The sequence below is a fragment of the Vicia villosa genome, linkage group LG6, assembly GCF_029867415.1.
Source record: "Vicia villosa cultivar HV-30 ecotype Madison, WI linkage group LG6, Vvil1.0, whole genome shotgun sequence".
In the NCBI taxonomy this organism is placed as follows: domain Eukaryota; kingdom Viridiplantae; phylum Streptophyta; class Magnoliopsida; order Fabales; family Fabaceae; genus Vicia; species Vicia villosa.
In genome coordinates, this window is record NC_081185.1 from 161848069 (window position 1) to 161920157 (window position 72089).

At 33.4% G+C, this 72089-nt stretch overlaps 4 protein-coding genes and 1 pseudogene across 33 annotated transcripts in view; 1 reads left to right on the forward strand and 4 right to left on the reverse strand.

Annotated features, from left to right (window-relative positions):
* Nucleotides 1-17422: 17422 nt before the first annotated feature.
* LOC131610908 (F-box/kelch-repeat protein At3g06240-like) lies at nucleotides 17423-30208 on the reverse strand. Of its 21 annotated transcripts, none has more exons than XR_009286698.1 (7): nucleotides 29961-30208; nucleotides 21484-21631; nucleotides 21264-21329; nucleotides 21096-21165; nucleotides 20908-20976; nucleotides 20271-20382; nucleotides 17423-17817 (listed from the first exon to the last, which is right to left on the reverse strand). XR_009286698.1 is itself a non-coding variant. In XM_058882982.1 (7 exons), the coding sequence occupies exon 6, from the start codon at nucleotides 19395-19397 to the stop codon at nucleotides 18186-18188; it is 1212 nt and encodes a 403-aa protein (XP_058738965.1). In that variant the 5' UTR covers nucleotides 19398-19422; nucleotides 20271-20976; nucleotides 21096-21165; nucleotides 21264-21329; nucleotides 21484-21631; nucleotides 29961-30194; the 3' UTR covers nucleotides 17454-17817; nucleotides 18184-18185. The 21 variants fall into 21 exon arrangements, 12 of the variants coding, with proteins under 12 accessions (XP_058738970.1, XP_058738965.1, XP_058738967.1 ...); XR_009286697.1 differs by having other exon boundaries at nucleotides 17424-17817; nucleotides 20683-20976; XM_058882982.1 differs by adding an exon at nucleotides 18184-19422 and having other exon boundaries at nucleotides 17454-17817; nucleotides 20271-20976; nucleotides 29961-30194.
* Nucleotides 30209-30755: 547 nt separating this feature from the next.
* On the reverse strand, nucleotides 30756-31175 carry LOC131615196 (uncharacterized). Its single transcript, XM_058886680.1, has one exon. It carries the CDS (start codon nucleotides 31173-31175, stop codon nucleotides 30756-30758), a length of 420 nt encoding a protein of 139 aa, XP_058742663.1.
* An 11513-nt stretch (nucleotides 31176-42688) lies between these two features.
* LOC131610911 (F-box/kelch-repeat protein At3g06240-like) lies at nucleotides 42689-49319 on the reverse strand. Of its 10 annotated transcripts, XM_058882990.1 has the most exons (8): nucleotides 49070-49319; nucleotides 48714-48931; nucleotides 48336-48533; nucleotides 48116-48181; nucleotides 47948-48017; nucleotides 47760-47828; nucleotides 47123-47234; nucleotides 44827-46273 (listed from the first exon to the last, which is right to left on the reverse strand). In XM_058882990.1, the coding sequence occupies exons 6-8, from the start codon at nucleotides 47779-47781 to the stop codon at nucleotides 45037-45039; spliced, it is 1371 nt and encodes a 456-aa protein (XP_058738973.1). In that variant the 5' UTR covers nucleotides 47782-47828; nucleotides 47948-48017; nucleotides 48116-48181; nucleotides 48336-48533; nucleotides 48714-48931; nucleotides 49070-49319; the 3' UTR covers nucleotides 44827-45036. The 10 variants fall into 10 exon arrangements, 8 of the variants coding, with proteins under 8 accessions (XP_058738973.1, XP_058738974.1, XP_058738975.1 ...); XM_058882991.1 differs by lacking the exon at nucleotides 48714-48931 and having other exon boundaries at nucleotides 48336-48483; XM_058882992.1 differs by lacking the exon at nucleotides 48714-48931 and having other exon boundaries at nucleotides 48127-48181.
* Nucleotides 49320-50520: 1201 nt separating this feature from the next.
* Nucleotides 50521-52281, forward strand: LOC131615197 (uncharacterized; annotated as a pseudogene).
* A 19044-nt stretch (nucleotides 52282-71325) lies between these two features.
* The window catches only part of LOC131615198 (F-box/kelch-repeat protein At3g06240-like), a 966-nt gene continuing 202 nt past the window's right edge, over nucleotides 71326-72089 (reverse strand). The window contains exon 1 of the mRNA XM_058886682.1: nucleotides 71326-72089. This exon is cut by the window's right edge and continues 202 nt beyond it. Coding sequence (XP_058742665.1) covers nucleotides 71326-72089 — 764 coding nt within the window.

Here is a 72089-nt window from a genome sequence, read left to right on the forward strand (position 1 = left end):
AAAATCCAGTTATAACAAGATTGTGGCCTCCAGCATATGTGAATAATGGAAAGCTTCCTCACATTTATGGTTTGGAAACTAAAGTGATTCAATCAACAAGCAAGTAATGCAAAAGAATGTGTTGTGAGTTCAATACCAAGAACAAAGTATAATCCAAGGGAAGAATAAAGGACAAGGAAGAAGAGGAACACAAGAATTGGTTATAACTGCTATTCTTTCACTTTCTCTTAGAACAAGATTACAAGTTTACAAGAATAACAAATAACCTCTCTCACCCTAAATTAGGATTTGCAGCTTAGCAATGATGAGAGACTAGTATGCTATTTATAATAAAACCTAACATACTAACTAATGGGTTTTTTCCACAAGGCCCATTACACAAGCCAACTTAATAAACAAACTAACTTAACAAATTAGGGTTTAAACACTAAAACCTAATTTAACATGCTAACAACCCTAGCATCTTCGACACAAGCATGTGAACAACCTTCGACTTCATGCTTAATCCTGTCGAACCAAGAAGCTACCCTTTGACCATAATAGAATTCGATCCAATATCTCACAAATCTCCACCTTGGATCTAACTCTACAACATCAAGGGAACAACTAGCTTTCTTCATGTAGCTTTAGCAACTACATACAGTGGAAAAACTTGCAACTCGGCAATGTCTTCTCCGCTGCCGTCAATTCTGCATTCATGGCTGCCTCTCCCTTCAACGCTTCCAAACAACCCTGCTGAACCAGTAGGGCTTTCATCTTCAAGCGCCACAGACCGAAATCATTCACTCCGGTGAACTTTTCAATCTCATAATTTGTTGAAGGCATCTTCTCCACGCTCACCGCACCAATTTGTTGTGAATTCAATACCAAGAACAAAGTATAATCCAAGGGAAGAATAAAGGACAAGGAAGAAGAGGAACACAAGAATTGGTTATAACTGCTATTCTTTCACTTTCTCTTAGAACAAGATTACAAGTTTACAAGAATAACAAATAACCTCTCTCACCCTAAATTAGTATTTGCAGCTTAGCAATGATGAGAGACTAGTATGCTATTTATAATAAAACCTAACATACTAACTAATGGGTTTTTTCCACAAGGCCCATTACACAAGCCAACTTAATAAACAAACTAACTTAACAAATTAGGGTTTAAACACTAAAACCTAATTTAACATGCTAACAACCCTAGCATCTTCGACACAAGCATGTGAACAACCTTCGACTTCATGCTTAATCCTGTCGAACCAAGAAGCTACCCTTTGACCATAATAGAATTCGATCCAATATCTCACAGAATGAATGGTATGGTAATTGTACAAATGAAAAGTTTCCTAAACATGTTATGCTATAGAAAGCGATAAATGAGTAACTTGAATGATACGACTTCAAAAACAATATCCTACCATACATCCGCAAGTTGAAACACTCAAGCTTTGGAAAATCACCTCAAAAATCTTCAAATTACCGACAAAATTCGAGTACAAACAACCAACAAAAGAATTAGAAAAACAAAACTAATATATACTATTAATTAGCCTTGGTGAGAGTGGGAAAAGGAGTGAACCAAGTGGAATAGGAACCCCACTGGTACAAAGCAGGAAAACAAAATTCTGCTATGCTCGCTTTGCGGAGCTGAGCTCGCTTAGCGGGCACATCAGAACTCAGAAAAATTAGAATTGCACCAGCTGTTTCAATCACTCGCCACTTCACCTAAATACCTCATAAACAGAAATATAAACAACATTTACAACCGTTGGGGTGCCTCCCAACAAGCGCTTGTTTTACGTCGTTAGCTCGACGCCTTTATTGTTTTGGTGTTTGGAAAGTAGCCTCCTCTCGTCATGCCATGGTGACGTCTCACCGTGCAAGCCTAAAGAAAGTGTCCTAACCAACCACTCAACAAACGTTACGGGTACAAATATATACAATAATTAAACGAACATAAAATGAAAGTATACAACTATATACACGAACAAACACATATCTACAAGTATGGAACAAATACAATTATTATCACACAAAAAGAGAAAATTGGTGAATGTTGGATTCACAAGTTGAAAAGTGAATATTTTGAATAACGAACTGGTCCAATCTCAACGTGTTTCACCAACATTCACCAACAAAGTATACTTGTATGCAAACATATACAAGTAACTATTTGGTGAACATAAACAAGTAAACATGTACAAGTAAATATATACACGTGAAACTATACAATATATACGTTATATACAAAGCTCAAAACCACGAAAACTATTGCGATGCAATCACAACCATCCCCGGCAACGGCGCCATTTTGTTGAATGCAGTATAGGGCAAGTAACAAAAAAAAGATTTGGAAATATTGATCCGAGAATTATCGTCCTCAGAGATGGAGAGATGCCATTCAACAGTTTCTACGGTTTCGAGCTTTGGTTTGAATGAGCAAAAAGTAAACAAAGATATAGACAGGAAAGGAATAAACACATTCTTAGAAGAGAAATAACTTATCAGGAATGTAAATATATTCACTCTTCACAAACATACACTTACCAACCAATTATACTCAACCAACGATACTCATCTATGTCATCACGTATCTCTCACATAAGCGTCCATCTCTGAAGCATAAACGAGATCATCTCACAACTAAGGTTATCTCTAACGCGAAGTCGCGAGAACATCCGTATTCTCGCGTCGGCGATCTCTCGCGCGCCGCTCAAACACGAAAGCATTAAGTACAGATACCCACAGTGAATGCTAGCTCTAAATCTATCTCTAGAGTTCAGAACCAACAGATTATCATCCTAGATAAGGATTCAAGAAGTTTATCTCTAAAGCAACCCAAATCCCCAGCATAGAGCAAAAATCCAGAACAACATCAGCACAGATTTGTAAAGCAAGTTAAACATAACATTATAATCGATAGATATAAATAAGATTCGAATAAATATACAAACAAAACCCAACCAAAGAGAAATACACAAAGAAGAAGAGAAATGAACCGAAAATCTCCCGGTTTGTCAGCTCCGTTCGACGCTCAATCCACCCCTAATCATCCAAATGCAACCTCCGAAGTTGTTTTCTAAGCTAATCTACCCTAAGAATGAAGGTTTGATGAGTTGGGAACAAATACCCCAAACCATAACCTAAAAATGTGATTTTTACCCCTATTTAACGAGCTGATATCTGTCATGGTCGCTCAGCGGAGGTAATCCCGCTTAGCGGCTGATAGCAAAAGTGAAATCCTGTTTTCGCCATAAGTTGAGAACCGTAACTCCGAATTGCGCCCGGTTCGAAACGTTGGAAAGCTTATTCAATGCTCTATCCAATAATGAATGAATGGAAACCAAAATGATGATTTTGGTCATCCTTAATTTTAGCCTATGGAAGTCCGCTTGACGGTGGCTAAGCGGGCTTGCACCAAAACTGCGAAATCGAAGCCGTGCCTTTGACACTTTATTCCTCAAGGCTCCAATAAGCATGAATACCTATAAAAACAAAGGAAAAACTATTAAACGATACATTAAATGAATCAAAACTCAATTATGTAATATTTACATAAAAGTTGGGAATTTATTACAAAAATGGAATGAATAGAATCGATAAGTGCCACAATTATATACTCAAAATATCGACATTTTGGCACTTATCACACTGACAGTGTAAAAAAGTTTTACACTATCAACCAATCACGACCATGAATCAGGACAAGTTAGACTGTAATTTTAAAAAAACTTATATGACATGGCAAAACGATTTGTTTCTATTGGATGACAGTGTAAAACATTTTTACACTGTCAGTGCACTACCTTTAACCTCAATTATTATATATTAAATATCATAATTTATAAAATATTTAAAAATAAAATTTTTATATTTATTATAAACTAAATTTCATTAATCATGATTCAGATGTTATTTATAGCACACGAAAATCTTCCAAAATACCAATGTATGCTAATTTAACGAACTTCGTGACTTTTATGTAGTATAGCACACGAAAATCTTTCAAAAGACTCAATTTTGCAAGTTTAACATACTTCGTGACTTTTATGTAGTATAGCACACTAAAATTTTCCAAGATACCAATGTATACATGTTTAACAAACTTCGTGACGTTTATGTAGTATAGCACACGAAAATCTCCCAAAATACCAAATTTGCAAATTTAACGAACTTCGTGACTTTGATGTAGTATAACACACAAAAATCTTCCAAAATACCAATGTATGCAAGTTTAACCAAATTCATGATTTTTTATGTAGTATAGCACACGAAAATCTTCCAAAAGACTAAATTTTGCAAGTTTAACAAACTTCGTGACTTTTATGTAGTATAGCATACGAAAATCATCCAAAAGACTAAATTTTGCAAGTTTAAAAAACTTCGTGACTTTTACGTAGTATATAGCACACCAAAATCTCCCAAAATACCAAATTTTGCAAGTTTAACGAACTTCGTGACTTTTATGTAGTATAGCACGCGAAAATCTTCCAAAATACCAATGTATGCAATTTTAACGAACTTCGTGACTTTTATGTAGTATATATAGCACACAAAAATATTCCAAAAGACTAAATTTTGCAAGTTTAACAAATATCGTGACTTTTATATAGTATAGCACACGAAAATCTTCCAAAAGACCAAATTTCGCAAGTTTAACAAACTTCGTGACTTTTATGTATTATAGCACACGAAAATCTTCCAAAATACCAATGTATGCAAATTTAACCAACTTCGTGATTTTTATGTAGTATAGCACATGAAAATCTTCCAAAATACTAAATTTTGCAAGTTTAACAATCTTCGTGACTTTTATGTAGTATAGCATACGAAAATCATCCAAAAGAATAAATTTTGCAAGTTTAACAAAATTCGTGACTTTTATGTACTATAGCATACGAAAATCTTCCAATAGACCAAATTTCGCAAGTTTAACAAACTTCGTGACTTTTAGGTATTATGGCACACGAAAAGCTTCCAAAATACGAATGTATGCAAGTTTAACGAACTTCGCGACTCTTATGAAGTATAGCACACGAAAATATTCCAAAAGACTAAATTTTGCATGTTTAAAGAAATTCGTGACTTTTAAGTAGTAGAGCACACAAAAATCTTCCAAAATACTAACGTATGCAAGTTTAATGAACTTCTTGACTTTTATGTAGTATAACACATGAAAATCTTCCAAAATACCAATGTATGCAAGTTTAACGAACTTCGTGACTTTTATGTAGTATTGCACACGACAATCTTCCAAAAGACTAAATTTTCCAAGTTTAACAAACTTCGTGACTTTTATGTACTATAGCATACGAAAATCTTCCAATAGACCAAATTTCGCAAGTTTAACAAACTTCGTGACTTTTATGTATTATAGCACACGAACATCTTCCAAAATACCAATGTATGCTAGTTTAACGAGCTTCGAAAAGTTTATGTCGTATAGCACACGAAAATCTTCCAAAAGACTAAATTTTGCAATTTTAACAAATTTTGTGACTCTTATGTAGTATAGCACATGAAAATTTTCCAAAATACTAATGTATACAAGTTTAACAAACTTTGTGACGTTTATGTAGTATGGCACACGAAAATCTACTTAAGTATAAGAGATAGGAGTGATAATAGATTAGGTCACGGGCTAGGGGTTTATGGTCCGATCTACTTAACATTTAGTTCGTTCTATCTCGTTTAATAAAAATGTCTGACTCGGACATTTTAAAAAGTCTATTAATAAATAGATTAGGGTCGTCTTTGAGGGCGTGCAAGGTGGGCTGCCGCACATGGGCTCAATTTTTTTATTGTTAAACTATAACTAAATGGGGCCTTATAAATTTTTTCCATTGTTAAAATGTGGTTAAATAAGACCTTTAATTGTCTTGTCATGGTTGAACCATAAATAATTTACACAGGGTCTCCAAAAACTTGAGACGACCATGAAATAAATTGAACTAGAGTTTATAAGAAAAACTTATTAGACTTATCAGACCGACCTATTTATATGTAATATTATTTATTATATTTAATATAATAAACTAAGTGTATATAATTAAATTTTTGTAAAATATTAAAAATCATATATATACTCATGTTTATCTATACATTAATTGTGTTGAAAAAAATTGGAAAAAAATGTATAGGCTCTAAAAAAATTCATTATCCTTAAAAAAATTAGATGTCCAGACTCTATAAAATCAATTTTTAAATAGATTAATAGGTCAAATATGTTTTTAAAAAGAACAAGTCTGATTCAAAATAAAGTCTTTGACAAGCAATCGGCCAACACTAGGTTTTAACTTGTTTAATTAGGCTTGACTGATTTAAGTAAAATTCGGCTCAACCCGGTCTATTCTCACCCACTACTTTAATAAATACATTTTATATAGAGGTGTACATTGGTTGGGTTGAATTGGGTTTGGTCTAATCGTTTTCCATCCCGTTCAAACTTCAATGGGTTGAGTTCGTCGTCCAACCCGCATTTTCATTATCAAAACCAACAAGAACCGACCCATTTATTTATGGGTTGGGTTCGTGGGTTGTGTTTCAAATTAAAAAATAATATTTTTTTTCAATTTAACACAATTCAATATACTTATTTCTAACACACAAAATGGATGAAGAATATCATATAATAAATAATAATATTCATCAACATAACATAACATTGGATAATAGTATAAAATTCCACAATACACATTATTTTTATAAAATACGTAAATTGGAAATGATATAAAAGAAAATAAGAAACAACATTTAGTCTTAGAATTACATATACTCATTGATCTACTAGTATTATTGGTGGAGAATAAAGTTTTTTTGGAAAAACTATGGTTAATACTCAGATAATAATTTTATATTTTTATTTAAAATAATAATAAAAATTAAGAAATTACTAATGTCACATAAATGGATTGGGTCAACGGGTTTGCGGGTTGCAAAACTCAAACCCGATACCCCAACCAAAATTATATGGGTTATTACAAATTGGGTTGGGTATACCCGTAAATGAACGAGTTCGAGTAATTTATGGGTTGTTCGGTTTGGGTTTGCGGGTTCGTGGGACGTCGATCCGCACCCATGAACACCCCTAATTTAATGTCAAAGTTTTCATCTCACCCAACAAAAAACCGAGATATAAATCTAACAACAATGGTTTATGTTTTTTTTAATGACGTCATTCTTTTTATTTTATTTTTCATTTACATATTAAGTCATCTATCTCTTAACCCCCAAGGGTTGGTCTAGCGGTGGAAGCTTAGGTCTTGAGAGTGTGTTCCTCTCAAGGTCTTGAGTTCGAATCCTACTAGGTGCTATCAATTCTTGTGTTGGGCCAGTTCATACAGAACTTTGTTATGGCTTTAAATGGGGTGTTGGGCCAGTTCATACAGAACTTTGTTATGGCTTTAAATGGGGCCCCCGCTAGTGGACGATGGGATTGGTCCCTCTTGGATCGATCGAGGAGAAATATCACTCAATTTACCATTTTTTTTCTTTTTGGGCCTCCAATAAAAATTATTTATTCCTTGGGGTGGGCTGACAACCGAGGAGAAAATTCCTTATTTTATTTTTTATTTAAAAAAGAAATAACCTATTACCACGATATTTAGTAATATCTGAGAGAAAAAGTGACATAATTTTGTTTGTAAACGAATCTTTGCTGTTCATCTATAAAATATCAACCACTATTACAAATATTACATTTTATGACAAATTTTCCACCTTACTCAACAAAAAGTCGAGGTAAAATTCCAAGACATGCTATGTAATTTTTTTTCAAGAAATTATCACTTATTCCCTCAGTTTAAGAAAGTAACAAAATTGAGGGGTAAACTAATTTATAATACATGCTTCGAGTCCTAGAAACTGCAGTTTTTATTTTATTTTCTTTAAAAGTGACACATTTCTTATTATTTAAGAGTTTATTTTATTATTAAATATTCTATTACCTCGTTTCTTAAATAATCGAGGGGTATGATATCCAAATTTTACTATAAAAGGACTCATTCCCTGAGTTTTACCCTAAACCTAATCACATGTCCAACTGCTCCACACTCTTAAACATCATTCTTTCAGATGGATTGTGAGACACGATTTTTTTTATTATGTGTTGTTGTTGTTCTTCTTTTTTTACTGAAAAGTAATTTCATTATGCCAAATTGGCAACAACAAAATCAACAGGTGCAATACTAGGAAGGCACTCCAACCAAAAGTTTGATCCTACAACTTTGGCCATATTAGTCATATGGTGAGCATCCACAGTAAAACATCTGCTAAAGAACATAACCGATGAACACTTAAAACTATCAAGCAAAGATCTACAATTCTCCGCAATATGATCAAGATTTGCTACAACTAAGGCTCCACCTTAAAACTCCAATATTTCAACAAACTAAGACACCACCTAATGGCAAGCAACTCTGTAATGCTCATGTCATCGCAAATAAAACTCTCTTTAGCGCTGGCTGAAAACACAGTTTTATGCTCTTGGTCTTTAACAACACAATCGAACGTGATTCCTTCCCCTTCAAAAACGCCCACATCCACCAAGACAACATACACTCCTTTGAAAATAGGAAAAACAGGAGTGGCCTGGCCTTGAATCTCCACACTCATAGGCTATTTGTTGTCTTTGCAAAACTCTGTCACACAATGCCACGCGTCACCCTCCATTGTTGAAGGATACACCAACTTTTTGTTAAACAAAGCATCATTTCTAGCTGTCCAGATTTTCCAAAAAGAAGTGCACAGAAGTTGAACACAAATTTTCTTCTTTGAACTAATAACAGACGACCCAGTCCGTAAGCTCCAAATATGGACTTTGGGTATAACAGGAAGGTTCCAAATTGCTTTCCAATTTTCTTGTGAGAATTGATTGAAGACCCATGTTCCTTGGAAGAATTATGAGGTTGAAGTAAATGATACGTAGACCGGACAGAGCAGACATCATCCTACTCATAGTGCCAAATTTGAATGTCCTCCGATAATCTCCCCGAGAGGGGAATGCTCAGGATCTTCTTTTCCTCCATTGGGTTAAACACATAGTGGACCTTTTCATAATTCTAAAAGCCAAGGTCAATGTCTATCAGCTCACACACACGTTCCACGGGAATTCGAGGCTCAGCCGAAGTAAACAGCTTGAATCCAGGGCTGTCTAGAATCCAGTTGTCTCCCTTTATCCGCACCTGTTCACCGTTTCCAATCCTTCAGCGGGTACCACTTTGAATCAACTCTCTAGCACTAAGGATATTTCTCCAAGCATATCTTGGATTATAACCCAAAGTGGCAACATAAATGAAATTATTCAGATAATACCTCCCTTTTAGAAACTTACTCAACAACGAATTCTCATCCTTAAGGAGTCTCCAATATTGTTTCCCAAGCAAGCATCGGTTGAAATCACTAATTCCAACTTAACCAACTTAACCATGCAATTTTGTCCCAACTTAACCAATGAATTTTTCTTTTACCTTCCATTGCTCCCCACCAAACCTTAGTTATCATGCCCTCAATCTCATGACAAACACTTTCCGGAAGTTTGTAATAACTCATGACATAGTTGGGGATGACTTGAGCAACCGCTTTGATAAGGAATTCTTTTCCGGCCCTCAAAAGAAACTTTTCTTTCCACCCCTTGATTTTCTTCCACACGCGCTCCTTGACCAGAGCAAAAATCTCTTTCTTTGACCTTCCAAAGACCATAGGTAATCCCAAATACTTAGCATGTTTCAAAACCGTCTTGACACCCATCTCTCGTTGGATAAAAATTCTAACATTCTCTTCCACATTACAGCTGAAAGATGATTTTGATTTTTCCCAGTTTACAACCTGACCCGAAGAGGTTTTGTATCTTTAAAAGATGGAAAGGATTCTCTGAGCCTCCAAAACATTTGCTCTAGTAAACAATAAGATGTCATCCGCGAAAAACAAGTGTGAAATGATTGGAGCATGCCTAGCCACCTTTATTCCATGAATTCCTCCATTTATGATTTCTTGCTTTAGCATACCTAAAAATAATTAGCACACAAAATGAATAAATAAGGTGAGAGGGGATCCACTTGTGGAGTCCTCTTTCCGAAATGAAAATTTTCCTAGCTTGGCCATTTAAGAGAATATGACAGGAAAGAAGGAAATACATCCATGAATCAAATCAACCAACGCCCTAGGAAACCCCATAGAGGATAATGTAGCCCCCACAAAATCCCACTCCAACTGATCATACGCCTTCGACATGTCCAGTTTTAGCTCCATGACACCTCTCTTCCCTTTTGTTTTCTTTTTTAACTAGTGAAAGCATTCCAAGGCAATGATGGCATTGTCAGTAATTTGTCTCCCTTGAACAAAAGCACTTTGTTCCTCATCTATCACCTCTGGAAGAATCTACTTCAGCCTATTAGCAATAGCATTTGTCATTATTTTCATGATCACGTTGCATAGACTAATAGGGCAAAATTCTTTTGGAGAGGAAGGATTCTTGCATTTTAGAATCAGCGCAATGAAAGTAGAGTTCAGAGGCCTAGGATCTTTGTGATTATTGAGGAAATCAAGCACCATATCAGCGACATCCAAGTTTAATATATGCCAGAACTTCTGGTAGAACAAAGTTGGAAGTCCACCCGGTCCTAGAGATTTTAGAGGATTCATTTGGAAGAGGGCCTCTTTAACTTCAAGATCCGTAAATTTGTCTTCACACCACACGATATGATTATGATTCAGTTTATTTTTTACTGACTCACAATTCTCATAAATGTGTTGCGAATTAGAAGTCTTGTAAACCTCGGTGAAATGTTTAACAAGCAGCCTTTCGCATTTATCATGTCCTTTCCACCAGTAATCACGATCATCTTTCAGATTCTTTATATAATTAATCTTCCTCCTTTGATGTTATTTTCCATGGAAGAACTTGGTATTACAGTCTCCATGATTCAGCCAAACAACCCTACTTTTTTGTCTCCAAATTATCTCTTCAAATTGCAGTAGCCTATTATGCTAGTTTTCTATAGCTTTTTGGGCCTGAATGTCCTCCTCTCTATTCCCCCATTTGGACTCATCCTTCATTAATTCCTCCATCCTAGTCATCTCCTTAGACACCATACCAATCATATACTCCTTAAAGTGATCATCCAACTATTTCTTAGCCTGTATGCGATGGTGCCCCTTCCATCTCCCTCCATTCCACAAATTCTCATTCAACCCTTCACAATTGGGGTCATTCAACCAAACTTCCTCAAAACTGAAGATATGTTTCCTTTTCTTCACAAGTTCCCCTGCATTCTCTTCCAACAAAATCCCAATAGTAGCGTGATCAAACCCATACCGCAAGAAGTGCTTGAATTTGACAGATCGAATCTATTGATGAAATTGGTCGTAGCCAATGCACGATCCAGTCTGCATTGAATATTATTAGAATTATGTCTCCCATTTGACCATGTAAGTTGGTATCCCTCGTATCTCAAATCAATCAAGCCACATAACTCTATGGTTTGACGCCCCCCGCGACAGTTGAGATAAGCACACAAATGGATGGAAAAGTAGGTTAAATTCAAGTCAAGAGAATTTCATAATTTGAGTCAAATGAGCTGGTAGAGTGAAATAAGAAAACACAAAGAATTTGACCCATTTCTCGTGTGATTCGAATCAAGTACAAAGTCTGATTCGAGTTATGAAGGCTCATGATTCGAATCAAGTGCAAAGTCTAATTCGAGTCAATTTAGACCGAGCCAAACAGAGAAATATGAGAAATTTTGTGATTCGAGTCAAGAAAGAATTGTGATTCAAATCAAATGAGACAAATGCAACCTAGAGCTGTCTGATTCGAATCAAGTGCAACTTGTAATTCGAGTCACATACTTGCATGATTCAAATCAAGTTAAAAGTGTGGATCGTGTCACAGGTTTTGAAGACTTTCAATTTTCCTTTGTTCAATTTTATTCGAGTCCTAAAATGTACATGATACGAGTCATATGAACATAAAATCTCAATTTTTCCTGTTTTTCAAAAATACTTTGAGATTTTCTTTTCCATCTAACTTTAAGGGGACGACACTTGGGCACAAAACCATCGCAAGTATCAGGGGCGGTTTTCCAAAATTGTTGTGGCAACCATAGTTATATAAGGAAGAGGGCGGTTTTCATGGAACCGTCGCTGCCTTTGTGTCGCAAATTGCTTTTTTTCTTGTTGTGATATATGGTTCTTGTTTAACTAAGTCAAGCAATCAACTAAAAATATTATGATCAAACTCAAATGCAACCAATTGAATTATGCATGCTAAAAACGAATTGATTTAAAGCTTGATTCAAAGATGTGCAATCATGGAGGAGACTCAATCACACCCTTTCTCAAAATTCACCTTAAAAATGAGGGGAAAAAATTATTAGATATTTTGCCAAGTCAATCACCTCATTCACGGCCATGACTCTCCATCAACCAATAATCTTCCTTTAAAGAATATCGATTGACTTGGAGAGATAAGCTTATACATCACCACCCTAAATCTAGCAGCCAACATTTTAGCTAAAAATTTATACGAAGATCCCACCAAAGAAATCGGTCTAAAATCTCTCAATTGAGAAGGATGCTTAATCTTAGGGATCAAGGTAAGACGCAAAACTACGAGAAGGAAATATGAAATGATGAAAAGTGGTGCTATCTATACACCAAAAATCCAACCAATTACATCTACACCGCATAAAATAAGCATATGCATGTGTTTGGGTGTGCGTCAGAAAAAAGAAAAATTAATCATTAAATATTTTAAAAAAACAAAACCGTATAGAGATACGGTGTAAGTGTCATCTCCAGTGTACAAATATCATTGCTGAATGATGAAACCAATCAAATATAATCCCCATAATATTCCGAACTAAATTCAAGAACCTTTTCAAAAAAGGAAAAGTTAACAATATTCGGATCTAAAATTTTATTACCCTCACACTAAGAAACCGCACATTCTAACTACCAGTTTCTTGTTTCTTCAATCAAAATATAAGTTTTATAAATATTTTCAATTTTTGAACTAAAGTTCTGTCATAGGTTCCATAAGTTGTTCAACCTTAACGTACAAAATTAGGGCCTAATTAAAAGTAAAGTTATCAAGACATTTTATATATTATAGCTAACTTCAAACCATCTTATTATTAGTATCATACCAGATAGATATTTCATAAATCTGTCAAACATCAAAGCATCTTAGTAATAGCATACCAAATATAAAAAAAATAGTATATGAACTATTGGCAGCAAGCAATAGGAATTTAGAAATCTCAAAGGAAACTCAAGTGCAAAAGCACAGCTAGTAATGTTACAAAATGTAGCTCCAAAAAGCCGATTTCTTGCTATAATTGTGCCATGTACCATGATTAGGCTGATGACCGCTGATCTGCTTGAAGAAGTTGTTTGGATCTATTAATTCAAAAAGGGCCACAGTTAGGCAGGAGAATGAAACAATAAAAAAGATCAAGAACATCGTTCATGATGCCAAGAATTGAAGTCTGCACTACATGTGATATTATACGGAAAAAAAACAATTTTCATCTTGCATTATCAGCATGGCTGTACTTGGTGCAATCAAACAAAGAATGATATCTAATATACATTAATTAACAAAACATTTTATACTCAAAATATACATGCATTATACATAACAACCAGACATGGTAACATGTTATGCATGTCAATTGATTCATCGTATCTCAGACAAAGTATTGAAGTAAAGGAAATAATTACACATGCATTGTACCTTACATGAGTTAATGAAAGAACAACTTACCTTCAACAAATTGAAGCCAAGATATTTTAATGGTAATTCTAGTTCTGTCTACCCTATTATCTCTTATATTATAGAGAATTGCTTGGTCTTCTAAGCTGGTTGCTAGTATCAGAATATCGCCATCTTCGGAAAGATACAATGGCACCAATGGCATCAAATAAAATCTGCGGCCCATAAATGATCGACATCAAGACTTTCATAGCTAATTTTAAGGAATTGAGTCCAAGATCCTTCAACTCCAAATTTCATCATTAGCCATATTACAAAATGAGAACGCTGAAAATGATGCGAAAAGCAAAGGCCGTTCATCAATACACAGATAATTGGGTCAACATAAGGCTTCTCATCAAAACTAAGAGGCAGATGTATCTGCCTGCATGTCTCCGTTCCGAGATCAAGAGAAATAATCACTTAGACATAAGTATCCTTGAGACAACCAATTAAGAGTGCCATTCAAGTACACACCTTCGTTCACCTGATGGCGAAATCCTATCAACTGAAAACGAACTGCAGGGAAATTTTGAATTTCTCTCCAAACATTATCACGCAGACTGAAAAATTTTGCTTCAACTATCATTAGATCGTCACTGTGAATTTTTAACATCACTATCGTATAACTGTTGGTTGAATTATCATAACCGAATGAGAACTTGAAAAATGTAGGGTCAATAAACTTATCATTAAAAAGACAGAAATTAAACCCTGGTTGTTTAGACATTGCTCTTGTGAATGGATTCCAGAAACTTAACCAAAAGGATAAATCCATATCAGAGTAACTGGGGATACATATCAATCCATTACATGAACCAATCACCTGGTGGACGAGTTCCAATGGGTAGAAATAGTTGTTGATAACGTATGAAGGGTGATCGGAGAGTTCTCTAGTAAATTGTTTACCGGGAAAGGTACGAGTCTGGCAGTCTCAGGGGGATTGGTAGTGATAAGTGCGAGGTGGGGATCTTGTGGAGATCAGTGAAGTGAAGGTGTAATTTGACAAAGTTAGGATAGTAAAGAGGGAGTTACAGAACTTATTAACACATCTCATTAGCATAACAGATTTAGCAGCAAGTAAAGAGAGTAGTTCGACGATGAGGTCGTTGGGTAAAGTTACCGGCGATGGAACGGCATTGGATGGACGGCGCCGCGGCTGAGATGAAGAGAGATTCATTTTAATACCTACCTAACTACAGCTGTTGGAGTAGTATAGCTATACAACTTTTATATTGTCAAATGAAACTATTGTTCATGATTACAAAAGGTTTTAAACAATAATTTGTCACTAAGAATGTACACAGGTTGGAATAGACAGAATTTGGCGTAACTAGTTCAAATTTTAACGGATTAGGTTCATTCTTTAGAGAGCAATTTCACAATCAAAATAGACTCAAAACAACCCGATTATTAATGGATTGAGTTGGATTCAGTTCATGGATTGTATATAAAATAAAAAATAATTTATTAATATTTTTTTTTCAAATTTTCAAAATTTTGTGGCACAATTCAATAAAATTGCACAATTTTTCAAAACATAAATTGAAAGAAACACATTATATAATGTCAAATAAAATTCTTTCGTATGTCATAACACTTAACAATTGAAACAAATTTAAAAAAACACCTCACTTCGATAAAATCCATAAGTTGAAAATAAAAAAAGTAAGTGAGCAACAACACTTAATATTAAAATTTTAAAATTTTTTTGGTCGAGTGAGTGAAAAATTAGGGCAAAAAATAGTTTGTAGTCATATATTAATTATTTTTTTAAAATAAAAATAATAATAATAAATCACTTATTTCACATCAATCGGTTGAATCAATGAGATGTTATTTCTTCAAAGAAGAGACTTCTGGCATATTTTTTTGTGAATAATTATTTTTTTTGTATTGGTGATGGTTTTTCAACTTCGTTTTGGCATGCGCATTGGATGGAGGAGGGCATTATTAAGAACCTTTTTCGTCTCTGTTTGCAATTTCTTTCTAACAGGATGTATCCATAGCCGGAATGGGGGGTTGGAAGGACGGTGTTTGGCATTGGAACGACTTGGGGATTCCCTTGCTGCCCGGGTCTGTTACTGTAGCAGCAGCGGCGCTGCATTGCATGCTGCAGCGACATCATCCTGTCTGTAATGGCAGCAAGCGCGAGTTGACGGAATAGCGGCCTTCCGGCGATAGAATTTTTTCTGTCTCCTCTTGCTTTGTGACCATTTCCAATAGTTTTTTGGCTTTCGGTTCGCCCAATCAGTTGGATTATATTTTTCCTCTCACGTGGAAGGTTGAAGTTCCTAGTAAAGTCAAAGTCTTTGGTTGGAGATGTTTCAAGAATAGGACACCTACAAAGGACTTATTAGCTTATCGAGGTATTCTCTTCCTCCTTCATCTAATCTTTCCTGTCTTTTTTGTGGTGTATCCGATGAATCCCCTCTACATTCTCATTTGTTGTGCCGTTACGCGGTTAAAGTTTGGAAGGAATTGGCTTTTTGGATTGGTATGCCTTTTTCTATAGTAGAGGATTTCAAAGAAAGTTTTAGTTGTTGGATTTCCCTTTGTAAATCTAAAAAAGAGAGGAGAGGCAAGGAGGGATGTATTTGGTTGGCTATCCTTTAGAGTTTATGGTTGATCAGGAATGAAATTATCTTTAGAAACTCTGTTTGGGTCACCTGAAATATGCTTTGGGGTTGTAAAGCGGTCTTTAGAAACTCAACGGGAATATCCAAATTCAACCATATGTGAACTTTTCTCCAAAGAAACTTCAGCTTAGGACAGAGCAACAAAACGTAATTTAAATCTTCCACCTGCAATTGACAGAAGACACAAAGCGCATCTTGGCTCTGGATGATGATACCTCTTTTTAAAAGTTATTTCCTTGTAGCCAGCCTATCTTGAAAGAGCCTTAACCAAAAATCTTCAGTTTCAAAGGGATAAATAAGAGCCCCCAAAATAATGCTTAATTCAAGTTTTTTCGATACGTCCATTCTAGTCTCTTTTAGCATACATCGAAGATAACTAACCCAGTCCCTTCTATATGCTTAATCCATATAATATTATTAATATTGGAATATATAACTTTTAGCCAAACACTTGTGTTTGCGTAGAAATATTATTTCTAAAAATAATAATCTTAAAAATAAAATTTAAAAGAAAGATATTTCTTAGTTGTATGTACACTTTACTTATTCATCCTATAAAAAAATCTTTTTTATTTTTATTAATAAAAAATGATATTTTTACTAATTTATCTTTATTTATATTGATGTATTCTCATTTTAATAAATATAAAACAAAGAATAATAATTGTAAGAGGAAAAAAAATCAAGCTACATGAACAAAAAAAATGATAATTGTATATAAAATGGAAAGTAGAAATATTATATATAAAATGTTAATAACACTATATGGATTGAAATGAAGGCATAACTTGAAAATAAAAATGAGGTTATACTTTCGTGAGTTTTAATTTTAATTACTCTGGCTTTGTAAAAGAAAAGTTTAATTATAGTGCAAGAAATTGATAGTTTATGGCGAAAATTGGCTAAATTTTCAGTTTAATTATATAATGGCGGTGACTCCGGTTTTTATGTTATAAATTTCACATTAGCATATTCAACTTTACGGACTCTTTAGTTCTTCAATTTTGTTTTTACCCTTCAAAGATTTTTAATGTTAATGTTTGCTAAACTAGGAGTTTTCTGATACACAACTTTCAATTGAAATGATATGGTTTGTTTCATCTTTTAACAAGCATATAATCATATTGTTGTCTGTAGTGATATGCAAGCTTACATTACATGTCAGTGGTGTAAACTCCGAGTAAAGACCAAACTCCACATTCCTCAAAACTAAACAACTAAGACCCTCAGCCACTAACAAAAAGAGAAAAGGAGCTAAAAGGTCCTATCGTTTCAATCTCCTTTGTATGCGATTATTTTGAGTTAGGCACTCGTTAATCAGAACAACGATGATCTGCTATGTAATGTCACAAAATGCAGCTCTATAAAGCCAATTTCCTGCTATAGTCCCGCCATGTACCATGATTAACTCTGATCTGCTGGAACAAGTTGTTTGGATCTATAATTCAAAAAGTGCCACAATTAGTCAGGAGATTGAAACAACGAAAAAGAACAAGAACTTCATCCATGATGCCAAGAATACAAGTCTATGTAACAAGGGTTGTGTTACTTATGACTAGATTCTATAACAAAACTCGCCATGGCTGTACTTGAAGAGGTGCAATCAAACATAGAATGATATCTAATATACATTAACTAACAAAACATTTTATACTCAAAATATACATCCATAACAACCAATTTCTTGACATGGTAACAACAGGTTCAGTCAATTTATACATCGTATCTCAGACAAAGTATTAGTAAAGGAAATTATCAAACATGCATTATCCAACTTACATGAGTTCATGAAAGAAAAACATACCTTCAAAAAATTGAAGCCAAGCTTTTAACATAATTCTTAACAGAGAACCAAGATATTTTATTAGTAATTCTAGTTCTCTCAGCAGTATTATCTCTTATATTATAGAGAATTGCTTGACCTTCTAAGCTGTTAGCCAGTATCAGTGAATCACCATTTTCCGAAAGATACAATGGTATCAAATCAAATATGTGGTCCCTTAAGTAATGATCGATATTAAGACTTTCATAGCTAATTTTTAGGAACTGAGTCCAAGATTCTTCAACTCCGAAGTCCATCATTCGCCATATTACAAAATGAGTTTGATGAAGATGATGCGAAAAACTGAGACAGTTCATCAATACACCGATAGTTGAATAAACATAATGAATCTCCTCCAAACCAGAAGGCACCTGTATCTGCCTGTATGTCTCAGTTTTCAGATCAAGCGAAATAATCACTTCACCACAAGTAACTTTGAAATAAAAAATAGCCAACCAATTAAGAGTTCCATTCAAGTACACTCCTTCATTCACCTGATGGCGAAATCTTATCAACTGAAAAGGAACTGCCGGGAAATTTTGAATTTCTCTCCAAACATTATCACGCAAACTGAAAACTCTTGCCTCAACTATCTTTAATTTCTCACTGTGAAATGTTAACATCACTATCTTATAACTGTTGGTTGAATTATCATAACCGAATGAGAACTTGAAAAATGTTGGGTCAATAAACTTATCAATAAAAAGACCGAAACTAAACCGTAGTTGTTTAGACATTGCTCTCGTGGATGGATTCCAGAAACTTAACCAAAAGAATGGATTAATATCGGAATAACTGAGGATACATATCAATCCATAACATGAACCAATCACCTGGTGGATGAGTTCCAATGGGTAGAAATAGTTGTTGATAACGTATGAAGGGTCATCGGTAAGGGTGATCGGAGAGTTCTCTAGTAAATTGTTTACCGGGAAAGGTACGAGTCTGGCTGTCTCAGAGGGACTGTTAGTGATAAGTGCAAGGTGAGGATCTTGTGGAGATCGGTGAAGGTGTAATTTAACAAAGATAGGATCAGTATAGAGGGAGTTACAGAACTTACTGACGCATCTCATTCGCATAACAGATTTCACAGGAAGTAAGGAGAGTAATTCGACGATGAGGTCGTTGGGGATAGTTACCGGCGATGGAGAGGCATTGGATGGACGCTGCCGCGAGTGAGATGGTGGCAGATTCATTTTAATATCTACTAGGCAACTGCAGCTGTTGAGCTACGACTGTTATATTAGAGACTATATATGAATGTTACTCAACTAATGATGTATATGATGTGTATATGATGTGTTATATATATTAAATACATTAATTCCCTAAATTTAAAAATATCTTTTCTTAATAAATAAGAATAGATAAGTAAAAATAGTTTTATATTATTCTCTAATAAAATACGCTGAATCCATCCTCTAATATAAATTGTTTTAAATTATCTTCCTTATTTGATAACGTATAAGATATTCACTTAATGTCTGTGCATGCATTTTCTTTTTAAAATATAAGATACACAATGTATTTGATTTTGAATATAAAGAAAAGATTGATTAAAAAAGTTTATTCGAATTTTTTACCAAATATATCAATTTTAAAACAATTTTTATTTGTTTAAAAATTTATGGTCATTATTGTTTTTCTTTTTTCTTATCCTTCACACAATAATTAATTTATTTTTAAATATTTGGAATTAATTTGAAACAATGTAATATACATGTGTTTTGTTTTGTGTGCTATTCAATGTATCGCTTTAATTTATTTATTTTACAAAAAAAAATTAAAAATATTATTTATTTAAATTATAATTTATTACAATTTTAAAATAATTTCCGATATAAATTTTAAAAAATAATAAGCAGTGTTTCCGATATTTTCAAAGATGGACAACAAAAAATATCTTCTTCACTTAATGAAATACGTGAACCAACAAAACAAAAACATATCTTCATACAAAAATTATAGTGGTTCATATTGATTTTGTAGAAAGTTAGGGTTTCAACACAAATTGTCCCTTCCCCTCAATTTAACATAAACTCAGAAGTTAGAGAAAAGAGGATACTTACGCTAGTGAAAAACGAAGTCCAGGGCGGCCTGAGGAAACACGGGATTGGTCTTTGTTTTCCGTTAAGCTACATAGTGGCCGAAAACAGTGGCGAAGGAGGTCCGCAACGGCAGCTTGAAAGGACAGGATGTAAGGAATATGAAAATGACTAAGTTAAAGTCAATGTCCAAAACCATATTCAACAATTACTTAACAATGTACACTAATATTAGAGCCTAGACAAACTGCAAACGAACATTAGAGCCATTAAAGGCTTCCTATACTTTCAAATTTGAGGTTTAAGTCCAAGTATAAGAAGCGTCCATATTTTTCAATTTTACAAGTATGCATTCTATAACATTCATGATGTGAAAATTTTTCATCACAAGTAAATTTCAGTAAAGTCAATGTCCAAAACCAGATTCAACAATTACCTAAGAATGTTATGAGTTCAGAGCTGGCCCAACAAGAGTGAGTGAGGCTAATAAAAAAAGTTATGGGTGGTTAGTGTGTCTTTTTGACAGCATGTGTCTATTTTGTTTTATAAATACCAGAATGTTTTAGCTTTAGATCTTTTTCCAACATAAATTTACAATAACAATAGTGATTGTTTCAGCCATCATGAAAATTAAATCTAAACAGGTTCAATGCAGATTTACCATGCAATAAAACTCGCTACATCACCTCCTTGACATTTATTGAAAGTTGAATTACTGAACCGACATGCACTGCATATAAGGAAAACATTTAGGAAAATTATGAAAGAAAAAAAATCTACTTCATAAACTTAACCAGTTAAATTTTCATGTTAACAAAACAAAGTATACCCTCTGATACACTCCGTTACCTTGTTGGTATTCTTCAGTGCAATATCAAAGATCAAATTTGCATCTATATTCTTTCCTACTTCTGATAACCTACAACAAGTTACACGATATCATATATGGATTAAATAATATGTTTGAAGGGATGTAATACCAGATTCAAGTGAGGAACATGTGTTAAGAGTTAAGACCTTCAACTCACAAAGAAATTCTGTTGAAGCTTGTACATTCGTCTTCTTATTCTTAATTGCTGTTTTCTGCATGGAATAAATTGTATGAGGAAATCCAAGAAAATAATGGAAAAATAAGTGGTTCTCTTAAGTGAGGAGAAAAACATAAATTTGGCTACGACTTAAGACTGAGTCAAGGGCAGCATGTTTAAACACCAAAGATAGAGACGCAATTGCGTACCTCGCCTCTAAGTTCTGCATAATAGACAGCTTTTAATCCACCTTGACCAATTTAATCATCCAAACTAAAGTTATTTGTAGCCTCGGCTAGTTCTTGATATGAAAACTCAGTTGGCTTTGCCACCATAATCCCTGTAAGGCCAGCAGCACTGCCAGTACCATGCCCAGAAAAGGAGCACATATGCAGCGGAATAAACATCGGATTAAGAAGAAACGACTTGATCGGTATATGATATTGAAAGGGCAAAAGGTGATCAAAATGACAAGCGGCAAAAACATGATACAATATAGTCAATGGCACTAAAAGGCACATCTACATTTAAAATTCACACAAGGAACTATCATTATTATCCGTTTAAATAACAAAAAGCACTACTAGGGATGTCAACGGGGCAGATATTGTTCGGAGGATGTTTCTCCGCTCCCCGCCCCGCCCTCAAATTTAGTCCCCATCCCCATCCCCAATCCCCGCCACGGGGGAATATTTCCCCCCATCCCCATCCCCACGGATATCTACGGAGATCGAATCTTAAGAAAATTTCTACACTTTTTGATCAAAAATATGACACTAGTATTTTGTTTTTTTTTTCCGTATTTTTTAAAACACATATATTTGCATCTTTATTTTATAAAAAAATAAAAATACATCTTGCATCAATAATAAATAAAAAAAACAAAAGAACTTGATGTTGCTAATATTTTTTATGTAAAAATAAATAAATAAATAAATAAATAAATAGTAACATAACTTGCTACCGTGCTTCCACTAATTTACTACCACAATATCGATGTCGTCCAACGCAAGTGGTTGATTATGTGTGACAAATCTATAACTTCTAATGACTCTTCATTTTCTAATACATTAATATTTTTCATGTAAAATTATATAATTATATAATATATAAAATATATAAATTAAAATATATCATCGGAGTCGGGGAATCCACGGGGACGGAGGATACTTTTCCAATCCCCGCCCCAAAGTGTTATCGGGGGAACTTTTCCCTCCATCCCCATCCCCACGGGGAAAAAAATCCCCAACTTCGGATCTCCGCACAGATATTCCCCACAGGGATCCCCATTAACAGATGCAATTGACATCCCTAAGCACTACCACTTCAGCTATCTGACATATGGCTATATTCAATCACTTCCTTTTCTTAAAACTAGTATATAACCCGCGCGTTGCGCGGTTAATCTATAATATATTATTGTCATTGTATATGAAATATTAAACTTCATAAAAAAAAATTGTAAATAATTTTAATTGAGTATTGTTATATGTAGTCTTATAAACACATACTTGAGAAAATTTTGAATTTTAAGAATAATATAAAGGATCAATTAATTATGTTTATAGGACTTTTTTCTAATGAGTTTATTTAAATCATTATTATATATGAGTTTATTTGAATAATTATTATATATGAGTTTATTATAGTGAGAATATGTTGAATTTTAAGGAGTAATAAAAAGATAGATGTAATTGTAAATAATATAGGGAATTATAATAAAATTTATCAATTACTTTGTATGTAAAAAATTTAATGATTTGTGCTTTTTTTTAATGATTTTAATGAATCAATAAATACACAAAACAACAGTTTGATTTGTTGTCATTTAAATGGTTAAAATTTATTTTAATAATAAGTAAGAAATATAATTTTAAAAATTCTAATACTCATCAATTATATGTTTAGGATAATTGAGACTATTTTTTTTAATTAGAATTTGGTACTAACTGCAAAGTTAAAAATTTTATTGGTAGATAATGACATTAATATAGTTTAATGGAGTTTTAATTTTTTTAGAGTTTCAATTTGGATTGATAAAAAATCAAAAATAGTGAGAAATATATTTTAATAAGTCATTAATGGTTAAATAGGAATGTAAAAAAAAAACTTCAAAAAAATTAAAATAAAAATTAAATATCGTCAATATACATTAATTATAGTGCAAGAATCTTGATTGCTAGAAAAAGTTTGTCTAAACGAATAAAATATTTTTTACAAAGAATAACAACATCAACTATTCCATGTTACTAAACCATAAAAATATTTTAAAGTTGAGATGAAGGAAATTATTCAAAAGAAAAACATCATAACAATTAAATGAAAATTAAATATTGTTGATATGGTTATATTCGAAAGAAATCATAAGTAGAAGAAGGAAATTAAACAAAATTAATAATATAATTGATATGTTTATATATGAACGAAAGCATATATGTGTATTATAGTTCTAGAAATTTTACATGTAAATGATTGCAAAAGTTCTTTTATTCTTAGATGCAGATAAACTTTCAAATTGAAAGACCAATAAATTTATGTGCATACTTATAACAACAACATATATCAAAATAATTATGAAAATAAAATAGGATTAAAATAATAATTAAAACTTATACTATAGAAGATAATAAGAATTTAAATCCAAAAGAAAGCATAAGTAATACCATTCTAGAATTGTGAAGAAAGAAGAAAGAAATTAAACCAAAAAAATTAAAAGTCAATACAAAAAATAAAAATATTTTAACATAAACATATGTATTACAATTTCATATGTATTACAGTTTCTAGAATTTAGATGCTTCTGATTATTGCAAGAGATGTATATTTCAATCTTCGCTCTAAAATTGTAGTTTGTAGGAGTTTGGCCAAATTAGATTCCCATTGAAATTGCAAAACCTGCAAAATAATAATTAAAAAGTATATTACACAATATAAATATGAGTATTGTGATCGCCATGTATAGCTTTTTTTTTTTAATTAATAAAAGTATCATTAATCCAAAAAACATATATATGAGTATGAAATATTTTGAATATCATTAAAATAATATTTATGAAATAGATTTAAATATGATCAAAATAATTAAATAAAATTTATATAAAAAAATATGGACATGAAATATATTTGAATACAGGTAAAAAAGATGGAACCTTCAAAGAGCTTTTGGATGAGATAAAGATAGAAAAATCAATTCTATTTTAGAATTAGGGTAGAATATTTCACCCATCAATCCCATGCTTTGTCAAATTATGCATCAAAATTTAAAATATATGTGAGAGGAAGAAAGTGAAATGAGTTTATCTATTTAAAAAAGAAAGTGAGACAAATTGATCAGTTTTAGAATAATAAACTGATATTATGGTTGGATATAAAAAATAAATTGACGGTTTCATAAAACTCTTCATTTTCTAAACTTTGAGTTTGCAATAATAAAAAAAGTGTAACTGATTTTTATTAATTAAAATAGTGAATGACCAATCAAATTATTTATTTAAATTTGTATTAATGCAATAAATAAGTGATCATAATAATGAAAAAATATAAGTTACAGAATATCAAAAAAATAGAAATAATAAATTTAAATTTAAACTGTTTCAATATTTATTTAGTTCTTCAATATTAAAAAATATTTATATAAAATTTATTTATTTTTATTAAATATTTTAAAGAAACAATTATTTCATTTTATATTTAAGTAAATAAGTTTTTATATATATATATATATATATATATATATATATATATATATATATATATATATATATATAATATATATATATATATATATATATATATATATATATATATATATATATATTATGTAAAATTATATTGTCTTTATAATAAAATTATCTAATTTTTTTTATCTTTCCTTAATAAAAATATGACGATTAATTAGACCAAAACAAATAGTATATCAAATACTATGATTTTATTTTGTATATTAAAGACTATTATAACAATATATTATATTAGAATATTTATCATTTAGTATATCAAAGATTATTATAATTTTATATTATATTAGAATTTTTTAGACTAAAAAAATAAAATTGGAAATTTGATTTAGCTTGGGAAGATTTGTAAGATTGCCGTATATTTTTTAGACTAAAAAAATAAAATTATAAATTTGATTTAGCTTAATTTCATATCTTTCCTTAATAAAAATATGACGGACTTGGGAAGATTTGTAAGATTGCCGTATATTTTTTAGACTAAAAAAATAAAATTATAAATTTAATTTAGCTTAATTTCATATCTTTCCTTAATAAAAATATTACGAAAAATTAGACCAAAAGAAATAGTATAGTATATCAAATACTATTACGATTTTATTTTGTATATTAAAGACTATTATAACAATATATTATATTAGAACATTTATCATTTAGTATATCAAAGATTATTATAATTTTATATTATATTATAATTTTTTAGACTAAAAAAATAAATTTGGAAATTTGATTTTGCTTGAGAAAATTTGTGAGATTGCCGTATATTTTTTAGACTAAAAAAAATAATATTATAAATTTGATTTAGCTTGAGAATTTTTGTGAGATTGCCACATAAGCACGAGGCTGGGGTTTTTTCTAGGGTTTATGACAACCTTAAATTTATATTAAGTATATTTCTATTTTATGTATTTTTATAATAAATATTTATTAAAATTTTATTTAGATTTTTTTATTTTCAACTATTGCATAATAGATAAAAAATATAATATTTATAAATAATATTTTTTAATAGTGCTAGATGGATATTATATTATTATTATTATTATTATTTATTTATATTATTTTTAAAATAAATACTATATTATTATTTTATTAATATTATTATTGTTATTATTAATATTATATTATTATTATTATTATTATTATTATTAGGTTTGAGAAGATTTGTGAGATTGCCGTATTTTTTTTAGACTAAAAAAAAATAAAATTATAAATTTGATTTAGCTTGAGAATTTTTGTGAGATTGCCACATAAGCATGAGGCTGGGGTTTTTTCTAGGGTTTATGACAAACTTAAATTTATATTAAGTATGTTTTTATTTTATATATTTTTATAAGAAATATTTATTAAAATTTTATTTAGATTTTTTTATTTTCAACTATTGCATAATAGATAAAAAATATAATATTTATAAATAATGTTTTTTAATAGTGCTAGATGGATATTATATTATTATTACTATTATTAATTATTTATATTATTTTTTAAATAAATATTATTTTATTATTTTATTAATATTGATGGTTTATTATTATTATTATTATTATTATTATTTTATTAATATTATTATTGTTATTATAAGTATTTTATTATTATTATTATTATTATTATTATTAGGTTTGTATAATTAAGATTTTATTCTCACGATGACATGTGGTTTAGATTGTTGTAAAGATGACATGTGGCTAGGGTTGCTATCATGACTTCTTTACATTTATATTAAGTAGATATTGTACACTTATAATTAATTTAAAAAATAAAAATAATTAACTTATTTAATTAAAATAATTATATCCTTTGGCCACCGTACATTAATTTTTTTCATTTATATAGCTAGCACATGTTTATATTTATTTAATTGCAATGCACTATTTTATGAATATTAAAATATAAATTAAATTAAATGAGTTGTATCATAATTTTAAATATTAAATTTATTTATATTAAAATTATTATTTAACAATATCAAATATATATATTCAAATAGTTTATCTTATTTAATTATTTAAGATTATATTAACTAAATTAAAATAAAAAATAACATTTAAATAACATAAAATTATATGAAGGGTGTTTTTGTCATTTTATAAATTAAACACATCTCTTTCTCTTCTATTTCTCACTTCTTTCTCTTCTACCAAACAATATATCAAATCTACTTTATTTCTCTCATACTTCTCTCTTATCACACTCTTTCTCACATATTTCTCTCTTTACAACTTCTTCCCTAAACCAAACACACCCTTAGGATTGTGTGAACAATGATTTTTGGTTCCCAATTAGAGATAACAATATTCATATTATTATTCTTCATCTCAATATATATATATATATATATATATATATATATATATATATATATATATATATATATATATATATATATATATATATATATATATATATATATATATATATATATATATATATATATTGATCAGTTTTAGAATAATAAACTGATATTATGGTTGGATATAAAAAATAAATTGACGGTTTCATAAAACTCTTCATTTTCTAAACTTTGAGTTTGCAATAATAAAAAAAGTGTAACTGATTTTTATTAATTAAAATAGTGAATGACCAATCAAATTATTTATTTAAATTTGTATTAATGCAATAAATAAGTGATCATAATAATGAAAAAATATAAGTTACAGAATATCAAAAAAATAGAAATAATAAATTTAAATTTAAACTGTTTCAATATTTATTTAGTTCTTCAATATTAAAAAATATTTATATAAAATTTATTTATTTTTATTAAATATTTTAAAGAAACAATTATTTCATTTTATATTTAAGTAAATAAGTTTATATATATATATATATATATATATATATATATATATATATATATATATATATATATATATATATATATATATAATATATATATATATATATATATATATATATATATATATATATATATATATATTATGTAAAATTATATTGTCTTTATAATAAAATTATCTAATTTTTTTTATCTTTCCTTAATAAAAATATGACGATTAATTAGACCAAAACAAATAGTATATCAAATACTATGATTTTATTTTGTATATTAAAGACTATTATAACAATATATTATATTAGAATATTTATCATTTAGTATATCAAAGATTATTATAATTTTATATTATATTAGAATTTTTTAGACTAAAAAAATAAAATTGGAAATTTGATTTAGCTTGGGAAGATTTGTAAGATTGCCGTATATTTTTTAGACTAAAAAAATAAAATTATAAATTTGATTTAGCTTAATTTCATATCTTTCCTTAATAAAAATATGACGGACTTGGGAAGATTTGTAAGATTGCCGTATATTTTTTAGACTAAAAAAATAAAATTATAAATTTAATTTAGCTTAATTTCATATCTTTCCTTAATAAAAATATTACGAAAAATTAGACCAAAAGAAATAGTATAGTATATCAAATACTATTACGATTTTATTTTGTATATTAAAGACTATTATAACAATATATTATATTAGAACATTTATCATTTAGTATATCAAAGATTATTATAATTTTATATTATATTATAATTTTTTAGACTAAAAAAATAAATTTGGAAATTTGATTTTGCTTGAGAAAATTTGTGAGATTGCCGTATATTTTTTAGACTAAAAAAAATAATATTATAAATTTGATTTAGCTTGAGAATTTTTGTGAGATTGCCACATAAGCACGAGGCTGGGGTTTTTTCTAGGGTTTATGACAACCTTAAATTTATATTAAGTATATTTCTATTTTATGTATTTTTATAATAAATATTTATTAAAATTTTATTTAGATTTTTTTATTTTCAACTATTGCATAATAGATAAAAAATATAATATTTATAAATAATATTTTTTAATAGTGCTAGATGGATATTATATTATTATTATTATTATTATTATTATTTATTTATATTATTTTTAAAATAAATATTATATTATTATTTTATTAATATTATTATTGTTATTATTAGTATTTTATTATTATTATTATTATTATTATTATTATTAGGTTTGAGAAGATTTGTGAGATTGCCGTATTTTTTTTAGACTAAAAAAAAATAAAATTATAAATTTGATTTAGCTTGAGAATTTTTGTGAGATTGCCACATAAGCATGAGGCTGGGGTTTTTTCTAGGGTTTATGACAAACTTAAATTTATATTAAGTATGTTTTTATTTTATATATTTTTATAAGAAATATTTATTAAAATTTTATTTAGATTTTTTTATTTTCAACTATTGCATAATAGATAAAAAATATAATATTTATAAATAATGTTTTTTAATAGTGCTAGATGGATATTATATTATTATTACTATTATTAATTATTTATATTATTTTTTAAATAAATATTATTTTATTATTTTATTAATATTGATGGTTTATTATTATTATTATTATTATTATTATTATTTTATTAATATTATTATGGTTATTATAAGTATTTTATTATTATTATTATTATTATTATTATTATTAGGTTTGTATAATTAAGATTTTATTCTCACGATGATATGTGGTTTAGATTGTTGTAAAGATGACATGTGGCTAGGGTTGCTATCATGACTTCTTTACATTTATATTAAGTAGATATTAAGTAGATTATATCAGTTTTGTGTTTGGTGATTGTGCTTTACAGAATAAACCACAACCAGAATTTGCATTTTTTTCCCTTCCATTCAATGAAAACTTTGTTACCAAAAGGCAAACTTGGTCAAATTCTAACACTAAACACAAAGCTAAGCTCAATTGAAAATGCAAACGATCAGATCTAGAGCAATCAAAATTCTAGGTCTACATAAAAAACCTGAAAATGAGAAAGCATGTTGTCTCAAATACCATCACTGATTTGCTGCAGCAAAATGAGCAGAATCTAATGGTGGAAGTATGGATCTGAATAAAAATTGATAAATTGAAATGGAGAAGATGATTGGAGATAGCTTACTACACTGATGAAGAGAGAAAGAGTTCCACTAGCGAACTGTTCAAGATACGAAAATCAATTCATCAACACGAATCACGAGAGATGAAGAGTATGCGATTATAATCTTCGCGGTTGCCGGAGCTACGACTCGGCGTCGCGGTGGCCGGAGCTGCTCTTTGACGGCGATCTAGGGTTTTCCATGGGGAAGAAAGACCACTCTGTGAGGTCTAGGTCGAAGCAGAAGACATTTTTTTCTTTTACAAAATCCTTTAATTTTTTTTATTAAAAATTCTCATTATAATTTATTTTGTTTAATGAATTTAAATGGTCATATTTTTTTAAATAAATAACTAGACACCACGCGAAACTTAAATTTGTCCCTACTTTTATAGATGCACATTCGGAAGCATCTTTATTTTGAAAAAAATATTATTTCTTCTATAGATGCATTTACGGAATCGTTAAAAACACAGTATTGATAGTTAAATTTATCTTATTTCAGTTAAACAATCCTTTTCGTAAATGCACCTACAAAACGTGGTGAAAATAGAGTGTTCCGTATATGCACATACGGAATTGTCTACTATATTTTCAAATCATGTTCATTTCACTCCAAAACTCAATTTAAAGTAATGCATTGTGAAGTCAATAGTAGGTAGACAAAAAAGAATACATCGTATAAATAATGTCGTTCATAATGTCGTTCATAATGTCGAATAAATCATCAAAATAACATACATAAACGTAATAAAAATATACACATCAAAAAAACAACAGCCATCACTATTGTGTATGTCGGACATCATCCTGCGCCACTCATCTGCCTCTGGCCCTGCCTCCGCGTCTGCATCCATCACGCCCTCTGGTGGCTCTGCCTCTAGCATTAAGTGCCCCAACAGTCCTGACACAATGTCTACTATACATAAATGCTTTTTGTGTCAGCCTAATCATAACATCCACCACATGCCTTTGCTCAGACCCCTCATAGGATAAACCATCTGAAATGGCTACCAGGTCCGTGTCAGCTATTTGACGATATCGGGGAAGAAGATCCTGAGTGTGGTCCAACTTAGCCTGATGAGTATGCAGAATCTCCTCGTGGGCTGATTTGGGCGGATCTCCAGGTGCGGTGGGAAGCATGTACGGGTGTGACACTCTGTTGTACCAGGTGACATACCACTCGGCACATCTCCATTCGTGCTCTACTATCGTCGCCCGAGCCTCCTCAAGAACCATGTGATGCTCCCAGTCTACAAAGACCTCCTCTAATTGCTGGCGGGTCATGGTGATATATGAGCGGGGACAATAGAGTCGCGAGGTATCCTTTGTGTGTAGTCAAACTGACACATGACGCGCTCCGGAAGATAACGTACAATAATGATCGAGGTGGTGGCCAACCATCCAGAGTATAGTGTTATCTCATCAAACGGAACCATCTCACGGTGATCAGCATAACAGTCATATCTGACGTCCTCGATAGTCATGCGATCAAGTCCGCGCATGTAAGGTTCCAGCACCTGGCTCCCTCTAAGAGGACTGAATGCACTAGCACGCAGTATGAGCTGAGTATAGGTAGGCACCTCTCCCCGGCCAATGATGTCTGGGAAGCGCTGTAGTATTCAATCTTGAAAAAAACATGGCTATTTTAATGTACACAAATATATAATAAGTATAAGGATATAAGATTGTTACCACCAAAAGGATCAGGTGCCTGCTGTAACACCCTTCTAAACTCTTGCGGCAATTATAATAATATTCAGAGTAAACATGGAACAAGTGTGCCACAATTAAAAAAAATAAACCAAATCATAAATTATCTGTCATTCTTCATTAGGAACCATCACCAAAATATCAAAACTCATGTTCAACACAGTGGAATTATTTCGAACGGAAAAGCGTAAACATCACCAATGCATAAACCAATAAAACATAATCCAAAAACCAACAAAATAGGGTATAATAATTAAACTCTAAGTCTAGTATTCTCCGGTGTTACAAATCAGAGCATGGCACCGATGCAACGGGCTAGCCTATAAGCTATCCTCACCAAATCAAGAGCCGCTACTCCTCAATCTGAAAAATGTCAACAGTAAGGGTGAGTCTCATTCACAATTAACAAGTGTTATTAGCTCATAAACAATAACATATCATAAGTCTATTATTCATTTAACTTCAATATATTCAGATTTGATAGAATAGCATCTTTTGTTGTAATTAGTCATAATTAGTTTCCTATAATTATGATGTATCATAATTATATAGTTGACCAATTGTTACACATTGATGCATATATATTCTATTCAAATCAATGAGAAAGGCACCCATTCCATTATCTTACATGGTATCAATCCTAACCGATCCCTCTCTTTAAAAATCCCTCTCTCTCTAAAAAAACAGAAGCAAACGTAAAAACGCGTTTCTTCTTCTCCCTCGTTACAGTCTGGCGCCGCACGCTTTTCCTCCCTCCTTGAAGTCTGCCGCCGCAACAGGACTACTATCCTCTGTACCGCCATCGCCGAACACGAGAACAACCCTAATCTCTTGCCTTCTGCCTCTGTTCGTGCCGCCGTCGTCGCACACCACCGTGCATAAGGACTGACGCATCTCCAATCATTGTTCCACCTGCAGCCATGTCTCATTCAGACCATTCAAACACAGTGACGCCGATACCCGCAAATCCACCGCTGATGGTGATTCCAGCCAGTCCAAAAACACCACGCTTCGAGGTTCCAAATGGGAGTTTCATCCCGCTCTTGCCGTCTCCAATATTAGGAACCACATTCCTATTATTCTTGAGATGGAAAAAGATCAATATGGTACATGGGCCGAGCTTTTCAGCATCCATGCTCGCTCACATCGAGTCCTGCATCACATCGTTCCATCTATCAGAAAAGAACCACCAGTTTTTACCGACGCCAAACATGAACAATGGTCCACTCTTGATGTCACCGTTCTTCAGTGGATTTATTCCACTATTTCTACCAATTTGTTGACCACTATTCTGGAACCCAACTCCACTGCAATGGAAGCATGGAATCGCTTGGAAAATATTTTTCAGGACAACCAAAATGCCTGAGCTGTCACTCTTGAGCAAGAGTTTTCTAACACTCGTATGGAGGATTTTCCCAATGTCTCTGCTTACTGTCAGCGTCTTAAGATGCTTTCTGATCAGTTGAGAAATGTCGACTCCCCTGTCAATAATCATCGTTTGGTCCTTCAGCTGATCTATGGTCTCCCAGAAGCTTACCGCCGTATTGCTACTTTGATTCGTCAGAGCAACCCTCTTCCGGCATTCTATCAGGCTTGTTCCATGCTAACTTTGGAAGAAGCCAGTATGGCTAAGATGGCAAACACAGGCTCTCATGCTGCTATGCACGCTACTCAGCCGGAACCTACTGAAGACACCTCTCAGCGTGGCTACCGCCGCCCAGGCAACTGTTCATGCTCCCATGGAAACCAGGGTCACGGAGGGGGACGTGGTAACCGCAATGCACCTCAGTCTGGAGCTCTTAGCGCTCCCTCAACTTGGTTCGCTCCTCCTTGGCAACAACAACAACAGTACCCAACCTGGCAACCATGGGGTTGGACTCCACCACCATGGACTATGCCACTTTGTCTGTATCCCACCTCTCATAGGACACGCCCTACCGATCCTCCTAAGCATCCAGGTATTCTAGGACATCGTCCTCAGGTGTACACAGCCTCTACCTCATCTCAGATACCGACAGACATTGAAGCCGCAATGCACACTATGTCACTCCACACTCCTGACAATCAGTGGTACATGGATACGGGCGCAACATCTCACACAACCGCATCACAAGGTAATCTTTCGTCTTATTTTCCAATGAGTAATTCAAATCAAAAAGTAATTGTTGGCAGTGGCCATGGAATTCCAATTCATGGCACCGGACAAACACAAATAACCACATCTCACCAACCACTTCACCTTAACCATGTCCTGCATGCCCCAAAAATTATTAAAAATTTAATTTCTGTGAGACGACTCACCACTAACAACAATGTTTCTGTTTCCTTTGACCCTTTTGGTTTTACTGTCTCTGATTTTCAGACGGGGATCACCCTTCTCAGATGTGAGAGTCATGGAGATCTTTATCCAGTCACCACTCCTCCCAGTTTTACCGGTCTCGCATCCAGTCTTTGGCATAGTCGTCTTGGTCATCCTGGCGTGTCAGTTTTGAATTCCCTTCGCAAAAATAAGTTCATATGTTGTGAACCTTTTAATTCTTCAGTTGTTTGTGACTATTGTGTTTTAGGCAAACAGGTTAAATTGCCATTTTTTGATTCTCAAACTACAACTTTGATGCCTTTTGATATTTTACATAGTGATTTATGGACGTCTCCAATTTTAAGTTCTGTTGGTCATAAATATTATGTCTTATTCTTAGATGACTTTACAAACTTCTTGTGGACTTTTCCTATTAGCAGAAAATCTCATGTGTTTGAAACGTTCAAGTCACTTACTCAACTCATTCAAACTCAATTTTTGCAAAAAAAGTCAAAACATTTCAATGTGACAATAGCGGTGAATATAATAATGAGCTTTTTCAAAAATATTGCACTGACCATGGTCTAGTTTTTTGTTTCTCTTGTTCCCACACATCCTCACAAAACGGGAAAGCAAAACGCAAAATAAGAATCATTAATAATATGATACGCACTATGCTGGCTCATTCTTCTGTTCCCCCTCGTTTTGGCATCATGCTCTCCACATGGCAACTTATTTGTTAAATATTATTCCTTGTAAAACACTTCATAATCAGTCACCAACACAACTTCTGTATCACCATGATCCCACCTACACACATCTTCGAGTCTTTGGTTGTCTATGTTATCCATTATTCCCGTCATCTACCATCCATAAGTTACGACCCCGTTATACTCCGTGTGTCTTCTTGGGTTATTCGTCGAATCATAGAGGTTACAAGTGTTTTGATTTGTCTAATAGAAAATTAGTAATTTCGAGGCATGTTATCTTTGATGAAACTCAATTTCCCTTCACCAAGCTACACTCCCCTTCACCTCACTCTTATAAATTCCTAGATGATGACCTTCACCCCTACCTTATACATCAGTGGCAAAATCAAATTTCACCACCTGTTGTACATAACCAACCAACACCCACAATCACAATTGACCAGCCACTACCCTCAATAAACCAACAATCATCATCTCCTACCTCTTCGATCAACACACCCACTTCAATAAACTCTCCATCACCACAACAAACTCAACCACATCCACATCCACCTATACTAACCATTACCACCCGAAGCATGAAAGGCATTGTCAAACCCCACACGATATTTAACTTCTCAATCTCTCACTCTGACCAAACCATCTCTCCCATACCTAAAAACCCCAAACTAGCCTTAGCAGACCCGAATTGGAAATCCGCAATGCAATCTGAATTTGATGCTCTTATTCAAAATAAGACGTGGGATTTAGTTCCTCGTCCTTGTGATGGACATTCATTTTGTTCGGGAAAAGGTAGCTCGTGGTCAGGCGCGCGTCCTTCATGTTCCCTCAAGACATCAGATTGCAGACATCTTCACTAAAGGACTTCCTCGCATTCTCTTTGATGATTTTCGGACCAGTCTAAGTGTCCGTGAACCTCCCGTTTCGACTGCGGGGGTGTGATAGAATAGAATATTTTGTTGTAATTAGTCATAATTTGTTTCCTATAATTATGATGTATCATAATTATATATTTGACCAATTGTTACACATTGATGTATATATATTCTATTCAGATCAATGAGAAAGGCACCCATTCCATTATCTTACAAGACTTTCAGAGAGGTATTTATCAACAACAACAACAGATATATCACCAAATATAACACTGGAATCCATCCAATCATGTTATAACAATATGCATATGTAATATACTGATACTATACATGTGGTACCAACATGGGATTAACCCATTTGACCGATCCAAAACATCACCAAAATATGGACCTACCGACACAAATTCCATACAATGGGAATTATGCCCTCCACTGATCCAACACATCACCTGGATTCATCCACCAAAATTATTTATGAATGAATGCACATATATAACATACTTACAACATCACCGATCCAATGAACAACACCGTCTCGTTATAACTCACCATTATCATCACCAATAAAGTATGTACATGTCTAAGCATCATACAAAACAAATCATTCATCACCATAATAATCACAACAATTATAACATAATCACAATTATACATTATTACACTCAATTATACATGCCAACAATACATAATTCATCCAAGTCATAAATCGAGAGTTTAAAATAAAAATCGAGCCCCCTGCCCGTTTCATCATTCCAACACATAGAATATCTCATGAGCTTCACCATGCTCGAAACGGCACCAAAAACAGGTTAACAGTTTGAAAGTTATGAAGTTTAGAAAATAAAATATTTTTCCAAAAAACTACATCGTAACCGGTTACGTCCACGAAATTATTAAAAAATTTCAGAAAACCTTCAGTGTAACCGGTTACGGGAATAGTGTAACTGGTTACGCTTGACGTAACTCTATTCGCTATTATTCTGAACAGGTTGTAATCGGTTACAGAAACAACGTAACTGGTTACGAACTCAAAAATTTCAATTTTTAGAACTTAACACTCAACGTAACCGGTTACGTAACCGATTACGGTCCCTCTTGCAACAGTACCTGCGTTTTTTACAGCATTTAGCACTTTTTCTCAATCCAATTCGTAGCAGTTCGATAATCACGCAATTTTAGAGTTAATTCCAGAGATTTCATACCAATTTATCATGCAACAAGTCCATCTAACACCACAAATCAATCACAAACGTTCAATTGCATACAACTTATGAATTTGAGCCCTAACTTCAAAACTCCAACACCTAACATACATCTCAATTGAACCAAATAATACACAGATTCAATCCTATCATCTACAACCTAATAATAAATGATAATCGAAAGAGTCCCCCCTTACCTTAGCTTAGTTCTTGGGTTCTTCCTCTTTCTCTGCTTCTAGAATTTCACGTTCTTGCTCTTTTCTCCTCTTTTGTTCTTTTGCTTTCTATTTTCCAATTTTCCTTATTTTCTTTTTTTATGAAAAATAACAAGTAACTTTAGGAAAAGGCCTAATTACTAGCACCCCCTTTTTAGTAAACACGACACTGGCCCAATTCTCTTATTTTCCATAATTTTTCAATAATCCAATAAAATGCCAATTAATTCCAATAAATAATTTAAATCCTAATTAAATTAAATAAGAGAAAATATGGGGTGTTACACTTGCCACTATCATTGCCTTCCACAAGCACCCCTCTTTGAGTCTGTAGTAGTTGTACGCTAGTACAGCCGCTCCCCAATTGTACTCTCGGATACGTGTTGTATCTGATAAGTACCTGAGATACACGACGTTTGTGTACATCGAGCTCTATTCCATAAAGAGCTGAGTGCCTATCAAATATAGAAAGTAACATCTCAGCGCTTGCTCTCAGTGTATATCCACCTCTACCTCGTCACTAAAAGCCTCATGTTCCGCACTTAGCGCCTCATGGTATCTCTGCTGCAAGAAGGAAAACCTCATGTGCGCCCTGTGGGTCTTCTCCACCTCATCAAGCGCCTCAACAGGTTCAGCTCTCAGCTCCGCAATCAACATCTCCATCGCTTCCTCCTTCGCCAGCCTACCGTGATCAAGGAGGATACCCCTGATAGGTAGATGCAGGAGGCATGCCACATCATCAAGTATGATGGTAATCTCGTCGTAAGGAAAATGAAATGAAGAAGTCTCCGGATGCCATCTCTCCGCAAATGCCATCAGCATCCTGTTATGTATCATTATGTTGCCGTCCTAACAGAGGTTCCTCGGGCCAGAAGCTGATAGTACATCCTGGAACCATGGCTAGTCAGGTTGCACAAGATTGGCAATCTTGCGGGAGTGGTTGTAGAATCTCTAGGGATCCCTCTCCTGAAATTTTAAAAAAATAAAAACGATTATTAATAATCTAAGTCATAAGCTAAAGAAAATAAATTAATAAGTAATTACCAAAGAAAACTTACATCTCCCTTCCAGATAGGCCTGGCTGCATGATCTGCATACCTAGTCAACAGGGATGTGTCTACAGGCCCCCCAGGGTACCAAACAGGCTCCTACACCGGCTTGTCCTCGTGAAGCTCCGGTGGCATAGAAGTAAAGGTAGAAGAAGTGCCTCGACGACGTCTTTGGGGGGTGGCATCTGTGAGGAACCCTTAACATTAACATCATACTGAGACTTATGTGGTGTAGTAGTAGATGGAGAAGGAACGACTAGAGAAGGCCCGGCTGGAGCGGGTGTAACGACTAGAGAATGCCCGGCTGAAGCTGGTGTATCAGGTGCATCTGCTGCAATAACGACTCCATTAGTGACCTGAGATACTATACGCACCCGTTCGACGTGAACGAGTGCATGCTATGCAGTCTTCCCATGTATATCTCTATCTGGATTGTGGGCCATAATATCTGCATTGTGATACAAATAACCTTGAGTTAGACACTGTGTATTTATAAATAAACAAGAAAAGAAAAACAAAATATTACTCTTCCGCATATGCGTCTACGGAAGTACCTTAGTTTCAAAAAAACTATGGTGCTTCCGTAGATGCATCTACGGAATGCCCTAATGTTCATCTCTTCTGTAGATGCATCTACAGAAGGTACTGAAGCGCAGAAACTCAACAATGGCGTAAGTCCACTGTTCAATCACTTAAAAACTTGATTTTGTGGCTTGATCTACGTTTTAAACAACAAAAATACCTCTAAACTATATTTCTAAACTTACTCAATCATTTCTACACCTAAATATCAAATTCTAATTTGATTTTACAAATACTCTAAAATAACTCGAAAAATAAAAAACTTACTGATTAAATAGAGTTTTGATCTTAATGGAATATGTTGATACTTGATGTTGACAATGTCGGTCGAACTCGGGAGAAAGAAATTAGAAGTTTGATATTTGGGGTTGGGAGAGTTTGAGTGTTTGAAATGTGAACAATAAGGGAGGGGAAAGGTCTGGCGCGAGTTATAACGTCAAATGCTTCCGTAGATGCATCCAGGGTCGTATGTGCATTTACAGAATAAAACAACATTAAACAAAAAAATGTACTTCCGGAACTGGAGGACATTTTTGCCAAATCGGTGGTGCGTGAGAGATGCATGGGGTGAGGTAAGAAATTTTCTAACTAAATTTATTGGTAAGTGAAGGTTTGATCAAATTTCTCATGGGTGAAGCACTATAAAGTATAAACAAAAATTAAGGGTCATTAGATTAATCAAACTCGCAAATTCTATTGTAGATTTATCACACTAGACTATACTTCTCCTCTTTCTTATCGTTTCCTTGTCTTTCTCTCAGACTCTTCATTCCTTTCTCTGGTTCCAAATCTAAATTTGTTTTAGAAAAATTGAGAGATTATTCGGTTAACATCTCATAAATATATATTCTGTCAATGTTTTTTATTCATTTAATTGTATCAAATTTGATAAACTATGTATTTTTAGAAATTAGGTTTTCAAAGAGATGAGTGAAGTTTTGATGAAATCTATCATTAACTAGTAAGATCCTAAATTAATTACAATCCTATAGTTTTTAAAACGAAACAAATGAATAATGTCTTATGGAAAGTGAGCATAGTGGGAAGTGGGTTCTTTGATTAAATTTATTCATATATGCTTCTATATTTTTTTCTATACTTAGTATAATGCTATTAGACAACAATAAGTTACTTGTAGGTCATGGAATAAAAGGTTTGGTGTATTAAAATGGAGATCCTGAAATATAAGTTTTAGACCATAATTTTGTCTTACTAAGATGTTGAAGTGGGTGAAAATAGTCATAATAAGAGATTGGTTGTTTTGTTTAGAGCTATCACCCAAATCTTAGGAGAATACTAGAGAGATGATGATGGGCGGCGGTCCATAATGGGCGGCAGTGCAGTGGAATGGGGGTGGAATACGTGTTCCTTTTTTTATTAATTCATCTAAATCATTAAATATATTTTAGGGTCATGCTAACATGTGCCCTAAGGGCACATGTTAAGATACTATAATTAGAAAAAGTTAAAAGTAATTAAATGCAATAAAATCATATTTAAAGTTTCGATACATTGAATGCACGCGTTCCAAGAAAATATTTCTATAAATATCTTATTATCTTGTACCCCTAGGGCACATGTTAGCTTTTCCCTATATTTTAAATAAATATAACGTTTTATGTAAGTGACCCGTCACTTAATTGATGGTTCATTTTAGATGCAGTCAAATTTATTTTCTTGAAAAATAATAATTTGTTGTATATACAATACATCTTAATAACACTATCAAGAAATTTTATGTTGTTTATTAAATTATAAATTTTTATTGATATTTATTTTCTAATTTCATATTTAATATTAAATTTTGAAAATAAATAAATTTGTTTTCCTATGTGTTACTTCTGCGGTTAACTCTTATGGAGGTAGGTATTTTCAGAGACGATAAAGCTTGCCACATATGTAGTTTTTGCAATTTTATTGGTGTCGGGAAGGATAAACACCAAAACCAGACTCCAAAAGTTTGGTATTCTGACTGACCTGATGTGTGTTTTTTGTTCTGAGCAGGAAACCCTTTATCACCGCTATTTTGGCTGCAGCTGGACTAAAGAAATTTGGTCTAATTTGTTAAATTGGATTGGATACCATCGTACACTTGGTATATAGCAACATGAGAAGACTTGGCTCACCATGGAAGCTAGTAAAAAGGGATGGAGAAGACAGATCCTTAAGGTTGCTGCACCAGAGCTGGTGTATGCTATTAGGCAGAACCAGAATTCTATCATTTTTGCTCAAGACAGTCACGATTTACACGTACTTGACAAAGTCAAATTCATTATGTGCTAGGATTAGGACTCTTACTACACATTTTGAAGAAAATACTCTTTGCATATAGTAATTTGCTTTTCTTGAAACCTGGATCTTTGGATTGGTATGTACCTCAATGTTTTTTGGCAATAAAATTATTATTTGATTCCAAATATATATATATATATATATATATATATATATATATATATATATATATGTATATATATATATATATATGTATATATATATATATATATGTATATATATATATATATATATATATATATATATATATATATATATATATATATATATATATATATATATATATATCATAATATTGTTTTTTTTTAATATAAACATTTCACTTATAAACATAAACATAATATTGTTTTATTAGTACTTATAATTTTTTAAACTATTTTTATATTGCTTATATATTTTTCTATATTTTTTTATAAAAATAATACTGTTTTATAAAAATAGTAATTCTTGGAAATATTAGTTTTTATTATTAAAACATAAAAATATTAGTTTTTATTATTAAACAACACCACAATTCAACAAATATAAGTAAACATCTTAAAGAAAAAATAGAAAAAAAAATGTACCTTGGATGAAAACACAACAATATAGATTTGAATTTTTTTTTGGTTGCTTTGAATAATATAAATAGTATCTAAAATTAAAAAACAAAAAAATAAATATTATTAATAAATATTTTATATAAACTAAAATATATAAATTGGATAAATAAACTAAATAAAAAATTATTACTTTAAGTGTTTGCTAGGAGGAAATGATAACAAAGAGAAGAAAAATAAAGGATATGAATATATGAGAAATGGAGAAGAAATGATATGAAGATGGGAGAAATGGAAGAAAGTGAAGTGGATGGGAGAAAATGAAGAGAAGTGGGTAATTATGATATTGAAGTAGATGGGAAAAAGTGAAGCAAAGTGGATAATTATATGGTGCAATCGGTGAGGGGGCAGTCCCTCACAAATTGTAAACACCTTTTTAGATCCAACTAGCACGCTGCACAAGAAATGGTTGATGGGACAATTGATCAACATCTGCGAGGGGTAGCCCCTCACTGATTACAAAGTCAGAATTTGCAAGGGGCTCCCCCTCACTAATTGCAAAGCGGTAAAAATTTATAAATACAAAAATCCCTCTTTTTATTTTGCGAGGGGCACCCTATCACTTATTGCTTTTTTAATTTTGTTTTCTGATTGGAGGTTTGCGACGGGGTAACCACCAAGTAATGTCAAAATTTAGTGAGGGGTTAACCACCTCACAGATTCCTCTAGCTATACAACCTTTTTCTTGTAGTGTTTTAGCTACAAATTTATACGAAGATCCCACAAAAGAAATCGGTCTAAAATCTCTCACTTGAGAAGGAGGCTTAATCTTAGGGATTAAGATAAGACACAAACCTACGAGATAGAAATGTAAAATGATGAAACCAATCAAATATAATCCCTTAATATTGAACTTGTATGATACAGTAGAAACCACAGTCATGACTCAGTCAGTAAATTGTCGTAGACAGCCTACCTCACTCAAGATCTTTTCTAACGTATTCCAATCCACCGTATCGTATGGTTTTTGAATATCCATCTGTAATAAGCACCTTGGGGAGATTATTTTCTTTTCATAGCCTTTGATCAACTCATAGGTGAGGATAATATGATTGTGAATTTTTTGTCCTTTTACAAACGCAACTTGATTATCCCCAACTATCACCCCTAGAACCTTACTCAATCGATTAACTAACACTTTTGAGATGATTTTATAAAGAGTACTACAATAGGAATTCGGTCGATAGTCTTTTATCTCTTTAGAACCACTATGTTTTGGAATAAGAGTGACAGTTGAGCAGTTCACAGCTTTATACATTCGATTATCTATGAAGAAATCTTGAATGGCTTCTACCACATCCTCTTTTTAATTATCTGCCAAGCTTGTTTGAAGAAATACACCTCAAATCCATCCAATCCCAGCGGCCTATCATTGCCAATGCTTTTTAGGGCAGCAGTAATATCTTTTTCTGTAATAGGCTCGATTAGCATGTCCCTCTGGGTTGTATTCAACTGGCTGCCTTCTCGCATTGCACTAGTGTCGACAGCTTCAAGATCTTTCAAGTTATCTCCCATCAGATTGTTGTAGAATGCTAATACTTTATTCTCCATCTACTTTTGGTCTGTAGTATATGTACCACCTCCCTTTTGGATTTTCTTCATATTCTTGAATTGTTGTTTTAACTTGACGGAGGCATGGAAGTACTTATTGTTTCCATCATTTTGTCTCAACCAATCGATTTTCGCCTCTTTGTTTCAACATACTTTCTTCCCTATCCTGCCAATTAAGAAGATCTTTAGAATGTTCCTTTACCTTCTCAATCTTTTCTACATTCATTTTGTCAATTACTAGATCATTTTGAGCATTGAATAGTTTCTTTCTTGCTTGTGCAATTTTGCTGGAGATATCAGACATAGGTTTACTCAGCTTCTTAATGTGGGGTTGTAATCTTTGTAATTTCTTCCAAACAACAAACATTGGCCTCCCTTCCAAGGGCATATTCCAGCTATTCTTGACAGTTTCCTCAAAGTTATCCAAATCAGCACTACAACTGATGAATTTAAAACTCTTGTTTGCCTTTGGCTCCTGAACATGATCATTCAGAACAAGCATAGAATGGTCAGATATACTGGAATTCATATTGGTTAGAGTCATGGGCGGATCCATGTACAGGCACACAGTGTGGCTAAAGCCACACCAGAATTTTCTCTGAGTAGAGTAACTCATTATGCTATATAGTCACTTTTACAATTAAAAATACATGTGAATGAAAGTACAAGATGATCCCATGTATTATTTGAAGGAAATTGGTTTTTCAATGTGCAGATTATTTCTTCTTTTTTAACTTTTTCCTTTCACATTTGGGTATTTATTCAAAATTATTTTTGCCAATATAGTAAAGGTCTGGGACGCATGAGAGAGAAGAAGTAGAACATAATGTAGAAATTGAATGGTCAAGTACATTCGTAAATGAGTGTTTTAATCCCATTTTTTTTGTTTTAATCCAATGACTATATATATATATATATATATATATATATATATATATATATATATATATATATATATATATATATATATATATATATATATATATATATATATATATATATATATATATATATATATATATATATATATATATATATATATACTTTTAAATCTTTGCGTAAAATTTGTGGAAACAAATAAATACAATACATTTGATATGATTTATAAGCTTCTAAAGTTGATTTTAGTCTTGACGATACTAATCGCAAGTCTGGGACATGTTTTTTTAGCTATGAAATTTGTGAATAGTCAGCTATATAACAAAATGAATAATCAGTAAGTAAATGACCATCCGGTAACTCTTATAGAAAGATATATTTTTTAAATAATTGAAATTTGACTGATGTAATTTTAGCTCATTTTAAAAAATATATATGATAGATTATTTTCATTGTAAATGTATTGCATTAAATAATATAATTTCTTATTTTCAGTATAATTTAGTTCATAATTTCTTTCACGTTTAGCCACACCAGTATATAATATTTAGATTCGCCCCTGGTTAGAGTGGTTCTCATAAAACGGCCATTGTTACCTCATTTATTTTTAAATTTTTTCCTCTCAATCATTCTTCATTTATTATTAGTCAAGTTTCCTTATTTTCCTCTCAATCATTCTTAATTTTATTTAGAAACTTTACAAGTAAAACTCTCTTTTCACTTTCTGTTTTACGAAAGACTAAATGAAACCTTGTCTAACAACTTTGATCAACCTTAACATTCAAAATTGGAGCCTAACTAGAAAGTATAGTTATCAAGACATTTCAAAAATTATTCTAAGTTGAAACCATCTTATTAATAACATCATACAAGAAAGACGTTTCATAAATCACTCTAACTTCAAACCATCTAAGTAATAGCATATCAAAATATAAAAAAATATTCTATAAACTATTCGAATACAGCAATAGGAATTTAAAAATCCAAAAGGACCACAGTTAGTCAGGAGAATGAAACAACAGAATAGAACAAGTATCCAACTTATATATCGTATCTCAGACAAAGTATTAGTAAAGAAAATAATCAAACATGCATAATCCAACTTACATGAGTTCATGAAAGAAAAACTTATCTTCAAAAAATTGAAGCCAAGCTTTTAACATAATTCTTAACAGAGAACCAAGATATTTTATTAGTAATTCTAGTTCTCTCAGCAGTATTATCTCTTATATTATAGAGAATTGCTTGACCTTCTAAGCTGTTAGCCAGTATCAGTGAATCACCATTTTCCGAAAGATACAATGGTATCAAATCAAATATGTGGTCCCTTAAGTAATGATCGATATTAAGACTTTCATAGCTAATTTTTAGGAACTGAGTCCAAGATTCTTCAACTCCGAAGTCCATCATTCGCCATATTACAAAATGAGTTTGATGAAGATGATGCGAAAAACTGAGACAGTTCATCAATACACCGATAGTTGAATAAACATAATGAATCTCCTCCAAACCAGAAGGCACCTGTATCTGCCTGTATGTCTCAGTTTTCAGATCAAGCGAAATAATCACTTCACCACAAGTAACTTTGAAATAAAAAATAGCCAACCAATTAAGAGTTCCATTCAAGTACACTCCTTCATTCACCTGAGGGCGAAATCTTATCAACTGAAAAGGAACTGCCGGGAAATTTTGAATTTCTCTCCAAACATTATCACGCAAACTGAAAACTCTTGCCTCAACTATCTTTAATTTCTCACTGTGAAATGTTAACATCACTATCTTATAACTGTTGGTTGAATTATCATAACCGAATGAGAACTTGAAAAATGTAGGGTCAATAAACTTATCAATAAAAAGACCGAAACTAAACCGTAGTTGTTTAGACATTGCTCTCGTGGATGGATTCCAGAAACTTAACCAAAAGAATGGATTAATATCGGAATAACTGAGGATACATAACAATCCATTACATGAACCAATCACCTGGTGGATGAGTTCCAATGGGTAGAAATAGTTGTTGATAACGTATGAAGGGTCATCGGTAAGGGTGATCGGAGAGTTCTCTAGTAAATTGTTTACCGGGAAAGGTACGAGTCTGGCTGTCTCAGAGGGACTGTTAGTGATAAGTGCAAGGTGAGGATCTTGTGGAGATCGGTGAAGGTGTAATTTAACAAAGATAGGATCAGTATAGAGGGAGTTACAGAACTTACTGACGCATCTCATTCGCATAACAGATTTCACAGGAAGTAAGGAGAGTAATTCGACGATGAGGTCGTTGGGGATAGTTACCGGCGATGGAGAGGCATTGGATGGACGCTGCCGCGAGTGAGATGGTGGCAGATTCATTTTAATATCTACTAGGCAACTGCAGCTGTTGAGCTACGACTGTTATATTAGAGACTATATATGAATGTTACTCAACTAATGATGTATATGATGTGTATATGATGTGTTATATATATTAAATACATTAATTCCCTAAATTTAAAAATATCTTTTCTTAATAAATAAGAATAGATAAGTAAAAATAGTTTTATATTATTCTCTGATAAAATACGCTGAATCCATCCTCTGATATAAATTGTTTTAAATTATCTTCCTTATTTGATAACGTATAAGATATTCACTTAATGTCTGTGCATGCATTTTCTTTTTAAAATATAAGATACACAATGTATTTGATTTTGAATATAAAGAAAAGATTGATTAAAAAAGTTTATTCGAATTTTTTACCAAATATATCAATTTTAAAACAATTTTTATTTGTTTAAAAATTTATGGTCATTATTGTTTTTCTTTTTTCTTATCCTTCACACAATAATTAATTTATTTTTAAATATTTGGAATTAATTTGAAACAATGTAATATACATGTGTTTTGTTTTGTGTGCTATTCAATGTATCGCTTTAATTTATTTATTTTACAAAAAAAAAATTAAAAATATTATTTATTTAAATTATAATTTATTACAATTTTAAAATAATTTCCGATATAAATTTTAAAAAATAATAAGCAGTGTTTCCGATATTTTCAAAGATGAACAACAAAAAATATCTTCTTCACTTAATGAAATACGTGAACCAACAAAACAAAAACATATCTTCATACAAAAATTATAGTGGTTCATATTGATTTTGTAGAAAGTTAGGGTTTCAACACAAATTGTCCCTTCCTCTCAATTTAACATAAACTCAGAAGTTAGAGAAAAGAGGATACTTACGCTAGTGAAAAACGAAGTCCAGGGCGGCCTGAGGAAACACGGGATTGGTCTTTGTTTTCCGTTAAGCTACATAGTGGCCGAAAACAGTGGCGAAGGAGGTCCGCAACGGCAGCTTGAAAGGACAGGATGTAAGGAATATGAAAATGACTAAGTTAAAGTCAATGTCCAAAACCATATTCAACAATTACTTAACAATGTACACTAATATTAGAGCCTAGACAAACTGCAAACGAACATTAGAGCCATTAAAGGCTTCCTATACTTTCAAATTTGAGGTTTAAGTCCAAGTATAAGAAGCGTCCATATTTTTCAATTTTACAAGTATGCATTCTATAACATTCATGATGTGAAAATTTTTCATCACAAGTAAATTTCAGTAAACTCAAGGTCCAAAACCAGATTCAACAATTACCTAAGAATGTTATGAGTTCAGAGCTGGCCCAACAAGAGTGAGTGAGGCTAATAAAACAAGTTATGGGTGGTTAGTGTCTCTTTTTGACAGCATGTGTCAATTTTGTTTTATAAATACCAGAATGTTTTAGCTTTAGATCTTTTTCCAACATAAATTTACAATAACAATAGTGATTGTTTCAGCCATCATGAAAATTAAATCTAAACAGGTTCAATGCAGATTTACCATGCAATAAAACTCGCTGCATCACCTCCTTGACATTTATTGAAAGTTGAATTACTGAACCGACATGCACTGCATATAAGGAAAACATTTAGGAAAATTATGAAAGAAAAAAAATCTACTTCATAAACTTAACCAGTTAAATTTTCATGTTAACAAAACAAAGTATACCCTCTGATACGCTCCGTTACCTTGTTGGTATGCTTCAGTGCAATATCAAAGATCAAATTTGCATCTATATTCTTTCCTACTTCTGATAACCTACAACAAGTTACACGATATCATATATGGATTAAATAATATGTTTGAAGGGATGTAATACCAGATTCAAGTGAGGAACATGTGTTAAGAGTTAAGACCTTCAACTCACAAAGAAATTCTGTTGAAGCTTGTACATTCGTCTTCTTATTCTTAATTGCTGTTTTCTGCATGGAATAAATTGTATGAGGAAATCCAAGAAAATAATGGAAAAATAAGTGGTTCTCTTAAGTGAGGAGAAAAACATAAATTTGGCTACGACTTAAGACTGAGTCGAGGGCAGCATGTTTAAACACCAAAGATAGAGACGCAATTGCGTACCTCGCCTCTAAGTTCTGCATAATAGACAGCTTTTAATCTACCTTGACCAATTTAATCATCCAAACTAAAGTTATTTGTAGCCTCGGCTAGTTCTTGATAAGAAAACTCAGTTGGCTTTGCCACCATAATTCCTGTAAGGCCAGCAGCACTGCCAGTACCATGCCCAGAAAAGGAGCACATATGCAGTGGAATAAACATCTGATAAAGAAGAAACGACTTGATCGGTATATGATATTGAAAGGGCAAAAGGTGATCAAAATGACAAACGGCAAAAACATGATACAATATTATAGTCAATGGCACCAAAAGGCACATCTACATTTAAAATTCACACAAGGAACTATCATTATTATCCGTTTAAAGAACAAAAAGCACTACCACTTCAGCTACTGACATATTGTGTTTGGTGATTGTGCTTTACAGAATAAACCACAAATTGCATCTTTTTCCATCCATTCAATGAAAACTTTGCTACCAAAAGGCAAACTTGGTCAAGTTCTAATACTAAACACAATGCCGAGCACAATGCTAAGCTCAATTGAAAATGCAAACGATCAGATCTAGAGCAATCAAAATTCTAGGTCTACATAAAAAACCTGAAAATGAGAAAGCATGTTTTCTCAAATACCATCACTGATTTGCTGCAGAAAAATGAGTAGAATCTAATGGTGGAAGTATGGATCTGAATAAAAATTGATAAATTGAAATGGAGAAGATGATTGGAGGTGGCTTACTACAATGATGAAGAGAGAAAGAGTTCCACTAGCGAACTGTTCAAGATACGAAAATCAATTCATCAACACGAATAACAAGCGATGAAGAGTATGCCAATATATTCTCGTGGTGGCCGGAGCTATGACTCGGCATCGCGGTGGCCGGAGCTGCTCTATGACGGCGATCTAGGGTTTTCCATGGGGAAGAAAGACCACTATGTGAGATCTGGGTCGAAGCAGAAGACATTTTTTCTTTTACAAAATCCTTTAATTTTTTTTATTAAAAATTCTCATTATAATTTATTTTGTTTAATGAATTTAAATGGTCATATTTTTTTAAATAAATAACTAAATCACAATTTCTCAATATATCATAGATCTTTTAGACACCACGCGAAATTTTAAATTTGTCCCTACTTTTATAGATGCACATTCGGAAGCATCTTTATTTTGAAAAAAATATAATTCCTTCTGTAGATGCATTTACGGAATCGTTAAAAACACATTATTGATAGTTAAATTTATCTTATTTCAGCTAAACAATCCTTCCGTAAATGCACCTACAAAACGTGGTGAAAATAAAGTGTTCCGTAGATGCACATACGAAATTGTCTACTATATTTTCAAATCATGTTCATTTCACTCCAAAACTCAATTTAAAGTAATGCATTGTGAAGTCAATAGTAGGTAGACCAAAAAGAATACATCGTATAAATAATGTCGTTCATAATGTCGAATAAATCATCAAAATAACATACATAAACGTAATAAAAATATAGACATAAAAAAAAACAACAGCCATCACTATTGTGTATGTCGGACATCATCCTGCGCCACTCATCTGCCTCTGGCCCTGCCTCCGCCTCTGAGTCCATCACGCCCTTTGGTGGCTTTGCCTTTAGCATCAAGTGCCCCAACAGTCCTGACATAATGTCTACTATACAGAAATGCTTTCTGTGTCAGCCTAATTATAACATCCACCACACGCCTCTGCTCAGACCCCTCATAGGATGAACCATCTGAAATGGCTACCAGGTCCATGTCAGCTATTTGACGATATCGGGGAAGAAGATCCTGAGTGTGGTCCAACTTAGCCTGATTAGTATGCAGAATCTCCTCGTGGGCTAATTTGGGCAGATCTCCAAGTGCGGTGGGAAGCATGTACGGGTGTGAAACTCTGTTGTACCAGGTGATATACCACTCGGCACATCTCCATTCGTGCTCTGCTATCGTCGCCCGAGCCTCCTCAAGAACCCTGTGATGCTCCTAGTCTGCAAAGACCTCCTCTAATTTCTGACGGGTCATGGTGATATATGAGCGGGGACAATAGAGTCGCGAGGTATCGTTTGTGTGTAGTCAAACTGACACATGATGCGCTCCGGAAGATAACGTACAATAATGATCGAGGTGGTGGCCAACCATCCAGAGTATAGTGTTATCTCATCAAACGGAACCATCTCATGGTGATCAGCATGACAGTCATATCTGACGTCCTCGATAGTCATGCGATCAAGTCCGCGAATGTAAGGATCCAGCACCTGGCTCCCTCTAAGAGGACTGAATGCACTGGCACGCGGTATGAGCTCAGTATAGGTAGGCACCTCTCCCCGACCAATAATGTCTGGGAAGTGCTGTAGTATTCAATCTTGAAAAAAACACGGCTATTTTAATGTACACAAATATATAATAAGTATAAGGGTATAAGATTGTTACCACCAAAAGGATCAGGCGTCTGCTGTAACACCCTTCTAAACTCCTGCGGCAATTATAATAATATTCAGAGTAAACATGGAACAAGTGTGCCACAATTAAAAAAAATAAACCAAATCATAAATTATCTGTCATGCTTCATTAGGAACGCATCACCAAAATATCAAAACTCATGTTCAACACAGTGGAATTATTTCGAACGGAAAAGCATAAACATCACCAATGCATAAACCAATAAAACATAATCCAAAAACCAACAAAATAGAGTATAATAATTAAACTCTAAGTCTAGTATTCTCCGGTGTTACAAATCAGAGCATGGCACCGATGCAACGGGCTAGCCTATAAGCTATCCTCACCAAATCAAGAGCCGCTACTCCTCAATCTGAAAAATGTCAACAGTAAGGGTGAGTCTCATTCACAATTAACAAGTGTTATTAGCTCCCAAACAATAACATATCATAAGTCTATTATTCATTTAACTGCAATATATTCAGATTTGATAGAATGTCATATTTTGTTGTAATTAGTCATAATTAGTTTCCTATAATTATGTTGTATCATAATTATATAATTGACCAATTGTTACACATTGATGTATATATATATATATATATATATATATATATATATATATATATATATATATATATATATATATATATATATATATATATATATTCTATTCAGATCAATGAGAAAAGCACCCATTCCATTATCTTACATGGTATCAATCTTACACCACGCTTCGAGGTTCCAAATGGGAGTTTCATCCCGCTCTTGCCGTCTCCAATATTAGGAACCACATTCCTATTATTCTTGAGATGTAAAAAGATCAATATGGTACCTGGGCCGAGCTTTTCCGCATCCATGCTCGCTCACATCGAGTCCTGCATCACATCGTTCCATCTATCGAAAAAGAACCACCAGCTGTTACCGACGCCAAACATGAACAATGGTCCACTCTTGATGTCACCGTTCTTCAGTGGATTTAGTCCACTATTTCTACCGATTTGTTGACCACTATTCTGGAACCCAACTCCAATGCAATGGAAGCATGGAATCGCTTGGAAAATATTTTTCAGGACAACCAAAATGCCCGAGCTGTCACTCTTGAGCAAGAGTTTTCTAACACTCGTATGGAGGATTTTCCCAATGTCTCTGCTTACTGTCAGCGTCTTAAGATGCTTTCTGATCAGTTGAGAAATGTCGACTCCCCTGTCAATAATCATCGTCTGGTCCTTCAGCTGATCTATGGTTTCCCAAAAGCTTACCGTAGTGTTGCTACTTTGATTCGTCAGAGCAACCCTCTTCCGGCATTCTATCAGGCTCGTTCCATGCTAACTTTTGAAGAAGTCGGTATGGCTAAGATGGCAAACACAGGCTCTCATGCTGCTATGCACACTACTCAGCCGAAACCTACTGAAGACACCTCTCAGGGTGGCTACCGCCGCCCCATCATCCGTTCTCGCTCCCGTGGCAACCAGGGTCACGGAGGGGGACGTGGTAACCGCAATGTGTAACACCCCTTTTTATACCCCAAAATATTTAACATATAATCAGAGAATAACATGCATATAATTCAAAAGGGCGTCACATTGATGATTTTAGAAGAACTAAAAACCTTAAAAAAAACTGACAGCATTTATCTACACAGCACAATACTCCTGGTCATTTTAATAACACTCAATATCAAATCACAATTTAACTTGGATATGCATTCACAGCGGAAATATATGATACTCATGTGATTTATAATGATTCATGTCCCATACCATGATCATACATTGACTAGTAGTCTCAATTCAACATAAAACATAATCAAAAGGTTTGGCTTGTAAGCCTCTCAAAAGACATGTAACCAATAAATAAGTTCACCAGTCATAGCATAATACATACACAACATAACATGAGTTCAATACACCTAGTCTACCCAGTGTTACATGACCAGAGCATCGACTCACTACCTAGTCTCCAATAACCAAGGAAGAACCTCCGGCTAGGTCACACGCGGCTACTAAACTCCAGAACCTGCATGTCGCCAAACGAGGGCAACATTAAAACAGAAGGGTGAGAATACAAACCATTATGAAGAAAGTATAACGGAATACAATAGTTAAATTAATAATTTTAAAAGTTGATCACATCGAACATAATCATGTAAATAATAATAAGACAATATATATTTCACATATTAACAAGTAACCAACAAGTACAAGGGAAGTATCGATTTGTTACCAATATTATATTCTCAATTATGCACACAACTACAATGAATCACATAGCCACGTAGGTAACCAAACATGTACTCAAACATTCACTCATTGCAATCATTAATCTCAAAACACATGTCACAACACTATCAAAGCACATAATCAAATATTACGTAAATCTAATGTGACTCAATGCAAGATATGTGACACTATGCATGTGGTACCAAAATGTGAACCCAATGTTTCACCGCTTTCCGATTCAATATCTAGAATCCAAGCCACGCTTCCGATCCGGACAAGATCAAAGCCCACCAAACGTAAACATATAGTTTACCGCTTCCGATTCACTTTAGAATCTAAGCCTCGCTTATGTTTCAAAGCAAACCACCTTTGTTTCAAGGCATCCATGATATGAATGTATGTACAATGTAAATCAACATATGCAATTAAGATCATCTCTACCATCTTAATATTTAGCATATCACAATAATTCACTCAATGAATTATCCACAATATTGTACACAACATTCTCATCACATAAGCATTATTCTCATATAATAGTCAACACACACATTTCAATCCACCATTCTAATTAACACTAGTAATTCTCACTATCATATACTAACTCACATTTTGTCAATTTTATGTGATTCACTCACTTTCATATGAACCAATAAGTCATTAGTATTTATCACCTAACTATATTTCTAACTTTAATTTTAGGACCATAATAGAATTACAATCCAATTAGTATCTTTATTATGGACATATTAGTTTACATAAAAAAAATCAATTTCATGCAAACATGCTTATTTACTAATTAGTCTAAACATATATGTGTACATTATCCATTCTCATTAATGACTTATAAGGCATTTCACGGTTCATTTTGCATTACCATCTACCAACAGTAGCCGTGTGGTCATCTCGTTTTTCCCTAGGCCACTAGCCAGCATCATGAAGTTTCCATTCATAGGTGAGGGAGTAGTCCATATTTTGGTCTCTAATGCTATTAGACTTTATTAGCCAGGTAGTAAATAAAATAAAGAAAACAAATGGAGGAACAGAACACATTTTCTTTTGACCAAGGAAAAGCTACAGGTGGTTACATCCTCACATGAAATGGTTCACGGATCTACAGGTGGCCAATAGACATAGCATCCAGCTTTTATGATGTCGCTACAGTGTGGAAGAGATGCAAGTGGTCCATTAAATAATGATGTGCCTTTCACGTTTTTTGTTTGGCCTTTAGCAAAATCAAAACATCACCAGCCAAATAACAAATAAAGGGACAACAACGAAATGCATTGCACATTTCCTTTGGCTCAGGAGTAACAACAGTAGCGAACGAATTAAACTATGGATCGGACACGTTATCCACCATATCACATACATCATCACTCCGCCGTCACTCACCTAATAACACATTCTATTTCATTTTCGTTTCTTTAAAAAAATAATTATGGAACTCACAGTATTCGTTTTCCAGTGTTACTCTCTGGTCTCAAATTCTAATTTCTCTACATGTTCCAATACACTATTCAGAATTTTAAGGCACATATTTCATCAGATTCAACCATGAACAAATATACATATGCTAATCTACCAATTACCCCATTTTACTAGCCCACAATGATTAGGGATTCTCCCCCTTACCTCTTGATTTCTCCTCCAAAACCCTAGCTTCCTCTTCTTGTTCCTCTCCTCCACTTCTATTCTTCAAAACCAGCAAATGAGTTAATGATGCTTCTACCCTTTTTTTTTCCTCTCTTACTATCTTTATTTATTATTTTGGGCTTTAAAAATAATAACACCCCCAATTGCTTATTACTCTAATAAATAGGCCCAATTAATCTAACTCTCTAATAACTTAATTAATTCTATTAAACACAAATGCACTCAAGTTTAATTAATTAAATAAATGATTAAATCTCATAACTATTAAATAATTAATTTATCACACTAAAAGTATAAAATAATATAATAAAATAAATACTATAAAAACGGGTTGTTACACAATGCACCTCAGTCTGGAGCTCCTAGCGCTCCCTCACCTTGGTCCGCTCCTCCTTGGAAACAACAACAGCAGTACCCAACCTGACAACCATGGGGTTGGACTCCACCACCATGGACTATGCCACCTTGTCTGTATCCCACCTCTCAGTGGACACGCCCTACCGGTCCTACTAAGCAGCCAAGCATTCTAGGACATCGTCCTCAGGTGTATGCAGCCTCTACCTCATCTCAGATGCCGACAGACATTGAAGCCGCAATGCACACTATGTCACTCCACACTCCTGACAATCAGTGGTACATGGATACAGGCGCAACATCTCACACAACCGCATCACAGGGTAATCTTTCATCTTATTTTCCAATGAGTAATTCAAATCAGAAAGTAATTGTTGGCAGTGGCCATGGAATTCCAATTCACGGCACCAGACACACACAAATAACCACATCTCACCAACCACTTCACCTTAACCATGTCCTGCATACCCCAAAAATTATTAAAAATTTAATTTCTGTGAGACGACTCACCACTAACAACAATGTTTCTGTTTCCTTTGACCCTTTTGGTTTTATTGTCTCTGATTTTCAGACGGGGATCACCCTTCTCAGATGTGAGAGTCGTGGAGATCTTTAACCAGTCACCATTCCTCCCAGTTTTACCGGTCTCGCATTCAGTATTTGGCATAGTCGTCTTGGTCATCCTGGCGTGTCTGTTTTGAATTCCCTTCGCAAAAATAAGTTCATATGTTGTGAACCTTTTAATTCTTCAGTTGTTTGTGACTATTGTGTTTTAGGCAAACAGGTTAAATTGCCATTTTTTGATTCTCAAACTACAACTTTGATGCCTTTTGATATTTTACATAGTGATTTATGGACGTCTCCAATTTTAGGTTCTATTGGTCATAAATATTATGTCTTATTCTTAGATGACTTTACAAAATTCTTGTGGACTTTTCCTATTAGTATAAAATCTCATGTGTTTGAAACGTTCAAGTCACTTACTCAACTCATTCAAACTCAATTTTTGCAAAAAAGTCAAAACATTTCAATGTGACAATGGCGGTGAATATAATAATGAGCTTTTTCAAAAATATTGCACTGACCATGGTCTAGTTTTTTGTTTCTCTTGTCCCCACACATCCTCACAAAATGGGAAAGCCGAACGCAAAATAAGAACCATTAATAATATGATACGCACTATGCTAGCTCATTCTTCTGTTCCCCCCTCGTTTTGGCATCATGCTCTCCACATGGCAACTTATCTGTTAAATATTATTCCTTGTAAAATACTTCATAATCAGTCACCAACACAACTCCTGTATCACCATGATCCCACCTACACACATCTCCGAGTCTTTGGTTGTCTATGTTATCCATTATTCCCATAATCTACCATCCATAAGTTACAACCCCGCTCTACTCCGGGTGTCTTCTTGGGTTATCCGTCGAATCATAGAGGTTACAAGTGTTTTGATTTGTCTAATAGAAAATTAATAATTTCGAGGCATGTTATCTTTGATGAAATTCAATTTCCCTTCACCAAGCTACACTCCCCTTCACCTCACTCTTATAAATTCCTAGATGATGACCTTCACCCATACCTTATACATCAATGGCAAAATCAAATTTCACCACCTGTTGCACATAACCAACCAACACCCACAATCACAATTGACCAGCCACTACCCTCAATAAACCAACAATCATCATCTCCTACCTCTTCGATCAACACACCCATTTCAATAAACTCTCCATCACCACAACAAACTCAACCACATCCACGTCCACCTATACGAACCATCACCACCCGAAGCATGAAAGGCATTGTCAAACCCCACACGATATTTAACTTATCAATCTCTCACTCTGACCAAACCATCTCTCCCATACCTAAAAACCCCAAACTAGCCTTATGAGACCCGAATTGGAAATCCGCAATGCAATCTGAATTTGATGCTCTTATTCGAAATAAGACGTGGGATTTAGTTCCTCGTCCTTGTGATGGACATTCATTTTGTTCGGGAATAGGTAGCTCGTGGTCAGGCGCGCGTCCTTCATGTTCCCTCAAGAAATCAGATCGCAGACATCTTCACTAAAGGACTTCCTCGCATTCTCTTTGATGATTTTCGGACCAGTCTAAGCGTCCGTGAACCTCCCGCTTCGACTGCGGGGGTGTGATAGAATAGAATATTTTGTTGTAATTAGTCATAATTTGTTTCCTGTAATTATGATGTATCATAATTATATAGTTGACCAATTGTTACACATTGATGTATATATATTCTATTCAGATCAATGAGAAAGGCACCCATTCCATTATCTTACAAGATTTTCAAAGAGGTATTCATCAACAACAACAACAACAGATATATCACCAAATATAACACTGGAATCCATCCAATCATGTTTTAACAATATGCATATGTAATATACTGATACTATGCATGTGGTACCAACATGGGATTAACCCATCTGACCGATCCAAAACATCACCAAAATACGGCCCTACCGACACAAATTCCATACAATGGGAATGATGCCCTCCACTGATCCAACACATCACCTGGATTCAGCCACCAAAATTATTTATGAATGAATGCACATATATAACATACTTACAACATCACCGATCCAATGAACAACACCGTCTCCTTATAACTCACCATTATCATCACCAATAAAGTATGTACATGTCTAAGCATCATTCAAAACAAATAATTCATTACCATAATAATCACAACAATTATAACATAATCACAATTATACATTGTTACACTCAATTATACATGCCAACAATACATAATTCATCCAAGTCATAAATCGAGAGTTTAAAATAAAAATTGAGCCCCCTGCCCGTTTCATCATTCCAACACATAGAATATATCATGAGCTTCACCATGCTCGAAACGGCACCAAAAACATGTTAACAGTTTGAAAGTTATAATGTTTAGAAAATAAAATATTTTTTCAAAAAACTACATCGTAACCGGTTACAGTAATAACGTAACCGGTTACGTCCACGAAATTATTAAAAAATTTCAGAAAACCTTCAATGTAACCGGTTACGGGAATAGTGTAACTGGTTACGCTTGACGTAACTCTATTCACTATTATTCTGAACAGGTTGTAATCGGTTACAGAAACAACGCAACTGGTTACGAACTCAAAAATTTCAATTTTTAGAACGTAACACTCAGCGTAACCGGTTACGTAACCGATTACGATCCCTCTTGTAACACTACCTGCGTTTTTGACAGCATTTTAGCCCTTTTTCTCAATCCAATTCGTACCAGTTCAATAATCACGCAATTTTAGAGTTAATTCCAGATATTTCATACCAATTTATCATGCAACAAGTCCATCTAACACCACAAATCAATCACAAACGTTCAATTGCAAACAACTTTTGAATTTGAGCCCTAACTTCAAAACCCCAACACCTAACATACATCTCAATTGAACCAAATAATACACAGATTCAATCCTATCATCTACAACCCAATAATAAATGATAATCGAAAGAGTCCCCCCTTACCTTAGCTTAGTTCTGGGGTTCTTCCTCTTTCTCTGCTTCTAGAATTTCACGTTCTTGCTCTTTTCTCCTCTTTTGCTCTTTTGCTTTCTATTTTCCAATTTTCCTTCTTTTCTTTTTTTAAAAAAAAATAATGAGTAACTTTAGGAAAAGGCCTCATTACTAGCACCCCCTTTTTACTAAACACGACACTGGCCCAATTCTCTTATTTTCCATAATTTTTCAATAATCCAATAAAATGCCAATTAATTCCAATAAATAATTTAAATCCTAATTAAATTAAATAAGAGAATTGGGCCATGTGTCATACCCCAAAATTTTCCCATCTCATTTCACTTTTCAAGCTCATACCAAAGTTCAAGACTTAAGGACATACTCTCCTAAACAATGACTCCCTAAACTAGGGTTTTGATTTCTCTGAAGAAAATTAATAAATTGAGGTCCCCAATGGATTACAGATGACTTATGATGTTTCAAAATATCTCCATGACAAAATTCAGGCTTCAATTCCAAGGATTGCCTAGTCGATGGCTCAGAAAGTCAACAATCGACTAGTTTGACCTAAAAGTCAACTGTGGTCAAAGTACAATCAAAATTCCTGATTTTTGGTCAACATCCTTATTTTGAAGTTACATTCATCATTTGATCAAAAGTTGATCATGATTCATCAAGGAAAGTTCAGAAAACAACAAAACCTAAAGTTTCTAAATTAGGGTTTTTTGACCTAAAGTCAACTGAATTTTGACTAGCCATAACTTTCACATGGAACATCAGAAATTTTCCATACAGAGTTCAATTTGAAGGAAATTGAATTCTCTACAACTTTTTCTCTCACGTGCCAAGTCTAAAAATGCTTCGTTTGAGAGATATGGCTCAAAAGATTACATGTCCTTTTTGAAAGTCAACCAAAAGCAGTTTTTTGTCAAAGCCCATATCATCAAGATAAAACCCTCAAATGGAAAAAATCTTCCAAAGTGGATTATAGAGGACATCTTGAAGTTTCCAAAAAGTCCTAGAACTCTTCCATATCTCAAAAATTGAGGGAGATATGCCTTGTCAAAGTTGGACCATTTTAAAGGAAAAAATGTGAAATAAAAGGCTCCAAAATGAATCTTTTTGCAAAAGGACCCAATCTTTTTTGGCCCAACCTTCATCCTCAAGTTATCTAAAGCATCAAATCCAATCCCCACGAATTATTGAATAATATTTGATTTTATTTGAATTTTTTTATCATTTAAAAGCTGACTAAAATCAAATAATCAAGAGATTATGGAAGGGATGTGATTTGGTTTTAATTTCCAAACAAATCCAATCAAATATTCATCATATTTTACATTCAATTTCGTGCAAATTGGAATTGGAATGATTGAGTCAATATTGGATCAAAATTAGAAAGTTTCATGAATTATATTTTCCAAATTTCCAATCATTGATTCAAGTGGATTCAATTCAATTTTCTTGACCTAATTGGTTCTATTATAAATACATGGCATGCTCAGACCTCAAGCATAAGGATTTCTGCCCAGAAAATCGTATTCCAACCTCCATAAGTTCAAGAAAAATTCTAAGTCGGTTCTAGTGCTTAAGAAGGATTCAGAGATTATTGAAGACTCAGGGACAATCCTTGGAGGTCCAGGAAAGTTTCCCAATCGCTCCTAAAGCTTGGCAGCTCCGGAATCGTGCTCACATGGTCACGGTTTGTAATGATTTTTTTTAAATTTCGAATTCATATATATGTGTATCATAAATCGCATTTGAATGCATATTCATGTTTGGAATTAGGTTGGCAATCTTTCTGTACAATTTAACTGGTGTTTAAGTGCAGGAACCATGTTACACCATGGTTAGGGTTCTTGGATCGTGAATTGGGGCTATGCGGTTGGAGGCCGAATTACCCAAAACCAGTGGCGTTATCATGCTTAGGGATTAACATATAATTGATCTGGGCTTTTAATTTAAGGTTTTCATGTTTACATAATGATTTTGAAGCCTTGCAGGTTATAGCTACAAAGAGAATCGTAGCAAAACTCGTAGCAGGAAAAACAGTCTTCAGGAGGAAGATGAAGACACCCAGGCGCGAAAACGTTTTGAATATTGGATCTCTGTTTTTTTATTTAATATTTATCTTGTTCGTACCATTAACAGCATAGTCAAAATGGCTCAGCGGAAGGAAGGAACGTCCAAGGGGTGATTGGCAATGCGTTGGTTCGATCCTTGGTGTTGACAAATATTTTTTCTTATTTTCTTTGGTAACATATGCTTGCAGATCCAGTGATGTTCTCTCACACGCAGCTGCGATGCACCCTCACTCTCCCTCGCCAGATCTTCATAAGCGCTGATCAGAAGGACCAAAAACGCTGCCTCATGGTGTACCCTCAAGGAAGCAACACACCTGATCCAGCGTAACCTTTTTTTAATTTTTAATTATACTATCTTTATTTTTATTTACTTTCTTTTCTTTTACTTTTAAAACTTTTTAACTTTATTTTAAAAAACCTTCTTTTAATAAAATCAAACTTTGTTTTTTTTAAAAAAAAACAAACTTTTTTTAATTAATTCAAATATTTCTTTTTCAATTAAAATTTGTTTACTTAATTAATTTAAATTAGTTTAATTAATTAATATACATTAGTTAGTCAATAATTAGGTTAATCAATTTAAAATTAGGATTAATTAATTTAGGATAATTTAAAAATAAATTAGGGTTTGTAAATTCAATTTAATCAGGATTAGCCGATTTTAAAATTAATTAGGTTAAAAACCAATAATTAATTTTTAGGTTTGTTAGCCTCGATTAATTTAGAAACCCTAGTAGCCTTAGGTCTTTTTAGGTAGGTGTTGTCCATTAATTAATGCGTCGAGTTTTTTCATAAAACCTTCATTCCCTAAAAATCAGGGTTTACTCTGAATGTTTTCAAAAAACCTTTTGCTCTTTTATTTTTATCAATACCTTCTGTTTGCCTTGCCTTTATTTATTCTATTAACCTGGTTAACTTGTTCCCCCATTTGGGGTTTGCCTTTATCATATTTTGCCTAATTTTGTATCTGCCCCAAAGCCTTGTAATGGCTTATTGTATTCCTTCTATATTTTGCCTCTATTTCCTTGCAGGTGTTTATTGTAACAGTTTAGGTTTATAATTCTGCCTTTATTTCCCCTCGCCCACAGGTGTTTATTGTAATAGCGTAGGACTTTTAAATTCTGCTTGTAATTTCTGTATTTTTTAAACTGCGTGGTTAGTAATTCTAGGGAGTGCAAGATAATTAATCGAATGTAGCTAACATTATTTACAAGATAAATATCTGAATTTAACCACATGATTGTGCCACACACGCACCTTTAGGGTAACCCTCTCTTGTTGCCTTGTCGCCTTGTTGCCTTATTTATGGAAAATGGTCAAGTCCCTCGATTCCGAGGATACCTAAAGTAAAACAAATGCTGCCCTCAGTTCATTCATCATCAAATTGGTCCTTCGATGTTGCCTCGGTAAATGATGATTTGTCCCATTGCTAAGGTATCCTCGTCTGTTGCCTAAAATGACTATTATATCCTTCCCTTAGACTACCTGCCCTCTTTATGGTAGGGATAGTCTTATGGCGAACGATAAATTTCGATGACCCTTAAACATCCAATTGAAAGACTTCCTGCCCTCTCATGGTAAGGATAGACCCTTTCGCCCGAAAGACTTAAAGAACATGAAAGATAAAATTAGGGTGGGTAGTTCTTAATTGCTTGCTCAACCCTTCCAATTACTTTTCATAATCTCTTTTCAAATCAATTCAAAAAACAAGGCTACGCTTATCTACAAGCTAAAGTCCTTAACAAAGTTTTTACTTTTCACACACTACTTTTCAAACAAACAATTCAAATAAAGTGAGCTAAGAAATTAAGAGCCCATGGATAACCATGGATACAAAGGGTGCTTACACCTTCCCTTTGTATAACCTACCCCCCGAACTCAAAATTTTTCAAAGGTCTTTCCTGTTCTTTTTGCCTTTCCAATTGGATAAAATAAAATTCGGTGGCGACTCTTGCTCACCGCAACATTGTTTACGAAATATAATAAAAGTCAGTTCTCCAACCGAGTTACAGGGTGTTACACTTGCCACTATCATTTCCTTCAACAAGCACCCCTCTCCGAGTCTGTAGTAGTTGTACGCTAGTACAGCCGCTCCCCAATTGTACTCTCGGATACGTGTTGTATATGATAAGTACCTGAGATACACGACGTTTGTGTACATCGAGCTCGTGTCCACAAAGAGCTGAGTACCTATCAAATATAGAAAGTAACACCTCAGCGCCTGCTCTCAATGTATATCCACCTCTACCTCGTCACCAAAAGCCTCATGTTCCGTACTCAGCGCCTCATGGTATCTCTGCTGCAAGAAGGAAAACCTCATGTGCGCCCTATGGGTCTTCTCCACCTCATCAAGCGCCTCAACAGGTTCAGCTCTCAACTCCGCAATCAACATCTCCATCGCTTCCTCCTTCACCAGCCTACCGTGATCAAGGAGGGTACCCCTGATAGGTAGATGCAGGAGGCATGCCACATCATCAAGTATGATGGTAATCTCGCCGTGAGGAAAATGAAATGAAGAAGTCTCCGGATGCCATCTCTCCACAAATGCCATCAGCATCCTGTTATGTATCGTTACGTTGTCGTCCTGACAGAGGTTCCTCGAGCCAGAAGCTGATAGTACATCCTGGAACCATGGCTAGTTAGGTTGCACAAGATTGGCAATCTTGCGGGAGTGGTTGTAGAATCTCTAGGGATCCCTCTCCTGAAATTTTAAAAAAATAAAAACGATTATTAATAATCTAAGTCATAAGCTAAAGAAAATAAATTAATAAGTAATTACCAAAGAAAACTTACATCTCCCTTCTAGATAGGCCTGGCTGCATGATTTGCATACCTAGTCAACAAGGATGTGTCTACAGGGCCTCCCGGGTACCAAACAGGCTCCGACACCGGCTTGTCCTCGTGAAGCTCCGGTGGCACAGAAGTAGAAGTAGAAGAAGTGCCTCGACGACGTCTGTGGGGGGTGGCATCTGTGAGGAACCCTTAACATTAACATCATACTGAGACTTCCATGGTGTAGTAGTAGATGGAGAAGGAACGACTGGAGAAGGCCCGGCTGGAGCGGGTGTAACGACTGGAGAATGCCCGGATGGAGCCGGTGTATCAGGTGCATCTGCTGCAATAACGACTCCATCAGTGACCTGAGATACTATACGCACCCGTTCGACGTGAACGAGTGCATGCTATGCAGTCTTCCCATGTATATCCCTATCCGGATTGTGGGCCATAATATCTGCATTGTGATACAAATAACCTTGAGTTAGACACTGTGTATTTATAAATAACCAAGAAAAGAAAAACAAAATATTACTATTCCGCATATGCATATACGGAAGTACCTTAGTTTCAAAAAAACTATGATGCTTCCGTAGATGCATCTACGGAACGCCCTAATGTTCATCTCTTCCGTAGATGCATCTACAGAAGGTAATGAAGCCCAGAAACTCAATAATGGCGTAAGTCCATTGTTCAATCACTTAAAAACTTGATTTCGTGGCTTGATCTATGTTTTAAACAACAAAAATACCTCTAAACTATATTTCTAAAGTTACTCAATCATTTCTACACCTAAATATCAAATTCTAATTTGATTTTACAAATACTCTAAAATAACTCGAAAAATAAAAAACTTACCGATTAAATAGATTTTTGATCTTAATGGAATATGTTGATACTTGATGTTGACAATGTCGGTCGAACTCGAGAGAAAGAAATTAGAAGTTTGATATTTGGGGTTGAGAGAGTTTGAGTGTTTGAAATGTGAACAATAAGGGAGGGGAAAGGTCTGGCGCGAGTTATAACGTCAAATACTTCCGTAGATGCATCAAGGGAAGCTTTCGTATATTCATTTACAGAACAAAACAACATTAAACAAAAAAAAAATGTACTTCCGAAACTGGAGGACATTTTTACCAAATCGGTGGTGCGTGAGAGATGCATGGGGTGGGGTAAGAAATTTTCTAACTAAATTTATTGGTAAGTGAAGGTTTGATCAAATTTCTCATGGGTGAATGATAAGTGCCAAAATGTACTTATTTTGTGTATGTAAATAGTGGCATTTATCGATACTTTTGTTAATACCGTTTGAATAATTCCCCGTTTTGTGTATAAATACGTATACTTTGTGAATAATTGTATTTTCATATACTTTTATAACATTTGATAGTTTTTCCTTTGTTTTTATAGGTATTCATGCTTATTGGAGCCTTGAGGAATAAAGTGTCAAAGGCACGGCTTCGATTTCGCAGTTTTGGTGCAAGCCCGCTTAGCCACCATCAAGCGGACTTCCAAAGACTCAAAATAAGGATAATCAAAATCATCAATTTGGTCTCCATTCATTCATTATTATATAGAGCATTGAATAAGTTTTCCAACGCTTCGAACCGGACGCAATTCGGAGTTACGGTTCTTAAGTTACGGCGAAAACAAAAATTCACTTTTGCTGTCAGCCGCTAAGCGGACCTGCTGAGACAGCAACTCGTTAAAAGGGGTCAAAAACACAATTTTTAGGTTATGTTTTGGGGTAATTGTTCCCAAATCATCAAACCTTCATTCTTAGGGTAGATTAGTTTAGAAAACAACTTCGGAGGTTGCATTTGGATGATTGGGGGTGGATTGAGCGTCAAACGGAGCTGACAAACCGGAAGATTTTCGGTTCATTTCTCTTCTTCTTTGTGTATTTCTCTTTGGTTGGGTTTTGTTTGTATATTTACTTGAATCTTATGTATATTTACCGATTATAATGTTATGTTTAACTTGCTTTACAAATCTGTGTTGATGTTATCCTGGATTTTTGCTCTATGCAGGGGATTTGGGTTGCTTTAGAGATAAACTTCTTGAATCCTTATCTAGGATGATAATCTGTTGGTTCTGAACTCTAGAGATAGATTTAGAGATAACATTCACTGTGGGCATCTGTACTTAATGCTTTCGTGTTTGAGCGGCGTGCGAGAGATCGCCGACGCGAGAATACGGATGTTCTCGCGACTTCGCGTTAGAGATAACCTTAGTTATGAGATGATCTGGTTTGTGCTCCAGAGATGGACGCTTATGTGAGAGATACGTGATGACATAGATGAGTATCGTAGGTTTAGTATAACGGGTTGGTAAGTGTATGTTTGTGAAGAGTGAATATATTTACATTCCTGATAAGTTATTTCTCTTCTAAGAATGTGTTTATTCTTTTACTGTCTATATCTTTGTTTACTTTTTGCTCATTCAATCCCGAGCTCAAAACCATAGAAACTATTGAATGGCATCTCTCCATCTCTGTGGACGTTAATTCCTGGATCAATATTTCCAAATCTTTTTTGTTGCTTGCCCTATGCTTGCTTCAACAGTGAAGCACTATAAAGTATAAACAAAAATTAAGGGTCATTAGATTAATCAAACTCGCAAATTCTATTGTAGATTGATCACACTAGACTATACTTCTCCTCTTTCTTATCGTTTCCTTGTCTTTCTCTCAGACTCTTCATTCCTTTCTCTGGTTCCAAATCTAAATTTGTTTTAGAAAAATTGAGAGATTATTCGGTTAACATCTCATAAATATATATTCTGTCAATGTTTTTTATTCATTTAATTGTATCAAATTAGATAAATTATGTATTTTTAGAAATTAGGTTTTCAAAGAGATGGGTGAAGTTTTGATGAAATCTATCATTAACTAGTAAGATCCTAAATTAATTACAATCCTATAATTTTTAAAACGAAACGAATGAATAATGTCTTATGGAAAGTGAGCATCATGGGCAGTGGGTTCTTTGATTAATTTTATTCATATATGCTTCTATATTTCTTTCTATACTCAGTATAATGCTATTAGACAACAATAAGTTGCTTGTAGGTCATGGAATAAAAGGTTTAGTGTATTAAAACGGAGAGCCTGAAATATAAGTTTTAGACCATAATTTTGTCTTACTAAAATGTTGAAGTGGGTGAAAATAGTCATAATAAGAGATTGGTTGTTTTGTTTAGAGCTATCACCAAAATGTTAGGAGAATACTAGAGAGATGATGATGGGCGGCGGTCCACGATGGGCGGCAGTGCAATGGAGTGGGGGGTGGAATACATGTTCCTTTTTTTATTAATTCATCTAGACCATTAAATATCTTTTAAATAAATCTAACGTTTTATATAAGTGACCCGTCACTTAATTGATGGTTCATTCTAGATGCAGTCAAATTTATTTTCTTGAAAAATAATAATTTTTTTACAGCACTTAAAATAATAATTTGTTGTATATACAATACATCTTAATAACACTATCAAGCAATTTTATGTTGTTTATTAAATTATAACTTTTTATTGATATTTATTTTAAATCTTTACATTTAATATTAAATTTTAAAAATAAATAAATTTGTTTTCCTATGTGTTACTTCCGCGGTTAACTCTTATGGAGGTATGTATTTTCAGGGACGATAAAGCTTGCCACATATGTAGTTTTTGCAATTTTATTGGTGTAGGGAAGGCTGATATTACATAATTTATTGTGGCTATGGTGAGCTATCGAAAAAGCTAAATATTTCAATTGGAAGAAGTTACGGTTAAAAAAAGTATATTGTTTCTTTCTATAATAAAACAATGTTACTATTAAATTGTTTTTCTTTTATTTCACTTATAAACATTATAGTGTTTTTAAATTATTGCTCAAGAGCTTATTAGAAGCTATAGTAGGAAGCAAATATCCCCTAGATGCACAATCCAACTTGATATCCAAAAAGCTTATGATACCTTAGAGTGGAAAGCCCTTGAGGATATCATGAGAGAGATGAATTTTCCCCAGCACTTTATTACTTGGATTATGCTGTGTGTTTAAATTGTGTCCTATAAAATCAATATCAATGGCCACCACAGTGAATACTTGCAAGCTAAGAGGGGCCTTAGACAAGGTGACCCTATATCCCCCTTGCTCTTTGTCTTAGTTATGGAATACTTCCATAGGTGTTTGAAGAAGCTCCATGTCAACCCTGATTCATCATTGAGTTTGTGACTGGCAGTCTGCCTTTCAAATATTTGGGGGTTCCCCTCATGAGTATGACGCTAAATGTTAATCTGTGCAGGCCTCTAATTGATAGAAATACTTCCAAGATAAACCATTGGACTGCTAAACTTATTAGCTATGCAGGAAAACAATAACTTGTGAAAAGTATGTTGTTTGCTATTACTAACTATTGGATGCAGGTATTCCCTTTACCCAAATGTGTCATTAAACACATTGAAGCTGTGTGTAGGAGTGGAACGGCTGAAATCACAAGGAAAGCTCGTGTTTCTTGGGATAAGATGTGTGAGCCTAAGAATGCAGGGGGCCTTAACATTACATCTTTGAGAGATTGCAATTTGGCTACTTTGGGAAAGCTCATATGGAACATTCAGTTAAAAGTTGATAAGATGTGGGTGAAATGGGTGAACATCTATTATCTCAAGAACCAAGATTTTCTGTTGTGGCAATCAAGGATTGATTGCTCTAGTTTAATTAAAAGTATGGCTACCTGCAGGGATAGGATAACTCCAAATGATTATTGGCAGACATCTATGCGAACTGGTGTTTACAAAACATCAAAGATGTATCATAGTTTAAGAGGGGAGAGGAACCATGTGTCTTGGAAGAAGGTTGGATAAAAAAGTCTGGCTAGGCCCAGGGCTTAATTCCAATTGTGGTTGGCTCTCGTGGAGAGGATGAACACCAAAACCAGACTCCAAAAGTTTGGTATTCTGACTGACCTGATGTGTGTTTTTTGTTCTGAGCAGGAAACCCTTTATCACCTCTATTTTGGTTGCAGCTGGACTTAAGAAATTTGGTCTAATTTGTTAGATTGGATTGGATACCATCGTACACCTGGTATATAGCAACATGAGAAGACTTGGCTCACCATGGAAGCTAGCAAAAAGGGATGGAGAAGGCAGATCCTTGAGGTTGCTGCAGCAGAGTTGGTGTATGCTATTTGGCAGAACCGGAATTCCATCATTTTTGCTCAAGACAGTCGCGATTTACATGTACTTGACGAAGTCATATTCATTGTTTACACACGATGTGCTAGGATTAGGACTTTTAGTACACATTTTGATGAAAATACTCTTTGCATAGAGTAATTTTCTTTTCTTGAAACCTGGATCTTTGGATCGGTATGTACCTCACTGTTTTTTTGCAATAAAATTATTATTTGATTCCAAAAAAAAATTAAATATTATCATAATATTGTTTTTTTAAATCTAAACATTTCACTTATAAACATAAACATAATATTGTTTTATTAGTACTTACAATTTTTTAAACTATTTTTATATTGCTTTTATATTTTTCTATATTTTTTTATAAAAATAATACTGTTTTATTAATAGTAATTTATAAAAATAATATTCTTGGAAATATTAGTTTTTATTATTAAAACATAAAAATATTAGTTTTTATTATTAAACAACACCACAATTCAACAAATATAAGTAAACATCTTAAAGAAAAAATAGAGAAAATATGTACTTTGGATGAAAATACAATAATATAGATTTGAATTTTTTTGGTTTCTTTGGATGATATAAATAGTATCTAAAATTAAAAAACAAAAAAATGAATATTATTAATAAATATTTTATATAAACTAAAATATATAAATTGGATAAAAAAATTAAATAAAAAATTATTATTTTAAGTGTTTGCTGGGAGGAAATGATAACAATGAGAAGAAAAAGAAAGGATATGAAGATAGGAGAAATGGAGAAGAAATGATATGAAGATGGGAGAAATGGAAGAAAGTGAAGTGGATGGGAGAAAATGAAGAGAAGTGGGTAATTATGATATTGAAGTAGATGGGGAAAAGTGAAACAAAGTGGATAATTATATAGTGCAATCGGTGAGGGGGCAGCCCCTCACAAATTGTAAACACCTTTTCAGACCCAACTAGCACGCTGCACAAGAAATGGTTGATGGGACAATTGATTAACATTTGCGAGGGGCAACCCCTCACTGATTGCAAAGTCAGAATTTGCAAGGGGCACCCCCTCGCTGATTGCAAGCGATAGTCTTTTATCTCCTTAGAACCACTATGTTTTGGAATAAGAGTGACAGTTGAGCAGTTCACAGCTTTATACATTCGATTATTTGTGAAGAAATTTTGAATGGCTTCTACCATATCCTCTTTAATTATCTGCCAAGCTTGTTTGAAGAAATACACCCCAAATCCATCCAATCCCCGCGGCTTATCATTGCCAATGCTTTTTAGGGCAGCAGTGATCTCTTTTTCTATAACAGGCTCGATTAGCATGTCCCTCTAGGTTGTATTCAGTTGGCTGCCTTCTCGCATTGCACTAGTGTCGACAACTTCAACATCTTTCGAGTTATCTCCCATCAGATTGTTGTAGAATGCTAATACTTCATTCTCCATCTCCTTTTGGTCTGTAGTATATGTACTATCTCCCTTTTGGATTTTCTTCATAGTCTTGAATTGTTGTTTTAACTTGATGGAGGCATGGAAGTACTTATTGTTTCCATCACTTTGTCTCAACCGATCGATTTTCGCCTCTTTGTTTCAACATACTTTCTTCCCTATCCTGCCAATTAAGAAGATCTTCAGAATATTCCTTTACCTTCTCAATCTTTTCTACATTCATTTTGTCAGTTACTAGATCATTTTGAGCATTGAGCAGTTTCTTTCATGCTTGTGCAATTTTGCTGGAGATATCAGATAGAGGTTTACCCAGCTTCTTAATGTGGGGTTATAATCTTTGTAATTTCTTCCAAACAACAAACATTGGCCTCCCTTCCAAGGGCATATTCCAGCTATTCTTGACAGTTTCCTCGAAGTTATCCAAATCAGCACTACAATTGATGAATTTAAAACTCTTGTTTGCCTTTGGTTCCTGAACATGATCATTCAGAACAAGCATAGAATGGTCAGATATACTGGGATTCATATTGGTTAGAGTGGTTCTCATAAAACGGCCATTGTTACCTCATTTATTTTTAAATTTTTCCTCTCAATCATTCTTCATTTGTTATTAGTCAAGTTTCCTTATTTTCCTCTCAATCATTCTTAATTTTATTTAAAAACTTTACAAGCAAAACTCTCTTTTCACTTTCTGTTTTATGAAAGACTAAATGAAACCTTGTCTAACAATTTTGATCAACCTTAACATTCAAAATTGGAGCCTAACTAGAAAGTAGAGTTATCAAGACATTTCAAAAATTAGTCTAACTTGAAACCATCTTCTTAATAACATCATACAAGATAGATGTTTCATAAATCACTCTAACTTCAAACCATCTAAGTAATAGCATATCAATATAAAAAAATATTCTATAAACTATTCGCATATAGCAATAGGAATTTAAAAATCCAAAAGGGCCACAGTTAGTTAGGAGAATGAAACAACAAAATAGAACAAGTATTCAACTTATATATCGTATCTCAGACAAAGTATTAGTAAAGGAAATAATCACACATGCATTATCCAACTTACATGAGTTTTCGAAAGAAAAACTTATCTTCAAAAAATTGAAGCCAAGCTTTTAACATAATTCTTAACAGAGAACCAAGATATTTTATTAGTAATTCTAGTTCTCTGAGCAGTATTATCGCTTATATTATAGAGAATTGCTTGATCTTCTAAGCTGTTAGCCAGTATCAGTGAATCACCATTTTCCGAAAGATACAATGGTATCAAATCAAATATGTGGTCCCTTAAGTAATGATCGATATTAAGACTTTCATAGCTAATTTTTAGGAACTGAGTTCATGATTCTTCAACTCCGAAGTCCATCATTCGCCATATTACAAAATGCGTTTGATGAAGATGATGCGAAAAACTGAGACAGCTCATCAATACACCTATAGTTGAATAAACATAAGGAATCTCCTCCAAACCAGAAGGCACCTGTATCTGCCTGTATGTCTCAGTTTCCAGATCAAGCGAAATAATCATTTCACCACAAGTAACTTTGAAATAAAAAATAGCCAACCAATTAAGAGTGCCATTCAAGTACACACCTTCGTTCACGTGATGGCGAAATCCTATCAACTGAAAAGGAACTGCAGGGAAATTTTGAATTTCTCTCCAAACATTATCACGCAAACTAAAAACTCTTGCCTCAACTATCTTAAATTTCTCACTGTGAAATGTTAACATCACTACCTTATAACTGTTGGTTTTATTATCATAACCAAATGAGAACTTGAAAAATGTAGGGTCAATAAACCTATCAATAAAAAGACCGAAATTAAACCGTAGTTGTTTAGACATTGCTCTCGTGGATGGATTCCAGAAACTTAACCAAAAGAATGGATTAATATCGGAATAACTGAGGATACATATCAATCCATTACATGAACCAATCACCTGGTGGACGAGTTCCAACGGGTAGAAATAGTTGTTGATAAAGTATGAAGGGTGATCGGTAAGGGTGATCGGAGAGTTCTCTAGTAAATTGTTTACCGGGAAAGGTACGAGTCTGGCTGTCTCAGAGGGACTGTTAGTGATAAGTGCAAGGTGAGGATCTT

Excerpts from the sequence above, each read along its gene's own strand:
- LOC131610908 (XM_058882987.1), bottom strand. The coding sequence starts at position 19,397 with ATGAATCTGCCACCATCTCACTCGCGGCAGCGTCCATCCAATGCCTCT.
- LOC131615196 (XM_058886680.1), bottom strand. The coding sequence starts at position 31,175 with ATGGTTCTTGAGGAGGCTCGGGCGACGATAGTAGAGCACGAATGGAGA.
- LOC131610911 (XM_058882991.1), bottom strand. The coding sequence starts at position 47,781 with ATGCAGCGAGTTTTATTGCATG. Across the intron at positions 47,235-47,759 it reads GCAGCGAGTTTTATTGCATG|CTGCCGTTGCGGACCTCCTT; the intron begins GTAAATCTGCAT and ends TGTCCTTTCAAG. Across the intron at positions 46,274-47,122 it reads GGACTTCGTTTTTCACTAGC|CTGCAGTTGCCTAGTAGATA; the intron begins GTAAGTATCCTC and ends GTAGCTCAACAG.